The sequence below is a fragment of the Aethalodelphis obliquidens genome, unplaced genomic scaffold, assembly GCF_003676395.1.
Source record: "Aethalodelphis obliquidens isolate GAN/ISIS:26980383/991018 unplaced genomic scaffold, ASM367639v1 scaffold50, whole genome shotgun sequence".
NCBI lineage: Eukaryota > Metazoa > Chordata > Mammalia > Artiodactyla > Delphinidae > Aethalodelphis > Aethalodelphis obliquidens.
Window position 1 is genome coordinate 2590428 of NW_020837994.1, and position 69545 is coordinate 2659972.

At 53.7% G+C, this 69545-nt stretch overlaps 2 protein-coding genes and 2 long non-coding RNA genes across 11 annotated transcripts in view; 1 reads left to right on the forward strand and 3 right to left on the reverse strand.

Annotated features, from left to right (window-relative positions):
• The window catches only part of GDPD5 (glycerophosphodiester phosphodiesterase domain containing 5), an 89171-nt gene extending 66770 nt beyond the window's left edge, over nt 1-22401 (reverse strand). For 5 of the 7 annotated variants that reach the window (XM_027083413.1, XM_027083418.1, XM_027083414.1 and 2 more), the window contains exon 1: nt 21659-22400. The gene's annotated coding sequence lies outside the window, so the exon portion shown is untranslated. Of the gene's footprint in view, nt 1-21658 lie in introns of all 7 variants that reach the window. The other 2 variants (XM_027083416.1, XM_027083415.1) reach the window with 2 other exon arrangements.
• A 6979-nt stretch (nt 22402-29380) lies between these two features.
• On the reverse strand, nt 29381-53263 carry LOC113607777 (uncharacterized). The gene is made up of 5 exons (XR_003428068.1): nt 52851-53263; nt 48893-48968; nt 37685-37820; nt 32519-32575; nt 29381-31053 (listed from the first exon to the last, which is right to left on the reverse strand). It is a non-coding gene; the product is annotated as an uncharacterized LOC113607777 (long non-coding RNA).
• Nucleotides 50153-60483, forward strand: SERPINH1 (serpin family H member 1). 2 transcript variants are annotated; one of them, XM_027083421.1, is made up of 5 exons: nt 50153-50341; nt 54358-55013; nt 56200-56298; nt 56412-56644; nt 59437-60483. In XM_027083421.1, the coding sequence occupies exons 2-5, from the start codon at nt 54392-54394 to the stop codon at nt 59737-59739; spliced, it is 1257 nt and encodes a 418-aa protein (XP_026939222.1). In that variant the 5' UTR covers nt 50153-50341; nt 54358-54391; the 3' UTR covers nt 59740-60483. The 2 variants fall into 2 exon arrangements, with proteins under 2 accessions (XP_026939222.1, XP_026939223.1); XM_027083422.1 differs by lacking the exon at nt 50153-50341 and adding an exon at nt 51767-51816.
• A 1507-nt stretch (nt 60484-61990) lies between these two features.
• LOC113607778 (uncharacterized) overlaps nt 61991-69545 on the reverse strand; it is a 7758-nt gene continuing 203 nt past the window's right edge. The window contains exons 1-3 of the long non-coding RNA XR_003428069.1: nt 69496-69545; nt 67614-67707; nt 61991-65460 (exon numbers count right to left, since the gene is read on the reverse strand). The exon at nt 69496-69545 is cut by the window's right edge and continues 203 nt beyond it. This is a non-coding gene — a long non-coding RNA (uncharacterized LOC113607778). The remainder of the gene's footprint in view (nt 65461-67613; nt 67708-69495) is intronic.

The window sequence follows — 69545 nt, forward strand, 5'->3', positions numbered from 1 at the left end:
TAGTGGGAATCAGGTCCTAAAGTCAGCACACCACAAGTAAATTGCATACGGTCAAAATCACCCTTGACTATATATAGCTATCATTTATTTACAATGCCTAGGCATTGTTCTAGATATTTCCTGTGTTTTGATTCATCTAACTCTTACAACTCCAGCAGATTGTATTTCCAAAGACATCTGCAGCAATATCTCCCATCCCACATGCTCTCCTTATAACTCTGTCCCTCTTGCCATGGAGAGGTGGGGTCTATGTTATCACCCCCCCCCACCCCCGCACTTGAATCTGGGAGGGCTTGGGACTAATGGCTAAAGTGACACTATGAGACTTCCAAGGCCAGGTCATCAAATGTGATGTATACTGTGGGGAAGCGCAGATGAGCTCGCAGAGAGAAACAAAGCCCTGAGACCACTTGAGTAACCATGAGTCAGAACTGCTCAGCTGAGCCCATCTTAAATCCCGACCTATAGAAACCGTGGGGTTAAAGTGACTGTTCTTGCATAAAGTCACTAAGTTTCCAGGTGATTTGTTATGTAACAGCAGTAACCGGAACATCACTATCCCATCTTTAAAGAAGAAGAATCTGAGGCACAGAGAGGTTAAGCAACTTGCCCAAGGTCACAGAGCTGGTAACCAGCAGAACCAGGATTTGAGCCAAGGCAGTTTAGCCCCAGAGTCCACACTATTCACTGCCATGCCATACTAAATGCCTCCAAGGTCTGATTGGTCTCCAGGACCACAGCAGGCCTCAGGGAGCGGTTGCTGAATAAATGACCAGGGAAGGGATAAACAAAGGCACAGCTGAATGAGTGTGAAAAAAAAGCAGAGTGAGCTCCCAGGTGCAAGGCAAGGACCTTAGATGAGCCCGAACCATGTAAATGAGTCTGACACGAGCCCCTTGTCACCTGGAAAAGGCGGTGATCAGAGGAGCCTGGCAGATGCCACCCACCTCTGCCTTTCACAGATAAGCCTGAGATGCTCGTCTCCCTGTTCCCTGCCTCCCTCAGCCCTGCATGCTGCAGAATTATCCCCTGGAGAGCCAGTCCCTCCTAAGAACAAGGCCTGCGGATCCTGGAGCCTGCAGCGGGAAGGTTCCCAGGCTGGGAGGCTGGAGACCTTGGTCTCATCCCAGCATGGCCAAGGACTGGCTGTGTGAACTTGGGTGAGTCCCTGACCCTCTCTGGTCCCAGGTGATCTCCAGTGACACTGTTCTAAGACTCATCAGATGCTGAGCTGCCCTGGTGGATGAGGGTCAAGGTGAGCTTCAGTACGTGGGTCCTATAAACCCCAAAAGGGATCTGACCCTAGGAGGAAAGTGGTAACAAGAATGAATCCCCCTACCACTCACCGGGAGCTCACCGTGTGCGGGCACCTTTCCGTGCATCCTAGCAGCAACCTCATTAGGCACAATAGCAAGTGACGAAGGACCCAGACCTGCCACTCAAGTGATGCTGGAAGCCAGGATCTGACCCAGGCCCATTAAACTTCAAAACTTCCGCTCTTTCCACAATAGCAAGAGACAGAAGCAACCCAAGTATCTATTGATGAACAAATGGATAAACAAAATGTGGTATATACGTAGGATGGAATGTTATTCGGCCTTGAAAACGAAGGAAATCTTATCAGGTGCCACAACACGATGAACCATAAGGACATGATGCCAAGTGAAATAAGCCAATCACAAAGAGACAGACACCGCATGATTCCACTTATATGAAGTATTTAGAGGAGTCAAATTCATAGAAACGGAAAGCAGAGTGGCGGTTGCCAAGGTCTGGTGGGAGGATGGGGAGTTGTTGTTTAGCGGGCACAGAGCTTCAGGTGTTTGAGATGAAAATGTTCTTGAGACCTGTGGTGCAACAATGGGAATATAATCAAGACTACCAACTAGACTCTTAAAAATGATTAAGGTGATAAATTTCATGTTATGTGGCTTTAAAAAAAAAATACCACAGTTATAGAAAGATTCCCACTCTTGGAGTAGAGAGGGAGATTAGGAGACGTTTTATGGGGGACAGTCCGGGCTGGCTTCACAGAAGAGGGGACATTTAAGTTGGGCAGGGTCAGCGCAAGCATAGGTGAGTCTGGGGCACTACAGACAGAGGCTCGGGCCTTTGGCCCTTGCCTCCCTGCCTGCCAGGATCCAGCTGACTCCATCCCCCGGCCAACCCCAGGCCCCCCAGATCTCCACACAGAGGCAGCACCCCACAGGGGAGCAAGCATCGGCCTGGATTGAAGAAGGGATTTCTTGAACACCTACTATGTGCTCTCAGGCCCACTTACTTCATGACCCTGTCCTTCTGGGGCCTCAGTCCTCCCGCTTGTACAATCAGAAGGTGACCTGGAATTCCTTCCAATTCGCACACTGGGAATAATCTCTGAGGGGGAGGGGAGGTGGGAGGCACCAGTGACCTGCCGACAGGGGGACCAGGACACTCCTGGTCAAAAGCCCAGGAATCAGAAGCTGCAGCCTCATGATCCCACCCCAGGCAGCCTCTGCTCACTTCAGAGTAGGAATCTGAGACCCAAGGGATTTGGGTTCATTCCAACTCTACAAACAGGGGCCTGTACCTACTATGTTTGTGACAGGATCACAATCTAACCTCCCAATCCAGTACTGGAGCAACACAACTGCACTGAGGGACAGCGTCCTCCGTGCCCAGGGCTCTCTCCAAGAATCCCACTCTCACCTCTCCCCTGACTCAGGAACCCTTTGTCCCCAGAAAGAGCAAGGTAGGACAGTCCTTGGTTTCGATCCCAGCTGTGCCAAGCACAAGCTGGGCCTCAGTGTCTTCGTCTGCATTGTGGGGATAAGGACACCTCCCCTGTGAGGGTTAGAGGAGGCAAGGGCACAAAATTCTGAGCCCAAGGTCTGGCATGCAGTAGGTGCTTAATAAATGGCCCCCATCATTGGCTCTCTCTTTGAAGACGAAGCCATTTTCATTGATCTGTTTGTTCCTCTCAGAGGCTGGTTTGTTTGTTTGAATTCTTCCCAGAAGAGATTTTCCCTGGCACTCCTGGGGAACGCTGAGTGATGTTCCCAGCCAGCCCCAGGAAGGAGAAGGGAGGAGCAATGAGCTTTACTTGATGGAAAAAGTCAAATCATCATCATGTGGAAATGGGAGACAAGTCCTAGGGAAGCCCGGCGGCTGTCCCAGCACCCTTCACCCACCCTCTCCCTCCACCACCTAGGAGGACCCACGGTGACCCCAGATCCTGCTTCATAAGCTCCCTGAGGCCTGGCTGGGAGGCCTGATATGATCAGGTTGCTACTTAAATGGCACAAAGCCTTCTATTCTTAGCTGAGCAGAGCCCTAGCTCCCTCCCAGCTGCCTGTCAGAGCTACCAGCCGCGGGGGTGTGGGCCTGGGGCTCAATCATGACCACAAAGAGGCGGAGGGCGGCCTTGTGACCTGACTGAAGCCCGAGGCCAGCACGAGGGGGCTGCAGAGTAAGCCCCCGACCCTGGGGTGTCCAAGGGGTCTGCAGAGGGACTACATAAGGCTGGTTGGAGATCTGGATCAGAGGACTCCTAAGGTCACTTCTGACTCTCAAAGTCTTGGTTTCAAAGGGCCAAGATTCTGAGGTTCCATAATCCAATGCTTCCAAGATTTGGGAAAGATTCTGTGGTTCTAAAGGATCAAGTTTCCAAGACACCGAAGAAGACCGGAGGCTGGCTCTGGTGTGTGCACGTCCCCGTCCGTTTAAGAGGCAGAGGATCCTCAGCTCCATCCTTACCCTGGGGCGCCTGGCACAAGCGACACATACAGCCCTGGTGGACTCAGCACTGAGGTCAGCAATGCTCCCTGGCCACCCAGATCTGCTGCGGGCAAGAGTTCTTGGGGAATTTCTGGGTGCTGCTGGAGACACTGGGAAAGGAGGAGGGGACAGGCTGAAGCTGCCCTGAGGCCCACCTCACCAGACAGTGCTGGGCAGGGCGTCCACTATCAGTGTCTGCCCTGTGCTAGCAGGGCCAGCATACCCCTGTCACACAGGCTTGGAGAGGCTGGGGGACCTGTCCAAGGTCAAGGCTGGGACATGGAGGGTGAGAACTCCAGGCCTGGCTGGCTTCAGAGATCATTCCTCGCCTCACACTGCTTCGTGTTAGCCCACAGCTTCCTGGGATCACCTCTCCCAACATCCTCTTTTAGATGCAAAACTGAGGTCCAGAGAGAGAAAGGTCAGGTGCTCAAGGTCACAGGGAATTGGTAGCAAGCCAGGCAGAACTGTTCCCACTGACTGTCTCCCATCCCCTGACCAGGTGCCTGTCACTGATCCTTCTCTGGATCCTCCCTTTCTGCCCACCCAGATCCGGGCTCCTGGGGCAGAGCTGTCTCCTGCTCCTTCGGTCCCCAGCACAGCAACTGCTCCACAGGGTCATCTGAGGGATGAGCTGAGAATCAGGGCATGGGATGGTGGGCCACAGCCTCATGCCCAAGGCTGGCCAGCTGAGCACAAGGGTGACAAGGTCTGGAGAGGGCTGACCCTGACACATGTCGGGAAGTTCACAGGGGCACTTGTCAGGAAAACTCAGAGGTTAATTAACCAGCTGTCCCATTAAGCAAAGCAAATGAGGCGCCACTGAGCTGGCTGTCGCAGAGCCTGCTGGTCACCAGAACGGGGAACAAACAGTCTCGGCTTCCTGAGCCACTGGCCCGCACCCCAGGCCACCCTCCCCCAAGCACCCACTATGCATCAGTAGTGCTTTTTGTTTTCCCATAGAGTTTACAGGTAATTTCTCATCCGAATCTCACAACCCTGAGGGTTAGGTGTCCTTTTATAGGAACAAGGAGACCAGGGACTCGCCCTAGGCCACTGGCGAGCACGCAGAATCCGGACTCACACCCAGGGTTGCTGGGCTGCCCGGTCCCAGAGACGAGTTCCTGAATGCCCCGGCGAACTAGAGCCTCCTGTGCTGGGCTCATGAGCGTGAGAATGTATCTAAGCTGCGCTGACCATTTCATGGAGCCTTGAGTGAAATTTCCTCTTTCCTGCTTACAGAAATCACAGGCCAGGTATCTAAAAACCCAACTGCTTTGCTCTGGGCTGGAATTAAATCCTTTCTGCCAATAGGTGGCCTACTACATGCCCAGCACCCTAGTAGGTGTCCTACCCACTGGGTGGTTTGATTTGACCTTGCACCAACCTTGTGAATTTCAGCCTAGGCTGAATCTCAGACTGGTCATGTTACAAATCCAAGGTTGCACGGGCACGGGGTGGAGCTGGGACCGGAATCCAGGTGTGTCAGGGCTTTTTTTTTTTTGCGGTACATGGGCCTCTCACTGTTGTGGCCTCTCCCGCTGCGGAGCACAGGCTCCGGACGCACAGGCTCAGTGGCCATGGCTCACGGGTCCAGCCGCTCCATGGCATGTGGGATCTTCCCGGACCAGGGCACGAACCCGTGTCCCCTGCATCGGCAGGCGGACTCTCAACCACTGCGCCACCAGGGAAGCCCCGTGTCAGGGCTTTTTACGGTCGGAGAGGGGGACAGATGTTTATGTTCACTGGGCTCTTCAATAAACCGTTTAAGTTTATGCTGCTACTCTACTAGTATCCTGCTCCTTGCCTGCCCCCCCTGCCCCCAACTCCATGCCAGCGGAGGCCAAGGGAGCATCCGTGATACCTCCGGGGCCAGCCGATCCCAGTCTGCCTCCAACCCCCAGCCCTGGTGGGGCCAGACACCATCTGGGAGACCCTTAGGGACAAGGGCATTGAGAGGGACCCTCAGAACTCTTGGGGAAAGGAGGCTGGGTACAGCCCAGCCCTGCACCCGATCCTGGGCAGGGTGGCTTTGACTAAACACTCTGTGTGACAGGCTGTGGGCCTCCCAGAGGGGGTACCCTAGGCCCTGCTGAAATAAAGCAGCATCCACACCAGAGACCTGAGTCGCTCCCACTGATGCCTCCTGGGAAGTGGAGGGACGGAGGGTGACAGTCTTGTTCTGCCCCCAGGGACATAGGTCAGAGTCCCCTGTATAAGACAAGCCCTGTTGGACCCAGCCTGTGAGCAGAACAGACAAGTTGGGGAGGGAGAGTTCCTGACATATGCCCCTCACCCTTCCCCAGAAGCCAGACCCAACACTCTGCAGGCCTCCGGGGTACAGCTGGGGAGGGGTGGTGTCTGGTCCCAGGGCTCAGGAGACCGGAGGGGCAGCGCCATTTCTCCTCCAGTTGGAAGGCACACAGACACAGGAGTGCAAACACGCACATGGCCTGCATGTGCAACATGTACATAATTCATGGGCTCCTATCGCTTTGGCCTGGATAAAGTGTACCCAACAGAAGCCCGCGTGGAGATTAGTGAGTGGCCACCCGGGAGCACTTCCGGGAAAGGAGTGAGTGGGCCAGAGGGCTAGAGGATTGTGGGGGGGGGGGGGGGGGTTGGTTTACTATATGCCTTCACAAATTTTATCTCATTGAATTGGCACAAAAGCCCAGTGTGGGAGTTAATATTGTTCCCATTTTACAGATGAGGAAACTGAGGCTCAGAGTTCAAGTAACTTACCCATTTTCACACAGAAGGAAGCGGCAGAACTTCCTGCCCTACAGCAAGCTGCTTCATGCACACAACACTCAACCCCAGCCTGGCTCAACGCCCCTCCCCTACCCAGTCTGGGGCCTTCGAAGAGCCATCAGTGAGGACATCCTGAGCTCAGCAGGCTAACTGCTGAAAGAAAGAGAGAATGAGGAGCAGATTCCTCCAGCAGAGCTAGCCTGACCTCCGCCCCAGCAAACGTCTGACCCCCCAACCAGGGAGCCTCTGCCCCTGCCCAGCTAGGGCAGCCCAGGAGACCTCGAGGCTGGGGAAGAAACAGTCTGGTCCTCCCATGCGTACATGCCAAGAATTCCTGAGAGCCCTTCAGAGCTGGAGGGGACACGCTAGGTGACCTTGCCTGACTATGAGCATGAGGAACTCAAGGTCCAGAGCAGCGAAGGACTTGTCCAAGGTCCCAGAGCGGAAGAGTCCAGTCAGTCCATAAACCTACCAGGCAGCAGCCAGGTGCTGGGGACACTGGGATGAATGGCCTGGCCCTCAAGGTGCTCCCAGTCACGCAGGCACCCACTCAGCTGGTGTTCGGACCCTCGTGAGCTGCCCCAGCCAGCTTCTCCAGCCCCATCTCCAATGTCCCCCCTTTCCTCCCTCTTGCCCCCATCACCCCGGGTTCCTCACAGTGCCCTGAAGGTGTAACCCACCTGTTGACACCTTTGTACCTTTGTACCTTTTCCAAGAGTGTCCTCCCCAGCTGGCCAGAGCCTGCCCACCCCCTCCAACCCCCAGGTAAACCTCTGTTCTTCTGTGTAGAGCCTCACCCCAGCTCCCTCACCCCCCAGCTCAGGCAGATGGAGCCGCAAGTGCTCCGTCCCCCCGCTTCCCTCCCTCCCTCTTCTGAGCTTCCCCACACTCCTGACAATAGCTGCACTCCCTGCCCGGGGTAACTGCTCCTGGTACGATCTCCCTTACACCCCTCAGGACCCGGGACTAAAGAGCCACTGAAGCAAGTAACTGCGTCACCCACTCACCTGCCACGAAGACCCAGAACAATGAAAAAAAATCACTTCTTCCTTTTAAGACTAGTATTTGTCTTTCTTTAAAAACCCTTAGTGTGCCCGGGGAAATGAAATGGAAGGTTTTTAGTCAGACGCGTCTTGGCATTTCCAAACGCTGGCTCTGTGCCTGGCACACAGTAGATGTCTGAGATATGCGCGTTTGGTGGCTGAAAGAATCAAAATATCTCCGCTTTCCACTTCCCCTTGCTGCCTGAAACTCCACCATTATTACCAATTCTTTCCTGGGGCAAAATGGTGCTCCCTGGGATCCTCTCTCAAAAGGCGAGCTGCCCTGGGCAAGAAACAAGCTCTAGCTGGAGGCTTCTGTGCAAAATGGGAAAGTGAGGGTTCGCTGATCAGCTCTGCCCAGCGTCTTCTCTAGGCTATCTGCCCTAGACCCTGCTCTGTGACAAAGGAGCTGCATGTTCAGACAAGCTTGGGAAAGGCTGGTGGCACCCGTGCCACCTGCCGGGGATCCCTCATTCATATCAACACATTAAAGGGAGAAGTCCCATTCTGACTTATGTGACCTCGCATTTCCCAAATCTGTATGCGTCCTGGGACCCCTAACCATCCCAGGGAACTAGGGCTCCCCAGAGCCCTAGTCCGGGCAGTGTGGACTAGATGGTGTGCCCACGACCACTGCAGGACAAGTATGTGCACTAAAGGGTGTTTGAGGCAAGCCCATATTCCCCCGCGATGACCATTCCAGAGGCAGAAGATCCCACCCAAGCCACTAACAACACTCCTTTGTGACAGAAGCAGTAAATGAACGGGGCATCACGTGGCTTGCAAACGGAGCCCAGAGGAGGGAAGAGGTAACAGGCCAGCCTGGAGACCTGAGTTCCCATTGCAATTCTGTGTTCACTGCTGGCCACTAGGCAAGGGACCTTCTCCTGCTGAGCTCTGCTTTCATTGTCTGCAAAACAGGGATAATGCCGTTCTCAGGGCTGTTGTGAAAATGCAGTGTGGTACTGCAGGCAGAGGCAGATTATAAACTGTAAAGTCCTGTACTGGCATTTGCTATGTACATCATGATTTCCCTGCATGTGCTGCCAGGAGGGTGTGGTCATGTCTTGATTGATCACAAGCCACTGCAGAGGTCCTCAATCAGGATGGATGGATGGATGGATGGATGGATGGATGGATGGATGGATGGATGGAATCCCTAGCAAGACCCAGGGTCAACAATGGCTGGATGAATAGTTATGAATGAATGAATCAATGAACCAATTCTAATAAGCTCAATTGTCCCATTTCTCAGTCCCCAGCTGGTAGAAGCAGCAAATTAGGAAACACACACAAGAGCAAGAGGGGAGGAAAAAGAGATGCCGGGCTGCTGGAGGCAGGTCTGTGGGCAGCAGAATGAAGGTGCAGGGGGAGAAGAGTCAGGAACCTACAAAGGCAGAAGCTGCTGCTGAACAGGCGAGCAGTCCAGGGCCACGGGGTGCAGGGACCAGCTGGTCTCGGCTCTCCCAGCAGCTCAGTCAGTGTTCACAGGGCCCATCCCGGGACTTTAACCACGTGGGCCTCGTGCAGGGAAAGGAAGCAATCACTCCTTTTCACAAAGGTTTCCAACCCAAACTATTAAAGGGTTGTTTTTAAAGGGAACAGGGAGCAAGAGGAAGCCTCAGGGACACAAGCCGTAGCTGCCTGAAAAAATACTTCTTACATTTTTATACCATCTCATCAACATATTCAGGCACAGGATAAACATTTTTAAAGTGCCTACTGTGTGCCAGGCAAGTGCTGTTAGGCACTGGGCGGAGGGGACACAAGGCCTCTTCAGTGTCACACATTAAAGACCTGGATAGATCCATGAGGTGTTGGGTCACTTGAGGACAGAGAAGGAGGTGTTGGAGAAAAAAGGCCACAGGCAGGAAGTCTGGAGGATGAAGCTAAATCACCACGTGACCTCAGGCAAGTCACCTTCCTCCTCTGAGCTTCTACCTTCCCATCCAGAAAGTGGGGTGGATGATAAAAAAATCACAAAAACTACATTGCACCAGGCACTGGACCAGTGCTTACAGACCTTATCTAATGTGCACAACCAGCGAGACAGCTGTCGCTATTTGTTGCGGGGGGGGGGGGGGGCGGCGGGGTACGATTGTCCCTTTCACAGATAAACACACTGAGGCTCGGCTGGGTACTCACCTGCCTGAAGGCAGAGAGGCGGTGGGAGCTGGAATTTAAACCCAGGTTGGTCTGACTCCAAAGCTCACCCTCTCCGGCCCTCCCAAACAAGTCCCACACCGCCTCTCACAGATTGCCGGGAGGATTCGGTGACATCATGAATATCAAAGAGCTTTATAAAAGGTAAACTATCATGGGTCCAGAGCCAACAAGAAATCAGTCTTGATCCTCCACAAAAGCAAACACTAAAGTTCACAGGGGCATTCAGAACTGGCCACAGCCCAGAACGCCTGGGCTCCTGAGCCCTGCACCTCCTTGGCCAACTTCTTCCCAGGGAAAGGGCAGTCCCAGGAGCCCCAGCTAACCCCCCACAGCCCATGGGGCCTCCTCCTAGACCAGAAACGGCCTCACTCCTGACCACCTTGTGTTCCACCCTGCTGAGGACCCGGAGGGCATGGCTGGGCCCGGGGGCACTGGGGGCTGTGCAGAATCAAGAGCCCCAGGCTCCTTCGCCCTACTGACATGCTGGTCGCCTAATCTCTCCGAGCCTTGGGTTTCCCACCCACAGAGTGGGGGATTAAAGGAGACTTCACCTGGGAAAGACTACTCCAAGGAGGGACTCAACAAACATCACTGACCTTTGGTTGGATGAGTTTAACTGGGTGAGCCGCAGGAAATCCAGGCTCTCAAAATCCCTGGCTGAGGCGGCAGGCGCTACCTCACCCACCAGGAATCCCCCATCTATCTAACGTTAAACTCGCCACCTGCCCTTGGAAGCCCTGGCCCGAGGGGTGGACTCAGCTCCTACCACCTCCGGCACCAGCAGGACCCTAATCTGCTGGCTTCCCAGGGTGGCTGGGGCCCAGGTACGTGAGAGGGAGGAAAAGGGGCTTCAGATGAACTGCACTCATCTTTACTGGAGACACCTGGGCCCCAGGGGACAGACATCCTCACAGGCCTACTGTGGCCCAGAGAGGTTGCTAACTGGCTTCAGGCCACACAGCAAGTCAGGAGTCAAGTGGGTGCTGGGACCCAGGCCTTCTAGGCCTAGCCCAGGGCTCTCTCCACTGCCCCAGGGTCCCAGTTTTGGAGCATGGGTAAGACTCAGAGGGGAAGAACAGTGAAAACAGTCAAGATGAGGCACCCACCCCCAAGGCATGCTGGTCAGGAGGCCTTGGCCATTGACAGCGGGGGCCCCCAAGACACAAGGTGAAAACCAACACCCAGTTGCTCTGTTGTTGCCTGCCTCGCTCACTGCAGGTACTGATGGGGCACATTTGTATAGAGAAAGGGCTCAGTCTGCTTCTGCAGAGTCCTCAGCAAGAGGAAGGAGGTTCCAATTGCAGCATAGTGGATTTAAATTAGACACAAGAAAGAACTTCCTTAGGCAGCATTAGAAATGAACGGTGCACAGAGAAAGGGAGCAGGATGAAGGTGGTTATGGAGTCGCTTGTAGAATACAAGATGCTATCTCATCCATTATGTCCTTTTAGCTTCAAAACAGACCTGGAAGGTAAGTGTGGCTGTCCTTATTTTCTAGGTGGGCAACTGAGGCTCAGAAAGTTTAAGTGACTCGTGCAGTGTCTTCAAAGCTCTGCTCTAAAGAGGTAGAGCTGGGCTTTAAAGCCAGGACTGACTCGGAAGCCCACACTCCTCCCTTCTCAGGAAGGCCTCTGAGATCAAGGCACTACCACACCCACCACGGGCATCTCAGCGCTCCTCCTCAGACACCCAGGGCTGAGCTGTCAGAGATGCCACGAGCATTCCCGCCAGGGAGAAGAGGGAGTGCTCAGTGGTGGCCAGCTATAAGGAAAGGGCTCTGCGTCCCAGGCCTGCCCTGCTGCCCCCAAGACGCCACGCCCCAGGGGCCTCGCTGATGCTTTCCATGCGATGTGGCCTGACATCTTCTGTCTGATTGTGCACCTGAGCTCACCTGACACCAACCTCCCCGTACATAGCCTTTGCCCCACTCTGGAGGTAAGGCTGTCTCCAGCAAGGCCACCCTGGAAGCTACCTGCACCTGATTTGGGGGAGGAGGCATGGGCCAACGAGGGCCCCTGGGGTCCCTGCCTGCTCTGCAGCAACAGGGTGGAGGGGAGGCCTGGCTCCTCCAGCCACGCTCAGCACTTTGTGAGTCACTGTCCCAGCCCTGGAGGGCTTGGTCCTGTTCTACTGCTGGGGAAACGGAGGGTCAGAGCAGCCAAGCCACTTGCCCACAGTCAAAGAATAAGAAATAATTCAATTAGAAACCGAGCCATGATTCAAACCCACAACTGCCTGATTCCAGAATCCAAGTGTTTCGCCAGCACATCACTCTGCCTTTGAGTGCAGCTGCTGCTCGCTTGCCACGGCCCCTAGGGCCACACCTCCATGCTTTATACTCACCCTTCCCCCAACCTAGGATGCCTTTCCCATCCAATCTGAGCCAGCAGAGTTCCTAGCCTACCTTCAAGACTCATTTCAAATGCCCCCTTCTCCATGAAGCCCCCCCTGATTTCTCTCATTCTCATCTGACCTCCTCTCTTTTCATTTGTCTCCTGCTCGGAGCTGCCTGGCCTGCCCGGTGAGGAAGAGACCTGGCCTGTGCCCCAACCACTCCCTGCCCCTCTGGCCTCAGGGCTCCTCCGGAGCAGCGACACCAGTGTCCTCTTCCTCCCAGCTCCCGGCACAGACTGGGCAGCAGAACTTGGGGACATCTTGTCCAGCTGCTTTCTTTCACAGACGGGGACACTGAGGCTTGACAGAATGAGAAGCCACTTTTCACAGGACATGGTTTGCGGGAGAGGACTGGGGGGAGGGGTGGATAGCTGACAGGTGAGTGTCCATAATGGGGCCAGGCTGTGGGGAACTGTCACAGCCTCATCACTGGGGCAGAGTCTAGACTGAAGGCGGTGACGGTCCCCATCCTCGCATTAAAGGTCTGGCCACACCGTGGGTTCTGGGCTCCCACTGTATGATTTGTGATCATGGTAAAAGCTGTCATTTACCAGGCACTTCCTGCTCGCCAGGCACCATCCTAAGCACTTTCCGCTCATTCATTCATCAGTCCTCACAACAACCCTGTGAGGTACTCTCTGTTATTCCCATTCCAAAGATGAGGAAGCCCAGGCACAGAGAGATTAAGGGCCACATCGTTGAGTTCCCCAGCCATATTATGGCAGAATCAGGATTTCAGGAAAAATGTCTGGTTTCAGAACCTGCGTTCTAACTGCTACTCCATGCTTCCAGACAAAGAGGGACAGAGACACAAGCTGGAAAAAACTCACAGCCAGGTCCTCTGAGGACCAGTGGCGGCAGAGCTGGGCCAAGTGGTGGGCGTGGTGGCCAGGGGCCAGGGCACCAATCTCAAAGGGGTGCTAAGGCACCTCTGGAAAGATGGGTGCCCCCAGAACTCCTCTCCCCGGGAGGATGTGACAGTTGGGATGCTTTGGTTCATCTCTGGGGTGGGGGCTGAGACCCCCTTTGCAAGGGATAAGCTCAAGTACCAACAGATGAGCTTTAAACTGCATCCCAAGGAGGGTGAGTCCAGTGGACCTCATGGCTTTTGACTGACAGAGTGAGGAATGCCTTCCGTTTGCCTCTCTGGGCCCAGTCCCCTCTACGTGGGGCCCCAGAGGCTGATCTCAACGGACTGCCTTGGGTTAATGTGTCGTTGGCTTCCAGAAGGTTCACCCAGAGGGAAGCCCCAGTGGGAGACTGCAGGAAGGAGGAAAGAGAGTGGAGGTTTTATTCCCCTGCCAGGTCTCCTGGGTTAACAGGGTCCCTTGGCCACAGCCTCTGTCCATACAGCTGACACCTTCCTCCAGGGCAACTGCAGCTCTGGGAGGTAACTGCCCCCAGGTGCTGCACTCCCTTTGTTGGTTTGCTCCACCCCACTGTCGGAGCAGCTCACCCGGGGCTGATATACCCTCTCTGGCGGGGCCAGAGCAGAGGAGACCAGGTACTATCGCCAGTGGCCCCTTTCTGCAGTCTTCTTCTCGCCCTCAGAGCCTCCTCTGAATGTGCATGGAACAAATGATTACACAATCGCGGTTTGCAGGGGTGCCCCACACTAAGCCTGCAGGCCTCCACTGTCTCAGCCCGGCCTGGCCCAGCAGGCCATGAAGGGAGGGGCAGGAGGCAGAGTTCGGTGAGGATAGCCACGGCCAGCGTGAGCGCTCACTGTACGGTAGGCACTGTGCACTACACACCAAGTACTTCATTCTCTTCTTAAAACCCCCCCAAGGAGGCCAAGGAGGTATGCCCTATTTGTGCATTTTACAGAAGAGGAAACGGGCGCTCAGAAAGCTGAAATGACTCTCCCAGGGTCATACTTCCAGCAAGTGACAAAGCCAGGACTCAAATTCAACTTTCTCTGCCTCCAAAACCCATCCTGGTAGCTACCTTGAAATAATTTTATTGGATTGGCTTTCAACAGAGACAGCTGACTTAAATGGGGTCAATTATTGGTGAGGGCCACACAGAGGCCTCCAGTGTCTCCCCAGTACCCTCCCCCGAGATGAAACAAACTCTCTGGCGTTCTTCAGTTCTCCCAGGTGGGACGGGGGCCCCAAGTGGGTGGCGCAATTGGGTGTCCGAGTTGGACAAACAAGCAGATCCAGACAAGGCTTCATTGTTAAGGGGAGCCTGACTCTTTGGCCATTTAAACAAAACCAAGCAAGACAAAATGCTTACTGCCTTATCTCTTAGAGAGAAGGGGGATGGGAAGGGCCCCAAGACTGGGTGTTGATCCTTCCCCTGCCAGCCTCAGGTGGTTGGGGCACTAGAGAGAGCACTGCAGGGGGGTCCAGGGTCTGAGTCCAGCAGACTCTGCCACTGTCTGTGACCTCCTACTGCACACTGCCGACGTGTCCGGTACTGCACCACCGGTGCCTTCTGCGCACGGCCTCATTTGGTCTCTATGAGAGATTATGGTTATTCCTGTTTTCAGACAAGGACACTGAGGCTCAGAGAAGACACCCAAGCAGGGAGCAGAGGGGTGTTGGAACCCAGGTTTATCAGATTGCAAAGTCTTTCCACTTCCCTGTTTCTCCAGGGAGAGCAATACCGCAGAGGAGGGAGCAGCCTGGAAGCAGTGAGCTCCCTGTCCTGGGGATGTACAAGTACCGTCTGGGGATGCTGCAGGAGGTGGCCAGGTGGCTCTGAATCTTGGCTGTGCTTTGACATCACCTGCAAAGCTTTAAAAACTATTGATGCCTGGGTCTTGCCCCAATTTTTTCTTTTAATAAATTTATTTATTTACTTTTGGCTGCATTGGGTCTTCCTTGCTGCACGCGGGTTTCTCATTGTGGTGGCTTCTCTTGTTGTGGAGCACAGGCTCTAGGCACGTGGGCTTGCCCGAATTTTTAAAAGTTCCCTAGATGATTCTAACGTGTGCAGCAAATTTGAGAGCCATGAGCCCAGAGGCCCACTACAACCTCTCCCACCCCACACCTCTTGAAGGAAAGAAGGGCTTTGTTACTCTGACCCATTTACGAGAGGGGCAAAAAACAGGCAAAACGTAAGGGCCGAGGTCGTGTCCTCGGGGCCCCACCACCAACCACCGAGTGTAGGCAACATGAGGGGACCCTGACTTCAGAGGTGAACTCCTTTAAGATACTTGGGGGGTCCTGGCTCCCTTGTCAGTGGAAGAAAACTTTCCCTTTGAGCCTCCTGGGTGGGAGGGTGAGGCGAATTCTTCATGGCCTTTTCTTCCCTCTTTAGCAGAGTTCACTCATTCAAAAGCTAAACAGCTGTAGGATTAATGCTGGAAGACCACCTCCGCCGGTGGGCGTGTTTGGGAGCAAGAAGATAAAAGAACTCCGAGTGAGGCCTGTTTATTCTTTTCTGTAGGAGATTTGGTTCCAGGCCTGGGAAGAGCTGGGACTCTCAGACCTCGGCCCACACTTCCTCCCACCTGCCTTCCTTGTGCCCTCCAGCAGAATATCACAGATGGCAAGACAGCGTGGGGTGGTGGGAAGAGGGAGGCCTGTGGAGTCCAGCAGACGTGGGGTCTGCCCAGACGCTCCTCCTAGCCAGCCACCCTGGACAGGAACCACTCCTCTCTGACCTCATGCCTCATGCTGACCTCACAGTGGTGCCCGGGTGCGCACGCGCACATGCATGTTAAATGATACTTTCCAACTTAGCGCCAGGAGCACCACCTCCAGGAAGCCTTTCCTGACTCCCCGCCCAGCACTGGACAAACCCAGCCCCTGGCCTTCTCTGCCACATTCTGTCACATTCAGTGTCGTCACTGCTTCTGCATTCTCCCCTCCTGATGAGGTCGTTCATTAATTCATTACACAGAGCAGCTGCCCTGTGCCTGGGATTCATTCCATATGCACTTCCTGAGCACCTGTTCTTTCAGACTCTGCTAGGAGATACAGGCAACAACAGCTAATATGCATTGAGTGCTTATTATGCGCTGGGTATTTTTCTGAGTGTTTTACATGTATAATGCATTTAATCCTCACCACAACTAAAACTGTCCCCATTTTACAGATGGGGAAACTGAGGCCCAGAGAGGTTAAATCACTTGCCCAAGTCACACGGCTAGTAAGTGTGCACTCGGGCTGTGATCTGAGCATTGCCCTCTACCACCATCTACAGATGTCGATGGGACCAGCCCCCGCCTTGGGAGCTCACTCTTCACAATTTGGAAGTTTTGTATCTGTGTTTACTTGTTGAATGTCTATTTCCCCCACAGACCAAAACCTCCCATCATGTTACGTTTTGTAATACGTAATCATGTGTGTATGCAGGGGGAGAGGGAGACCAAATGAACACTGCTTCCCTTGAAGGAATCTTCAAGCACATCGCAGCATCTGCTACCTGGACCCCAGATGGCTCCTCCCAACTGCGTCATTCCTGCCGCTAAGGCCTGAGAAGAACCAGGTCCCTGGACATCCCAGTCCTGCTCCCTGCCTTGAACTTAGCTTGGGGCCTGCTCACTGGGAAGGCGGTGGGAATGGCAGCTCTCCCAATCCCGTCTGACAGAGTCCTCCCCAGGCGGCCAGGTGTCCTCCTCTGGGAAGCCCTCCTTGCTGCCTGGCACATCCTCCCTCCCGGCCTCACTGGATGGGCTCTTCCATCAGCTTCTTACTGAGTCACTTGATCACGAAGCTACTGAAGGGATGGGCAAGGGGACTCACGCTGACAGGGTACCCACCTGTGTGTCAGGCCTGGCACCTGCCGCCCGTTGTCTCATTTAACCCCCACAACACTGTGGTTGCCAGTGCCACTTTACAGAGAAGACGGCAGAGGTACAAAGGCTGAGCGACTTGCCCAAGGGGCAGCTCGCATTGCCTCTCCTGGGTAGGGGTGGGGGCAGCCACTTTGCGCCAGGCACCCTGCTAGGCACTCTGGGGGGCGGAGGGGAGAACTGGGGTGGCAGAGAATCTATTTCTGACTGGCTGGCAAAGGAAGCAGATCTACACAAGTCCAACCCACAGACCACAGTAGGCGAGTGACGGCTGTGGATCTGTAGCGGAGGAGTCCTGGAAGCTTCTGGAAGGAGGCATCTTCAGGCCTGGCTAGATTCCTCACTGCTGCACTCCCATGACCGCCACAGGAAGAAGGGCAAGCCTTGGCCTACAAAGCTCTGGTGCCCCGCGGGTACTGCCCTGGAGGCTGCAAAGGGAGGAGGAGCAGCTGTCCAGCCAGCTGCCCTGCCAATGACCCCACCGTGGCCAGGGCCGGCCTGCCTCCAGCCCTGCCAACCTGGCCTGGCCCAGGCGGCTCCCAATCACAGGGTCTTCTCTGCCCAGCTAATGACCATGCTGCCAGCAGCCCTGGCCGCCACCCTCCTTCGGGGGAGGCAGCAGCTAACTACAGAGCCTGCTGGCCCAGACAGTGGCCGGGCCAAAAATCACAGCCACCCATCACACCACATCCTCTGGCCCTGAGGCTGTGGTCTCCTCCCCTACCTTCCAGGGTCACGAAGGACACTGCAGAAGGCTGGAGCTCTGGAAGCTCAGACACCATCCCCCTCACCACAGACCCGGGGAAACAGGACCACAGCATGGGTCTGATTCACCCCAAGTCACACAGTCAGCCAGTGCAGAGCCCAAGGCCCTCTGCTCAACCCAGCACTGTCCTTCCCTAGCCCTGAGAAGAAGGCTCATTTCCAGGCTTTTTACCTGCGTAGTTCACTCTTTTTACCTGCGTAGTATGCTCTAGACACTCCCCACTGTCTAGCTGTGTGACCTTGGGCAAGACAATGTACCTTTCTGAGCCCTGTCTTCCAGGGTGTAACAGTAGCTACCACCCAGAGTTGTGAATGAGAGGATCTGTAAAACACTTAACACAGTGTCTGGCTCAGAATAAGTTCTCAAGAGCATTAACAATTGCTCATATCATCATCACAATATTATTAAATGAGTATGTAGATGCATTTTACAAACTGTAACATGTGATGCAATGGTAGGTATTGTTTATTACTAGTACTGTGAAGTTAAAGGTTCAGAGAGGGTGTGACCAGAGGGTTGGGTAATCCAGGAATGTTTCTGGGGGGATTTATGACCTGAATTAGGCCCTGACTGATGTGGAAGTGAGCAGAGCGGAGGAGCATCATAAACAAAGGGACCACACATGATGTGTTTAGGAGACAGTGGTGAGCAATGACCAGGGGTCCACGCAGTGGCTGCAGTGGGCAAGGCCTTGAATGCACAACAAAGAGGCCTGGTCTCCATCTTACTGGTAAGAAGGAGTCACAGAGGGTTCTCAGTGGGGGCCCCATGGTGCTTTCTGCAATATGAATTCTGTCTGGCATTCAAGGCCCTCCACCGTCTGGTCACTCACCCACCCCTCTTCTCCACACCCCTCTCTGACCCCACAGATCCACCATCATCGTCCCAGAGTTCTCCCCACCTCCCTGCTTATTACACCATCCCACCTTCTCCACCATTAGCCCACCTCACGGTTCTCGTTCACAGTGAAACACCCTTTCATTAAGTACCTTTCGTGCCATCTGCTTTACATATATGACCTCACAGTCACCCGTAACTACCCTCATTTTACAGAGGAGCGAGCAGAGGCCTGGCTGGGTCAGGTGTCTTGCTCACAGTCTCACAGTGAGTGAGTGGCACAGCCAGAATTCAACCTTGAACTGATGTCGGGACCCCTACTCTCTAAGGCAAGTTGCCTCTAGCCTTAGCCCAGACCCCTTTCTCCTTGATAAAGCCTTCTGGGTTACTCCAGTCCCCAAGAGCCTCTCCGGGCCACCCCTCCTGACCCATTTGGAATCGGAGGCCCACAGCTTGAGCCTGGTTCATCTATAGCTTGGTTTCCACTGTTTCCTGCGGGTCCACCTTGCCCCCCAGTAAGAGAGCTGGGGTTGATATTAGGTCACTTTCTTCCTGTCGCCCCTTTCCCCCGGATCTGAGACTTTGTCTAGCACTGACGGGAACCACCTGCCTCCTCTGGTGGGGCTCAGAAGCTCAGCTGAGCACACAGCAAACAATTTCCCTAAGCCCGCCTCGCAGCGAGGCGAGCCATAAATTATTCACCGCACCTTTGTGCCTAGGGAGGCCAGAGGGAATGAACACCCGCTCCCCACAATCCCAAAGAAAGCCAGCAGCCCTGGGATGAGGGATCGGAACCTAGAGCCCCTTGCCAGGGTCCCCAAGCAGATTTCTGAGGGCTGTGGGCCCAGGGAGGTAGCGTAGGGTAGCCTGACCCATACAGCTGAGCAAACCCATGTCTGTGAATCTGCAACAGTAGCCTCCATTCCAATCCAAGGCAAGTCTGAGAATTTCTCTGGATTTCCTGGTCAAAATCCAAGCTTCCTTTTCTTACAGGGAAGGAAATAAATTATCTGGCCACGTGCTGTATATTTATATCTCATTTAAAGCTCACAACAACCTTGTAAAGGAGGAATTCTAATTTACAGAGAAGCAGCTGGGGCTCAAAGGAGTGAAGTGACTTGCCCAACACCACATGGCCAGTGGGAGGAATCAGAGCAGATTCACGCCGCCTGGTCTGTCTGACTCACTGCCGTCTGCCCGTGCCGCTTAGCCCTCCCCGTTGGGAGCTAGTCACCACAACGCCTTTTCCATCTGGGTAGCTTCCAGGGCACCTGGGACGCAGTCAGCACTCAGTTCCTGAAGCAAACTCCAAGGCCCTGCGCAGGAGGTCTCACCTCTCTGCCCCCCAGCTTCCCACACAAGGCAGCCATTAGGAACAAGCCCAGTCTTGGCAAACAGCAAAAATTCTTCAGCAATTGACAGTGTGCCGGATGTGATGGCTCCATTATCTGAGCAGGTAACAAACAGCCTGCCTTGACCCCATTTTACAGGTGAGGCTTGGAGCCCTGGATGCATGCAAAAGGTCCCAGGTGGCTCCCCAGCCCCGTTCTGCCTCACTCCAAGTTCCAGCTCCTTTCCACCCCACCGTGAAATGAGATCACAGGTGTGAAATTATCTCATCAAAGAGCAGCTTTGTTTAGATGCAGGGATTATTATGAGAATCTGAATCCCCACGGATGGTGGGGGTGAGGCTGGAGAATCCCAAGCCCCTCAGTCACTTTCCCTTCCAGTTCCCCCAAACACTCCACCCCCAGGGACCGAGCTTCCAGCCTCCAGCAGATCTCTCCACCCTCCCCCACCTCCCAGGGGCTTTCCAAGGTGGATTCCCCCTGACTCCAGGAAGCTGGGCACAGCAGGGGTTAACCAGTCACGGCCAAGGCCACCGGGGTTCCTACCTAGGCCACATCCCCTCCCCCTCCCCACCCAGAACAAGAGCCCACAGGGTCCATACCAAGCACTCTTTCACAACGTGCCTCTCCCTGCACAGCCCCAGGGGGGCAGCAGAAGAAGCCCCTGCCTGGGAATCCAGACCCTCAGACTGTGCCCCCAGCCCTAGCAGCCCCAGCTCTGAGACCCTGTGCAACCCGCTCCCCGCCTGGACCAGAGGTGTCTTGCAGGTTCCCTTGTCCAGGAGAGGCTGAGGTCAGACCTGAGGTTGGGGCCAAAGGCTATGGGGCTGCTGGTCTGTCTCAGGCCCCAGCACCCTGCACACAGATTCTCACAACAGCCTGATACAGGGTCACCCAGACCTCACATCAGGGGTGGGAAAACCCCAGCCAGCCACCCAGAAGATGCTAACTTGGGAGGGGGAGGGGACACCTTGAAGGATGTTTGGGAAGGTTTTCTCAAGTGTACTTCTGGCTCAACTACTCACTTGCTTTAGGACCTCAGCAATTGGCACCCCCTGTCCTCAGGCCTCAGTGTCCCCCTTACTAATGTGAAGGATGTGAGCTGGGTGAGTGCTGAGGGGCCGTATCTCCTGCAGTTCTGATGGGCTGTGACTTAGGGACCTCTACAGTGTGTTCTCCCATCAGATAAGCAGCGTGTCAGGACCTCCGGAGCGTCTTAGAGACACTGGAGTCTGGCACACAGGGTACAGGGGCAGCTGCTCTGTCAGAGAGGGAAGCTGTGGAACTGGGAAGCTTCCCACTTCTGCCCTCAACTCTGGGTCACCTTTCCTGGGAGGTGACATGACAATGGAGTGGGAGGGAAAGAGGCCAGGAGAAGCCACGTCCCAGCCTCAGGATCAGCTCTCCGATGCCCCAGTGGCCCCCACCTCGACCCCCACCCCCACCCCACCTCCTACCATGCGGCTCTGCACTTCCTTTCTTTTTCTCTCCCTTCTCTGCTCCTTTCCCTCTCCAGCATAACACTCCTCCCCAGTCTCAGCACCAGAGTAAAAAGAGCAGGGTCAATCAACCCCGTTGAACCTCAGTTTCCCCATCTGTAAGCGCTCTTAACAGCACACAACACCTTCTATCACACGGAGTAGTGAGCCATTTGCGCAAGGGTGGGGCGCGGAACGGCACACAATGGGCGCTCAATAAGTGCCCGTTTTCTCCCTTTTCCTCCTCCCTTTCCCGCGCCCCCTCCTAGCCAGTTCCAGCCGCAGCTAGTACCCAGTGCACACCCGCAGGTGGCCCCAGCGCTGCCGGGATGGGGTCGGAGGCCGCCTGGCATCCGGGGCTCTCTCACCTGCACTTCTCGGCTCTCTCTTGTGCTCTCTTGGGGGCAAGCGCTCAGCTCCTCGCCTGGGGCGGCAGGAAGGTGGCAGCTTCGACTCGAAGCACCAGCCCAGTCTGGTTCAGTCCGACTATCCAGCCCGCCTTGGACCCCTCACGGGGCGCTGAACCCGGGCCGGGGTTTCCTGGATGTTCGCACGGTCCCAGGTCCGAAGCACCGGATTGGAGGCAGCTGAAGGTTCGGGTTTCGGGCAACCAGAGTCTGGAGGCGTCCGGGCTGCTTTGCACTCAGTCACGGGGCTGGGGGCACCCCGCCTTAACCGCGGTCGGAGGGCTGGGGGCTCCAACACACACTATAGAAAGGCTGGGAACGAGCCCTTAACCCTAGAGCCGTATGGTGGGCCAGGAGCGTCCCTCGCCGGTGCACTGGATCAGGGTCTGGGGCTCGGGGCGCCCCGGCCACACGCCCCGGACCGCAGGGCAGGGAGCGTCCCGGCGGAACCCGGGTCTGGGACAGGCGGGGCAGGGCAGGGCGCCGGCGAGGAGGCGCGGAGCCCGGCGGGGAAGTCTTCTTAGGTTCGGATTCGGCTCGCTCTGCAAAATGGGGCGGTCCTCGGCGCGGCAGCTGACTCCAGAGCTCCGGGCCGCGGCTATACTTCCTCCTCTTTCCCCGGCTCGCTAGCCGCTCGCTCAGTCCCGCGCCGCAGCCGCTGCCACCCCCGCCGCTGTCATCCCCGCCGCCCACCCCCACAGGAGCTGCAGTCGAGCCGGAGCCGAGCAGAGCCTAGGTACCGCCGCTCAGCGCCGGAGCGCCTGCCAGCGCGGCCCCGCCCGAGTGGGGGCGGGGTCATCCTGAGGCCCCGCCCCACCCCGGCCACCGGCAAGGGGCGGGGCGAGCTCCAGATCCCCTCCCCGCGGTCCCGCGCCGTCGGGCAGCGGGAGCCAATCGGAGAGTGGGAAAAGAGCGGAGGTCTGCGGAACGTGGGCTCTACCTCGGAGAGGGCGGGGCAGAAGTGGAGAGGTGCCGCCCGAGAGAGGACAATGGAGGGGGAGGATGGTTTAAAGAGCTGAGCGAGAGGAGAGGGTAACCTGGGGACCCGGATGGAGGGAGAGCTGGGGAGGGCTGGTTTGTCTGGGACCAGGGGTGGGGGAGTCATGGGGTAGGAACAGGGGTCGGGGTGGGAAAAGGATTAGGATGTAGGCTAGGTGAGTTGTCCGGGGTAGTGGAGTCCCCAGGGATAGTGGAGCCCTCGGGACTGGTAGGACACACCCTCACAGTACCCTTCTCCTTCCCAGCTAATAGGGCTCAGCGCGAGGAGGCGAGCTTGGATGCAGTGAAATATTCAGGTTTCAGGAAGCGGTGAAAAACAAGTTTCTGAAGATAAAGAGCGGATCTTCCTTCAACATTTCGCCTTTTCCAGCGCCCATCCGCTGGGAGGTGCGTCGTTGTCAGTTTTAAAAAATAAGTTAAGAGCAGAGATGTGTGAGGACCACACACACACACACACACACACACATCCTCAAGAGTACTGAGTTCTGCCCCGAACTTCTGTCCCTCGGCCCCCCGCCAGCCTTGGGGCTGGAGCTGTGTCTGATTTATCTCTGAGTCCCAAGCACCTAGCACAGGGCGGGGCACAGAGCTGGTCTTGGAGGGTTTTAATGTATGAATGAATGAGTGTTGAATGTCCTGCAGGGGCCAAGTGAAAGCCACTAATTGGTCTGGGGAGCGAAAGAATGGAGGCCGCAGAGGACAGGTTATCTGTAAGCCTCTCCACCAACCTTATGCAGTAGGTACTCCATTTCACTGATGAGGCCACCAAAGCAGAGAGAGGCCAAATGATGTTCCCAAGACCATATAGCTGGCAGAGAATGCCGTCTACTCATCACTATCACTATCTATAGGTCAGGGGACTTCCCTGGCGGTCCAATGTTTAAGACTCCATGCTTCCAGGGGCTTCCCTGGTGGCGCCGTGGTTAAGAATCTGCCTGCCAGTGCAGGGGACACAGGTTCGAGCCCTAGCCGGGAAGGCCTCACATGCTGCAGAGCAACTAGGCCCGTGCGCCACAACTGAGCCTGCACTCTAGAGCCCGTGAGCCACAACTACTGAGCCCGTGTGCCACAACTACTGAAGCCCATGCACCTAGAGCCCGTGCTCCACAACAAGAGAAGCCACCGCCATGAGAAACCAGCACACCGCAACGAGGAGTAGCCCCCGCTCCCCGCAACTAGAGAAAGCCCGCACGCAGCAACGAAGACCCAACACAGCCAAAAACAAAATAATTAATTAATTAATTAATTTAAAAAGACTCCGTGCTTCCACTGCAGGGGGTGCAGATTCCACCCCTGGTCGGGGAACTAAGATCCTACATGCCGCGCAGCGTGGCCAACAAAACAACCACTAACATTCTAGGGCAAAGCTATGTGGCTTTGAACAGGTTCCTCAACCCCTCTGAGCCTCTGGTTCCTCGTCTGTAAAAGGGAAATAAAGATGTTGCTACTTGGCAAGAACTGGGCAGGCACCAGGCTTCAGAGGATGGAGGGAAGGGTCTTCCTGGCAGAGGAAATAGCATGTGCGAAAGCATGGAGTCTGAAAGAACACCTCTGGGGACCCCTGGCCTATTCTGGGGGGATTAGGAGAGTCTTCCCTCAGGGCAGACTCGGGCCAGAAGTAGGGGTTGGTTAGCTTAGGAGGGAACCTCAGGGAATGGACAGTACTCTGTCTGGGCATCTCTCGGCTTGAGGTCTCTGTAATCAGGTATTTCGTGTTTAGTTGGACCCACTGGGCCAGGAGCACCTCCGTGGCTATGCGCCCCCCACCCATCACCAGCAGAGAGCCTGGCGCCCTTGTGAGACCTCAGCACTGGGAGATGAATGAGGCTCTCACAGAGCCCCCAAAGCGGGTCAGATGAGCAGAATGCCTGCATGAAAAGGAGGCTTTCAGAACAGACCCTCCATGACCCTTGAGGCCCTGGAGAGAGGTGCCCAAGGTCACCAGGAGGTGACCAGCACACAGTTCTCAGACGCCCACATTTGCCCTCTGACTACCCTTCCGGGGGAGAAAGTCTCTTGACGCGGGAGAATCAGGCCTTTTTGTGGCCAGAGAGGCTCACGAAGTGTGACAGAGGCACGGTCACGGTGGCTTGTCTGAGGGTGATTGAGGGCTCAGAGGCCGGCTCTGAACCTAGGCCTCGGGGCTGACAGGAAATGCTAGCCTTGTCAGCCTGGTGCTGGGCTCCAAGAACCTTCACCCTCCTGACATTCTTCTGACCTTACTTTCTTCTGCAGCTTCAGCTCTGTTGCAGATTCCTTCCCAATCTCAGTACAAATGAACATTCACTTTCATGCCTACATTTACATTAAAAATTTCACATTTCTTTTTCTTGAATAGGACCACCGAATTGCGTAAGGCTTCACACCCTGTGAGATCTGCTTCCAACAAATCATTACAGTGCACCCACCACGTGCAGGCTCTGTGCTTGGTGCAGGCAGATGCGGCCCTCCTGCAGCTCACTGACTGGTGGGGGGCTGATAGGCTCAACTCAACTTGTTGGCCCTCACAATACATCCTGCTTTCCTGCCTCTGCCTCTGCCGGCCCGGATTCCTTTCCCCAGCTCTCATGCCTGCATGCGCCCCACTCGGCCACTGGACTTCTCTCCATCCTCAAGGCCCAGTACACAAATTGACCTCTCTGAGAAGCCTGCCTGACTCCCCCAGTGGGGAGCACGGCATCGTCCCACGGAGCTGCTGACGCGGCTCTTTGTGCCGCTCTTAGGGTTCTGATCTGCTTAGATGTTGGGCTCTTTCTGGGTTGGTTCTCCCACTGGAGTGTGAGCAAGGAATGCAGTCTTGTTTCTCTCTGTCCCCATCCCACGACCCTGCCCCGCTCATCCCACATTTACCAAGAATTCTGAGGCTGGATGAAGTCCCAGACCAAATATTGGGCACCCAGGGATGGGACAATCAGGGAGGAGCTGCCCTTGACATCAAGGAGCTCCGGTCCCAGGGCTCTCTGCAGTGGCGGTGTACACAGAAGGCGCCACGAACACAGAGGAGGCTGCCTGATTCGGCAGGGGGAGCGTGGGGCAGGGTCCAGCCGGCTTCACTGGGAAGGTGGCACCTGAGGCAGAGGGAATGCTGAGCACAAAGGCATGAAAGTGGGAACTGGCAGGTGATGGGTGAGAAGTTCGGTGTGTTTGGGGGAATGGGAATGACACAGGAAGGAAGAAATGGAGGTCGCACTGGGAGCAGTTAGAGAGCAGACTCTGGACCCACATGGCCTGGGCTTGAATCCCGGCTCTGCCATCACTAACTCTGTCCTTGCTCTGTGCCTCGGTCTCCCCATCTGTAAAGTGAGAATAATACTAGTACCTACTTTGTAGTCTATTTATAAGGATAAAATGAGTTCATTTCTATAAAAGCTTAGGGCAGTGCTGGTACATGATAAGCCTCGCTGCGAGTGTCTGATAAACAGGATGGAGCTGGAGGGGACTGCACAGGCCACGTTAGGTGGGGCTTTGAGTTTGGCCTTTATATCCAGAGGGTACCAGAGCGTTAACAAAGGGGGAGGGGTGAAGGGGTGGAGGCGGCTTGGCTTAGATCCAGCCTTGCGCCTCTCAGCCCGTGGACACCCAGAGGGCCTCCTGCCTCCCCAGCCCTGCCCACCTCTCCCCTTCCCTGGCCTTCCGGTGCCCCCGGTAGCCCTGTGGCATCAATTGATGTACAGTGGGACTGTAGGGGCTGGGGCCACCCCTACCCCGGAACACCCAGGGAAACTTTATGGCCCGATTAATTGCCAAAGGAGGTCAAAGAGGGGCCCCGAGGAGGACCAAGGTACATGGGCGGGGCCTAGCATCCAGGCCCTGGCTGGGCTGAAAGGATGGTGGGATTGGATCCAAGTGTGTGTTCCGTGGGGAATGGATGGGGCTGGGGGGAGAAAGTCAACTGCCAGGACTGAAGGTGAAGTTGGATATCGGACACTTGGGGCCTGATGCAGAGGGCTCGGGAGCCAGACGGGCATCCTGGCCCAGGCACCTCCCCGCTCTGCCTCGGCTTCTCCGTGAGTAAGATGGAGATGAGAAGCGTGGCCCCTTGAAGGTGGTGGGGACGGAAGGAGAGGCAGTGCTCCGTCACCAGGCCTGAGGTGGCATGGTGCGTGTGCCGACACCAAGCTCAATTCCAGGGCACCGAGGCAGAAAGGCCAGGAGCAGCCGCGGCTGGAGAGGCGGCAGGGGGCGTGTCACGTGTCTTTGTCATCGAGTTTGGCTTCTTTGCTGAGGGCAGAAGGGACCCCTGGGAGGGTCGAAGCGGCGGTAACAAGGTCAGATTTGCCCTTCAGAGCTCAGCCTGATCACTGCCTGGAGAAGAGACTGAGGCAGGGAGGCTGGCTGCCACCTGTTTTAAGAGTCCAGGCGACAAGGAGAGATGAGGGTCTGAGCTGGGCCCTGGCCGTGGGGCAGGGGTGGGAGGTCAGGAACATTTCGGAGTCGGGGGAGAGGCAGGCTGATGATGGTGTCTCTGTGGGGTGAGGGGGAGAGAGAGTGAGTTGGGTCTGGAGCTCAGGAGAGGGACCAGGCCCGAGGCCACGGCCTGAGACAGGCTTTGGGATGAGAGGGTCAGCGGCCCCAGGGAGGGAGTGGGAAATCCACAGGGAGAGGGGTGGGCAGGGGAAGGGGCCCAGAAAGAGCCAGAGAAGGACTGGTCAGAGAAGGCGGAGAGAGGCGGGAATCAGACACTGAGTGAAGAGTGAGCGGCAAGGAGAGGTGAGCAGGGCCAGGACGCAAGCGTCCTGGGGTCAGTGGCTGGGACTGAGGGTGGCCCGGGGGAGGTGGAGGCAGGAGGAGGGGTGCACTTGGATCTGGTGTGGGTGCCCTCCCCAGGGTAGCTGCAAAGAGTGCATGCTTGGGTGGCAGCTGGAGGAGGAGGCAGAGGCAGAGGCTTTTAGAGAGGACTTAAAACCGTGAGCAAGGATGAGATAATGGGTAAGGCTAGAGAGGCAGCGCCTCCACTTCAGGGGCTGGGGGGGACCCTAGTGGGGGTGGGGCAGGTGAGGAAGATCAGACCTGGGGTCTCAGCGAAGCAGGAGGCCAGGGCAGGGCCAGGTGGAGCCGCCGAGGCAGAGGCCTGAAGCTGGGAGGCTTGCTGTGGAAAGTGAGAGGGGAGGGGAAAAGTCCGACTGAGATGGGAATCTGTGGCAGCTCCTTTCCCCTGGTGGAGGGGTTGGGGGCGGCTGGCTTCGGGGAATGCCTGTCAATGATACCGGGCGCCCCTTCCCATTCTCCTGGATCCCTGCTCAGGCTCCAGTCTTGAAAGGGCGGGGAGCTTCAGGGCTTCTCGGACCCCAAAGTCTGTGGGCTTCCTCCCTCCCACCAGGCCTTGCCACCAGCAGATGGGAATTTTCGTGATCCCAGTAACGCCAAGTTTACCTTTACCAGCACCTCCTGATGCTCACGAGAGGGTACTGTGTCTCCAGTACAGGGTATGAGGGATACCCAACAGGCAGGCGCCCAGTACCTTTCCCTAAAGAAAGGCAAAGGGGATGCCTCTGCTGCCTCTGGCCGCCTCTGCTGCCCCCTGCTGTATGATCCTGATTGGTGCAGAATAATAATCCTAATCGCTAACACTGGAGCACTGGTTCTCAAACTTTTTGGTCTCAGGATTGTTTCTCACACCCTAAAAATTATTAAGGACCCCAGAGAACTTCTATTTATATGGCTTGTATCGGTATTTACAGTATTATAAATTTAAACTGAGACATTTAAAATATTTAAGTAATTAATTTAAAATAGTTATAACAATCTTAGTAAATGTTAACATATCTTAATGAAAAACACCTACATTTTCCAAAACAAAAAATTAGAGGTGGGCTTCCCTGGTGGCGCAGTGGTTAAGAATCCGCCTGCCAATGCAGGGGACATGGGTTTGAGCCCTGGTCCGGGAAGATCCCACATGGTGCGGAGCAACTAAGCCCATGTGCTACAACTACTGAGCCCACGTGCTTAGAGCCCGTGCGCCACAACTACTGAGCCTGCGCTCTGGAACCCGCGAGCCACAACTACTGAGCCTGTGTGCCATAACTACTGAAGCCTCTGAGCCTAGAGCCCATGCTCTGCAACAAGAGAAGCCACTGCAATGAGAAGCCCGCACACCACAACGAAGAGTAGCCCCCGCTCACTGCAAGTAGAGAAAGCCCGCATGCAGCAACAAAGACCCAAGCAGCCAAAATTAATTAATTAAGAAAAAAATAAAGCATTTAAAAAAAATTAGAGGCATTTTTATATGTTTACAAAAAATGTTAATGGCTGGCCTAATAAAAGTCAGTTGGATTCTCATACCTGCTTCTGAATTCAGTCAGATGCAATATATTGTTTTGGTTAAAGTTTACAAAGAAAATACAGGCTTATACTGATATGAGTTAGAAAAGGGAGGAGTATTTTATTGGCCTTTTCAAATAATTGTGGCTATTATTTGATACTAACTTAATCTTGAAATATTTCTTGAAGTTTAGTTACTATTAAAATCTGAAACCATGGGACTTCCCCGGTGGTGCAGTGGATAAGACTCTGTGCTCCCAATGCAGGGGGCACGGGTTCCATCCCTGGTCAGGAAACTAGATCCCACGTCAGGAAACTAGATCCCACAGGCATGCTGCAACTAAGAGTTAGCATGCCACAACTAAGAAGCCCCAGAGCTACAACTAAGGAGCCCACCTGCCACAACTAAGGAGCCCACGTGCTGCAACTAAGGAATCCACCTGCCACAAATAAGACCCAGTGCAACCAAATAAAAAAAAAAATCAAACCATATCAATGAGATTTTCTTACTCAGTTACATTAAAATCCATTGGTCTCTTTTGCACTTTGTATCTTTTACCATGGATGATTTTGTAAAAGCATACATTGGCCATTTGGGAGAAAAAGGGGTTCACTGAGTCATGCAGATCTTTCAAATATTGATAAATTTCAGTATATAATATTAAAAATCAAATTTTTTGATTGGCAAGGTGTGGCTTCAGACAGGGCTCAGATGTCACCACCTCATGGAAGCGCCTCTGGGCTCCCACAGGCCCCTGGGCTTCCCTCCGTCCTCTCATTTACCAGCCGCTTCTGTGAATGTCAGCTTAGGTGTCTGCTTCCACCAGGCCACACCTGGCAGCTGGCACAGGGCCGGGTACATCGCGACACAATGGTGGTCATCATCACCCCTGTTTTACTGCCCTCTCCGGGCAGCCCAACCCTCCTGGGCAGGGAGAGCAATTCCTTCACTTATTCATTGCTCCATCCCTTTCCTCACTCTTTAAATACATTTATATTGAGTGTTTACTTTGTGCTCAGCATGGTTGTAACATTCTAACACAGCAGCAAAAATCTCTGCCTTTGTGAAACTTACTTTCCGGTAGAGGAAGGCAGACAATAAGATAAAAAAGAGAGAGAGAATGGTATATATTAGATGGGACACGCACTTTGGACAAAGAAAGAACAGCATAGACAGAGGAAAGTAGGGAATATCGGTGACGGGGTTACCATTTTAAACAGAGTAGTCAGGGAAGGTGACATTTAAGTAAAAACCTGAAGCAGACGGCAGGTGCAAAGGCCCTGAGGTGGGATGTGCCTGGTCTGTTCATGCCAGGAGGCCAACATGGCTGGAGTGGAGGGAGTGACTGGGTGGAAGGACGTAAAGGATGGTGTACAAGGTCACTGAGATCAGATCACGAAGGGCCTAGAGCCCATGGTGAGGAATATGACTTTTACTCCAATTGAAATAGAAAGGCACTGCAGACTTCTAAGTCATTTGCCTTATGAGTCAGACCAAGGGGGAGAGGGTAGAAGCAGGGAGAGCAGAATGAGGCATCAGGTGAGAGGTGATGGTGGCTCAGATCAGGGCAACAGCAGGCATGGTGAAGTAATCAGATGCTGGGGTGTCCTTGGAAGGTAGAACCACAGGATTTTCTGATGAACTGAACGTATGTTGTGAGAGAAATAAAGGAGTCAAGTATGGCCCCGAGTTTTTGGCCTGAATACTTAGAAGGATGGTGCTGCCATGATCTGCCATTGAGGAAGGTGATAGCAGGAGCAGATTTGGGAAACAGAGCAGAATTTGAGTTTGGACATGTTAATTCTCAGGTGTCTCTTAGACATCCAAGTGGAGACGTTAGGCATACAGTTGGGTTTAGAAGTCTGGAGGCTGGGAGAAGTCCAGAAACTCAGGAGCTGTTGCTTGTTCCTTCTCTTCTGCTGTTGTGGGAGCCCTGGAGCTCAGTCTTAGGGCTTCTCTTCTCCAGCAGAACCATTTGCTTGTCAGGCTCATCAATTGCAAAGCTTTAAGTACCTTCTCTGGACCTACAGCTCCCATAGGTATAACGGTTGGCGCTCTAGCCGCCATCTTGGTCTTTGAAGACATAGGTCACGCCCTAGGGTTGGAGGAGCCATGAGCTGGAAGGAGCCTGAACACCCGAGGACTTAAAAAGCAGAGCCTCCATACCACCCTTGAACCATCTATTTCCAGACTTTTATGTGAGACAGAAACAAACTCTCTTGTTGAAGCCAGAATGATTCTGTTATTTGCAGTTGAGCTTAATCCTGCAATGATACCTCCTGTTCACTGCATTATCTCATGCTCATCCTGACAATGGCCCTGTCGAATGGACGTTACCCGCCTCATTTTAGAGAAGAGGAAAGGGGGCTCAGGGATTTTCGGCAAGAGGCCAGTGCAAGGCTGAAGTGGGCTCAAGCCCTGGGCACTCCAACTTCTGGCCCTGCTCTCTCCGCCAGCCCCTGGGCCCACACCCAGGCTGACCTCCCTGTGTGCACTAATGCCTTCTGGGTTTCCCAGGGTTCTTTATCCAGGGCCCAGAATCATCTAATGAGAAGGAGGAACTGTCTTGGGGTCAGAGATGTTGCAGGGTGACAACTGCCCCGGTTTGCCCTGGACTGTCCCTCCTTTAGCACGAGGAGTCCTACATCCCTCAGTCATGGGCAAACCCGGACAGGTGGTCACCCTAGAGCTCTGGTCCAGCCAGGACCCATTGCTGGCCCTGTGGACACCCAGACCCTGAGCCATTACAACCTACCCACTTCCAGGCATTTATTCCCTCCCCATCCCTGAGCCCTGGGAGCTTGCTGAGCTGGGGCCTTAGGTGGGAGGCCCTGAGGTCTGGTGAGGGGCTGGGGCCGGGGTTAAGGCACCAGTCCCCAACATTTTTGGTACCAGGGACCGGTTTCACGGAAGACAATTTTTTCCAAGGAAGAGGGGAAGGTTTCAGGATGATCAGGCATTAGATTCTCATAAGGAACGTGCAACCTGGGTCCCTCGCATGCGCAGCTCACAGTCGGGTTCCTGCTCCTATGAGAATCTAATGCCGCTGCTGACGGGAAGCGGGGCTCAGGCGGTAATGCGAGCGATGGGGAGCGGCTGCAAATACAGATGAAGCTTCGCTCCCTTGCCTGCCGCTCACCTTCTGCTCATGGACCGGTACCTACCGGTCCATGGCCTGGGGGTTGCGGACCCCTTGGTTAAGGGATTAAGGAGATGGGGCTCATCCGTACTGGCAGGAAGTAACAGTCCAAATTCCATCTTGATTTCACCTTGCACTGGACTCAGAAGTCAGCAGCCCCCATACCTGTCTCGACCTTTTTTTTAATCCCCTGACTCTCTGCATATCCTGTAAACCACCGTCCCTCCCGCCCACCTCCCACCAAGAAAGCACAGAATCCCAGCCTGCTGTGGTCTGAGGCAATCAGGCTGACCCGAGGGTGCCCACCCACTCCTGTCTCCCCCCCCCCCAGGCACCCATCAAGCATGGCTGGGCCCTGACTCAGAATAGCACAAGGGGCTCGGCACTCAGAAAGACTCCTGTCAAATTCTGGCTCTCCTACCTTCTCCCCAAGTGAACTTGGCCAGGGATTTCACCTGTTGAGCCTCGGTTTTCTCATCTGTAAAATAGGGATAATAGTACTTACCACATTAGGCTGGGGCAGGGGTTCATGAGATAATGCCCCACGAAGCTTAACACAGGGCTTGGCACACGGGCAACACCCATACAGCTCGTCATCATCACTGTCATTGCGTTACCACTCCTCTGTGCCAGGGAGCCTTTGTGCTGGTTGCCAGGGCCCCAGTGATAAGCCCGAAGACATCCAGGGACTCCCCAGGGAAATCACAATCTGATAAGGACACAGGACACAAGACAGTTATCGAAAATAAAATAACTGTTCTAATGGAGGAGTGAACAAGGTGTGGTGGGAGCATCAGGGAGGAGGAGAGTCTCAACGGGGCCCATGGGGCACTGAGGAAGCCCCTCCTGGAGGGGGTGGAGCATGAGTGGAGCCTTGCAGAGAAGCAGATTTTTGCCAGGCAGATCCAGGCAATGAAGGAGCCTCTTGCGACTCACTGTGTCTAGGGCTCTCTTGTCCTGTACTAAGGGTGGGGTGGGAACCAGGCTCGTGCTGCTGGCTGGCGTCTCTGCAGAGGCTCCAGAAGCTTCAGACAAGAGGGCCCCAGCACCCCTCCCCCACCCCACCCTAAATGGAGGGTCAGACCCTCCTGTAGGACCAGACCATCCTGTAGGACCAGCAGGAGGTGTGTTCCCAGACCTGTCCTGCCGCCTCCGCCCATCACCCATCCTTGTTAAATCAGTTTTTTTAAGAGAGAATTGTCACTCTGCTCTGCTTCCCCTCCCTCCTGTAAGTGAAGAGGACTTCCAAAGAACTGTTGGGAGAGCGTGATATGTGCACCTAGAATCTGGGGGACACGGGGACCGGAACTCCTCTCACACACTGCAGAGTCTAACAGCACGGTTTGTGTGGGGAGGCGGAATGGGGTGGGGGAGGCCAGGGCTACCCTGGGAAGGGCTCGCTGCCGGCTAGACCACACAAAGGATGCCGGACTTGCCTGTTGGCCAGATGAGGGCCTGCCTGCCTGCCTAAGGCCGTGTCCAGCTGCCTGAGGACCCCTTTGGGGGAGGTGAGGAGATCTCCTGAGTTAAAGATCAACTTTGGACATCAACCATGTCCAAAGGGTCCCCGGCCAGATTACAACTGTGTCAGGCAAGGAGGGCTCTTTCTGCCCTTTCTCCCACTCTGCACTCCACCCTGAAGCGGCCGCAAGTAGTAGCCAGAGATGGTCATAGAGGGAGAGAAGGAACTTGTCGGCACGCTCCCCAGGTTTCTGGTTTCTGAGGTAAGCCCAGCCTGAAAGAAGGGTCTCATTCTGGACTGGAGAGATTTTGGAAATTTGGTATTACTTTGAACTCTATTTTTAAAAGAGAAATGTGTGGATGATTTCAAACATATATGAAATTAGAGAGATTAGTACAATGAATCTCCTAGGTACCCATCCTTCAGCTTCAACAATAGTCAGGTCAGGTCAAACTTGTTCAACCTGTGTCCTCAGCCCACTCCCTCTGATGGAATTTTGAATCAAATCTGTGAGAAAGAATAAAACAACTTCCTGCTTGCCTTTGAAAAATTAAAAATAAAAAAAGTCAGCATCCTCCCCTGTTTGATTAGGGCACTAGTCTAGGGCATAAACCTGAGATCAATGTGGGCAGGACCCACTAAGTCATTCCACTGAAGGCAGGGTTTATACCTGCTTCTTGCATCATGTGTTCCCACCACTCAGAACAGTGCCGGGCACATAGTAGGTGCTTAATAAATCATTCTGGAGCCTCTCCTCCTCCTTCTCCTCTGTTGCATCCCAGACAGCAGCTCTTCTTTGGGCATCAGCTGGAGCTGATACTTAGCCCTCCATCCAAGGCTGCGGGCAGGTCCTGCTCATAGCACCCCACCCTGGGGCATATGCCAGAGGCAGGATTACTGCGCAGAACACAAGAGCTGATGAAATCAAGAGCCTAACTCAGTGCTCCAGATGGCAGATGGCTGTTATCACAAAAGCAGTGGTAAGGAGACACTCAGAAGAAAGTTTTGAGTGGAGGGTGACAAGGGAAGACATTTTGGGGACTTCATTTCACTCTGCGGAAGGTGGGACAGAAGGGGTGAGAATGAAGCAGTGAGACAGTGAGGAGACAGGTAATGGAATCTGGGGAGAAGGGATGAAGGTTTGACTCCTTCTGGGAAGGAAGCAATGGGGGATGTGAAAGATGGGGGAGCTGGAAAACTTAGAGGCACAGTTCAGCTGCTGTGCCCTGACCCCTCCCACCTTTAAGCTCTGAGTCCTTCCTAGGACTAACTACCTGTGCAAAGTGAAAACTACTGTGCTCCCTGTCCAAAAATTATTAAGAATTTCAAGATAAAAATTGCAAATATTGCACCAGATTTATTTATACTAAAAAATTATTCGTTGTTCATCCGAAATTCAGCTTTAACTGGGAATCCTGTACGTTAGCTGGCAACTCTACTAGGGGCATCCTGGTGTCTCCTCCATTACCTGGGGCTTCTAGGAGGAGAACCCTCGAACTTCAGCCTGCATCAGAATCACCTGGAGGGCTTGTTAAAACAGATTGCTGGGCTCCATCCCCAGAGTTTCTGACTCATAGGTCTGGGTGGGGTCCAAGAATTTCATTTCTAACAAGTTCCAAAGTGATGCTGATGCTTTTGGTCCTGGGGCCACATTCTGAGAACCAAGGTTCGAGGGTCCATTACCACAGTGAAGCCCATGAATAGGATCCAGAAATGTGCAGTGACCCAAAATAACCACCAGAGGGCAGAGGCGCCCACGAGTCAGGCCTCACGGGGAGCCCACTGTCTTGGGGCTGGGCTTACACCTAGGCTGAGCAATTGCTCTGTGCCTGACCAAGTCCAGGGCCCTGGCTGTGATGAAAACATGGGTCAGACTCAGTGCCTGCTCTTGAGAAGCTCAGGGTCTGGTTAGGGAGACACAGGTGTTAACTGGCAATTATAATTGGCGCTGAGGTGCTGGGAAGCACAGAGTAGAGTTGGGTGGGGATTCTGTGGGAACCCAGAGAAGGCTGGGGGTAGTCAGGCAGGCTTCCTGCAGGAGCTTGTGGCCTGAACCATGAGTAGGAGTCACCCAGGTGGGGAGAAGAGGTGGAAGGGCATTCTGCACAAGTACAAGGGCATGCAGGCTGGGAAATGTCAGGTGTTACCAAGGGCTAGCACAGAGGCAGGGGGGAGAATTGGTGGGTGAATACCTGGCGAGGCTGGTGGGGGCTTGATTGGATCCTAAAGGTCTCAGGGAGCCCCAGGAGGGTTTTAACTGATGGTATGTTAGAATGATCCCCAGGCAATGGTGTGGAGGAGGAAAGACCAGAGGCAGGGAAGCTAGAGAGGTGGCCGGCACAGTGGTCCAGGGAAAGGGTGACCAGACAAAGCAAGAATGGCAACAGTCTCATTCATTCATTCATTCATTCGTCCACTCATTACACACATTTATGGAGCAACTTCTCTGATCTAAGCCCTGGGCTGGATGCTGGGATTTGGTGGCCTTCTCAGAGAGCTTACAATCTAACAGGAAAGGCCACCAACCAACAGCTCATGGCACAGTTAGCCAGCCAGTGATATCTGTGGTCCCTGAGGGATCAATACAAGGGATGCCAAGGAAGCCAAATGGCAGGGTCTGGGCAGAGGTGGGGGGTGGGAGGCATCTCCCAGGAGAGCCCCTGACCTGGGCATCCTGACCTAGCAAGCACAGATGCCTCATTCAGCCAGACCTTGGCGCCCTCCCCACTGCAGCCCAGAGCTAACAATATGGCCATTGAAGTTTGCTGCCACTGCTCGAGGTCCAGCCTTTCCTGCTCCCATTCTCCCTCAGCCACACAGTCCTGGCCTTCAGCAGGGAAGAAAGAGCAGGATTATATGCAGGTACGAGGGGCTGGGCCCACTCCTCGACCACAGTCAGTCTGGCCCCCAGCTCCAGGTGGGCACCCGGGCTGGCACCTTCCTCAAACATACAGGGCTCTCATTCTAAGCATGTGAAGGGTTGGCCAGCTAGAAGCAGGGGGAGAGAGGAGATGACCTTACGTGCCAAGAGAATGCTCTCTAAGGGCTGTCCTGGCTGCTCAGGGTTCCTGGAACACACCACATTCATCTGCAGCGGTGAGATTGGCCCCATGGATGAAGTGAATTACAATCAAATTAACTGGAGCACTGCTCTCTAGAAGGGTGGCCTTTTGCTATTCTGAGAACATGCCTAGTTTTTTCTAGCCTTGGGGCCCTTGCACATATAGTCCCCTCTGTTTGGGTTGCTCTCCTCCAGTCTAAAGTTTTCAGGGGGTTGGCTTCGTTGGCAGGCAGAACAGTGGCTCCCAAAGGCATCCAGGTGCTAATCCCTGCATATGTTAACTTACATGGTAAAGGGGACTTTGCAGATGCGATTTGATATTTATTTATTTGGCTGTGCCGGGTCTTAGTCACAGCACACGGGATCTTCACTGCCGTGTGCAGGATCTTTACCTGTGGTGTGTGGGATCTTTTTTTTTTTTTTTTCAGTTGCGGCATGAGGGATCTTTAGTTGCGGCATGTGAACTCTTAGTCATGGCATGTGGGATCTAGTGCCCTGACGAGGGATCGAACCTGGGCCCCCTGCATTGGGAGTGCGGAGTCTTAGCCACTGGACCACCAGGGAAGTCTCCTACAGATGTGATTAAATTATGGATCTTGAGATAGAGATATTACCTGGTGGCCCTATGTAACCACAAGGTTCCTTATATGAGGGAGGAGGGGAGGGGGGTCAGAGAAAGATAGGTGATGACAGAAGCAGAGGTCAGAGAGAGGGGCAGCTATGAAGATGCTACACTGCTGGCACTGAGGATGGAGGAAGGGGTCATGCGTCAAGGAGTGCAGGCAGCCCCCTAGAACCTGGAAAGGATGAGGAAACAGACTTGCCCCAGAGCTTCCAGAAGGAACGCAGCCCTGCTGACCCATTCTAGTCTTCTGACATCCAGAACTATAAGAGGAATAAATTTTATTGTTTTAAGCCACTAAGTTTATGGTAAGTTGTTGTAGCAGCAATAGGAAAACAATACAGCCTCTCATCATTCAGTTCTCAGGTTACACCCCCTGTAAAGTACTCATCCCCGCACCTCCAACCACCAGCTTTTGTTTCTTCGTAGCACTTACCATTACCTGGAATTATCAGATCTGTTTCTTAGCGTATAGCCTGTCTCCTCCAGACGCATGTGAGGCTCCTTGAGAGCGAAGGACCTGTTTGTTCCCTCCTGTGCTCTTTGCACCCAGAATAGCGCCTGGTGCGTAGTGAGTCCTTGATGAATGTTGGTTACATGAAAGAAGGAATAAATAAAATAAATAAAGGGCTTAGGGCTTCCCTGGTGGTGCAGCGGTTGAGAGTCCGCCTGCCGACGCAGGGGACACAGGTTCGTGCCCCGGTCCGGGAAGATCCCACATGCCGCAGAGCGGCTGGGCCCGTGAGCCATGGCCGCTGAGCCTGCGCGTCCGGAGCCTGTGCTCCGCAACGGGAGAGGCCACAACAGTGGGAGGCCTGTGTACAGCAAAAAAAACAAAAAACAAAAAAAAGGGCGTAGTATGATCTCTCTCCCCTGTGTGCACTGAAGGCAAGGGAAGGGAGAAGCTGTGGCTGGCTGGGGGAGTCTCCCAGGCTATGAGAAGGCAGAAGGGGTCTTCGGAGCTTGGAGGTCGGAAGGAGAGAGGCATGGAGGGTGGAGGAGCCGATCTCTGCGTGCCTGTGGGAGTTACAGTGGCACCTAACACAGAACTGGTGCACAGACTTCCTAGCGTACAGCCCTCTCTGGTTTCAAACTCAGCACCTTTTATTTTTCTTTTGTCTCTCAACCTGGAAGACAGGCTGTTGAAAGGAACCATTGTTCTCACTTTGCAGATGGGGCACTGAGGCACTCAGTGACTTGAGAGTGGGAAGATATCCAGGTGCATCTCTGGCAAGGGCTCATGGGATCTGGGAAGTGCCTGAGGCTGCCCTGTCCCCGGAGCCTTCCCCAGGCCCTGCAGGCTTCCAGCTGCTGGACAGCCCTTCTGTCCATCTGCCTGGGATGCCCTTCCACACCTCGCCTTCTCTCCGGGCTGGGACTAGGGTGAGGAGAGTGAGACATTCACCCTGGGTGCAAATTACAAGGGGCACCCCGAACCTCAGGAATCAGAAGAAATAAGCTTTCCATGCAATATTTTTTAAAAATCAAAGTTAATGCCAAAAAAAACCACGATGAACAAAATATCAAAATTTTAAATAAACCCTTTTTTTTCCCATTTGGCTCAGCTCCAACATGGCTTGACACAGTACTATTTTATTGTCCTTGTCCAGGACTGGCTATGTGATATGTGAGGCCCCTCCTTCAAAAATTATTCCAAATTTCAAGATGGCAACAGCAGAATATGCAACCAAGTGTGGCACCGTGTCAGACTACACAGGTCGCATGCCCAGGAAGTTGGCCCTGATCCTGTCTTTATTTAAAACGTTGATATTTTGTTCATCATCTATTTTTTTTAGCATGGATTTTCATTGTTTTAAATATTGCATGAAAATATTACTTATCTTCATTACTGTGGGTTTTGGTGTTCCCATTGATTGTGCACCCGAGGAGGCCACCTCCCTTTTCTCACGCTCCCCGAGCCTTCTCTGCTTGAGGTGAGCTCCTTCTCCACCCCAGGCAGCCTCCTCCAGGAAGTCTTCCCTGCTCCCATCCCTGCATGGGCTCTGGCAGCCCTCTGCCTTCTCCCCTCTGTCACAGCCTTGAGCAGCCTGTGTGAGCTCCGTTGCTTAAGGACAGGGGGCGGATCTGGTTTGTTTCTGTGTTCCCAGGACAGGGCCTGGCTCAAAACATTTGCTCAGGAAAAGTTGGTTTCGAGTGAAAATGAGTGGCCTGCCAGCGTCTGGAATTCTGTGTCAACATGATGCCTTTGTCAAGTCCTTCTGTCTCGAGAAGGACCTTGGTAAAACCCCCTGGAAATGCCCAGTGGTGGCAGAGCCAGCTCTGTGGGCACTGGGCCTGCTTGTCCCCCACACCCCTCCCCCAGGACACTGTGGGAGACCCAGTCCCACTCCAGGGGGCAGGACAGACCTCCAGCAGGACGCGGGGACGGGCCAGCGCTGTGGGTGTGGATGAAGGCGGAGAGGGCCCCCCGTCAGGACTTTGGTATCAAGGCAGCCTCATCTCTGTGCTGTGCTATCCCCGCCTGTGGCCTGGCACTGGCCCATCGCTCACCGTACAAGCCGCACTGAGCTGCTGCGTGGCTCCTAGCCTCAGGGACTCACAGTCTTGCTCCCATGACTGGGCTTCCTGTCTTGGCCCTGGGACCAGGCTTGTCTAGATCTGCAGCTGAGACCCTTTCTGACACTCAGCCCCACTCCTGCCAGTCTTCCAGGGCTGGGTCCCTTGAGATCGCCCCCTTTAGATCCTGGGACTCTGTCAGACCTGGCCACCACTTGTCCAGATCCCCCTTCTTTGTGGCCCTGACACTGGGGCCTGGGCAGGGTTAATGAAGAAGAGGCTTGTAGGCGGTGCCCAAGATTTGGACAACTCTGAGTCCTGGGCATCAGCGATGCTAGTGTGACACTCCCCAGTTGGCTGCAGCGGACAGAACCCCGGACCCCAAGCAGGGAAACCTGGCTTCAAATCTAGGCTCTATCATTCCTGGGCTTTCTGAGGGCTCAGTTTCTTGATCTGCAAATTGGGAATGAAAATGCCTGCCTCACAGCAGGGATATGGGAGTTAACAGAGAATGAAAGCGCTCCCTGTACAAAGCGGGCATCAATAAATGCTCGTTCCCTTTCTCCTGTGTCTACTTTGGGCGCCCAGACTGGTCAGCTGTGCCCCTGGTAACCCCCTTCCCCCTCCAGCTCCCACGCCTTGACTTCTTTTTCACAACTCTCTGTCCTAGCGAAAGAGATGGGGAAACTGAGGCTCAGAGAGATCAGGGACTTGCCCGAAGTCACACACAGAGTCAGAGGCTGAGCACAGGCTGGCACCCAGGACCTGACTCTCACCCTGGGCTCTGCAGGTACCAGGTTCCTCCGCTCCCATCTCCCCATCTGGCCTTGAGAATGCGGAGCCTGAGCTGTGCAGCGGCATCGGCTGGGGCCCCTCCCCCGCCTCACGCACATGCACACAGCCGAGGGCTCTGGGTGCTTCCATGAAAGGCGTGTTTCCCTCCTGAGTCAGAGCACACCCAGAGCAGACAGCTCCAGCCTGCCCTAAGAGCTGGTCCCTCCTCCCCACTGGAACCTCTGGGCAGCGGCCAGCACAGCTGCATCCCCTCAGCAGGGCCTGCAACGATAGGCCCATGTTGCATCAGCTTGGCCTGTCCCTGTGCCGGCTCCTGCCCGCCAGCCAATGGGGCCCGGCCGAGTGTACAGATCCTGGCTCTGACCCACCCCACCAGCCACGGAATCACCACGCGGCAGCCTGGTCCTCCCTCGGCATTCTCAGAGAGGGAGGAGGGGACAGAGGGCATCGTGGCTCCGTCTCCTCCAGCATGGCCTTCCTCCCTCTGCCCGCCCACCCACCCCACTAGCGGCCCGGCCGGCTCCTCCTTGATTCTCCCTCCTGGAGGTGGCAGAGGATACTCCCCCCTCTGCCTGGCATGGGCCTGTTTCTCCCCAGCCTCTGTTCTCAGCCTCTGTGCCTGCTCTCACCCACACCGACCATCCCATGGCATCCATTAGTCTCCTGTGCCACAATCCCAAATCCCAGCCTGGCCTCTCCTGAGTGCCAGACTCACGGATGCTACAGCTTCTTGGATGCCTCCTATCTACAGACAACAGAGCTCACTACCTTCCCCCTAGAGCCTCCATCTCAGAGAGGGGACAGTTTGCCACCTATTTACCCAGGCCACACCCCCGAGAGTCCGCTTCCCTCCTTCTCCCTGGCCCTCCAAGCCCCAGTCCACTGCTGGACCCTCTTAGCCCCATGGCCCCTGCCCGGGTCCAGGCACCAGAATCCTGCTCTGGGTTATTGTGACATTCTCCTCTCTGGCCTCCCTCTGTCACTCTCCACTCAGCAGACGCAGAACTCCTTTAAAAACTCCAACGAGACCTTGTCATTTCCCTGCTAAACTGCCTTCAGGAGGGGCGCCCAAGTTCTTGCTAGACCAGGACTGGCCTGGCCACCTTCTGCAGCTCTGCCCACACATACTCCTGTCCCTTCACATGGTGACCTTTGGCATGACTCTTCTGTCCCCACTGGCTGCTGCCCATGAAATCCTGCCACAATCAAGCTCATTTTAGCCTGGCCTGAGGCCATGGGGGTGGAAAATGCTGGCCCTGGCCAGACAGGCTCCAGCTCCTGCCTCCCAGGCTCCCCAGAGCTGCAGTGAGGGGCCCCGAGCCCCAGGCCCCATCACGGCCCGTGCTTCCCCAGCACCTACTCAGACATGGCCTTCAAGCCTGGCTTGATCTCCCACTGGATGTTGCTTTTCTATCTACTTTATTGATTGTCAAAAAGTGATTATAAAAGTAATGTGTGCTATTGAAAAAATTCAGAGAAGCAGAGAGTTGAAAATAGACATAATGTGTATGTCCATCTCCAAAGATAGGATTAAACCATTTAAGAGTATGTCCTTCTGGCCTTTTTCTACGAATGTTATGCAGATCTCTCTATATTTTTGAATACACATTCATTGAGGAAAAAAAGCTCGAAATAGTAGAAATGGTTTAAAAATTAGGTGGAGGGACTTCCCTGGAGGTGCAGTGGTTGAGAATCTGCCTGCCAGTGCAGGGGACACGGGTTTGATCCCTGGTCGAGGAGTGGGATAAGGAGGGTGGGAGGGAGACGCAAGAGGGAGGAGATATGGGGATATACGTATGCATATAGCTGATTCACTTCGTTATACAGCAGAAACTAACACAACATTCTAAAGCAATTTTACTCCAATAAGGATGTTAAAAAAATTAAAAAATAAAAATATGAACATAGATACACGTACAAGGATGTTCATTATAGCCTCATTTGTAAGAGCCAAAAATTAGAGACAATGTCAGTAAGGCAAGGACTATTGGCAGCCACCATAAATGTGGAAAAGCCATTTTAATCCTCGGAGAGCTTAATGGATTGGTGGATAAAAAATGCAGCAGCTTATAAAACAGCATGTTTACGAAAATTCCATGTGCAGAGGCACAGATGTGTGGAAGGATGTTTACATTTCACCAAAAAGTCAATTCTTGTTACTAGGTGATTTCCACCTAATTTTTTTTTAAATAAATTTATTTATTTATGGCTGTGTTGGGTCTTCATTGCTGCACGCAGGCTTTCTCTAGTTGCAGTGAGTGGGATTTACTCTTCATTGCAGTGCGCGGACTTCTCATTGCGGTGGCTTCTCTTGTTGCGGAGCACAGGCTCTAGGCGTGCGGGCTTCTGTAGCTGTGGTGCACGGGCTTAGCTGCTCTACGGCATGTGGGATCTTCCCAGACCAGGGCTTGAACCTGTGTCCCCTGCATTGGCAGGTGGATTCTTAACCACTGCGCCACCAAGGAAGCCCAATGCTCATACTTTTAAATAATGATTTCCTTACGTTAAATTTCTAAAAACTGATTTTTTCCCCAAAAAGAACAAATTAAAGAAAAAGATACAAATGAACTTATTAACAAGACAGAAATAGACCCACACACATGGAAAACAAATTTATGGTTACCAAAGGGGAAAGGGCATGGGATAAATTAGGAGGTTGGGATTAACACATACACACTGCTATATATAAAAAAGATAACCACCAAGGGCCTACTGTATAGCATAGGGAACTGTACCCAATATTTTGTAATAACCTGTAAGGAAAAAGAACCCGAAAAAGAATTTATAAATATATATATATATATATGTATATATATATATATATATGTATATGTATCTATCCATCTATAAATCACTGAACCACTGTGCTGTACACCTGAAACTAACATGACACGGTAAATCAACTATACTTCAATAAAATTTTTAAAAAATATTTGGGGGGCTTCCCTGGTGGCGCAGTGGTTAAGAATCCACCCGCCAATGCAGGGGACACGGGTTCGAGCCCTGGTCTGGGAAGATCCCACATGCCGTAGAGCAGCTAAGCCCGTGCACTACAGCTACAGAAGCCCGCACGCCTAGAGCCCGTGCTCCTCAACAAGAGAAGCCATTGCAATGAGAAGCCTGTGCACCGCAATGGAGAGTAGTCTCTGCTCACTGCAACTAGAGAAAGCCCGTGTGCACAGCAACGAAGACCCAACACAGCCAAAAATAAATTTAAAAAATTGTTTTTAATTTTATTATTATTTTTTTCAACATCTTTATTGGAGTATAATTGCTTTACAATGGTGTGTTTGTTTCTGCTGTATAACAAAGTGAATCAGCTATACATATACATATGTCCCCATATCCCCTCCCTCTTGCGTCTCCCTCCCACCCTCCGTCTCCCACCCCTCTAGGTGGTCACAAAGCACCGAGCTGATCTCCCTGTGCTATGGGGCTGCTTCCCACCAGCTATCTATTTTACATTTGGTAATATATATAAGTCCATGTCACTCTCTCACTTCATGCCAGCTTACCCTTCCCCCTCCCCGTGTCCTCAAGTCCATTCTCTATGTCTGCGTCTTTATTCCTGTCCTGCCCCTAGTTTCTTCAGAACCATTAAAAAAATTTTTTTAAAAGAACAAATAACTTAAAAATTTAAAAATGTGTGAATAGGCAATGCATTCATATAGCCTCCAAATTCATAGGGGATGAAAGATAAGTCTCACTCCTCCCCCTCTCCCTCTCACATCCAGTCCTTCCCCTGCCAGCAAGGAATGTTACCAGTTTCTACCCACCTGCTGGGACAGTCTGTGCAGATCTAAGTAACACCCTCCTTCACTTCAGCTCTAAGATCGAATCAATATCAAGACATAAAGAACTTCCTTGCTTTTTGCTTTTCCCAACTTCCTGGTATTCCCACCTCCCCTACTGATGGACAGTTAGGTTGTTTACAAGTTTTGCAATTACAAACAATGTTGCAGAGAAATATTCAGTACAATCTTTAAAGCTCCCAGTGCGAACTGCCTTCTAGAAAGGCTGTGTCCATTTCTTCTCTTGCCAACAGTGGGGACGAAACTAAACTTTCCCATTTAAAATGAAATCCCTCAGATCCTTCCAGATCCTCCTCATTTCTCCACGTTACAGATGAGGAAACGGAGGCCCAGAGAGGTGCAGTGACTTTCCAAGGTCACTCGCTGAATGGTGGCACCCAGCCTTCTTGACTCCTGGGCTGGATTCTCTTCGCTTTGCCAGGATGCCACCCTTGGCCTGTGCCTCTTCTGAAGGGCCCCACTCCAGCCCTTTGCTACCCTCATGTGTATGTGCAAGGCCAGGTGTGAGTGGAACTGACAGGATGGTGATCAGAGGACAGAGCAGGAATGGTCAGAAGTGGCGTCTTAAAGTTAGGAAGGATTTGACCAGGTGATGAAGAGGTGAGCAGTGTGCATGCAGAGTTCTCAAAGTGCTCTCCAATCCATTGTTTCATCTGTGCTTCTCATCATCCTCTAGATCATCATTCCTATTTGACAGAGGTGGGGAGCTAGACCAGCTAAAACACAGCAGAGCTGGGCCAGGATCCCAGGTCTCCTGATCCCCATGCCAGGGCTTACTGTATCCCATAACACTGGGGTGGCTGCACTGGGCTGAAGCGGATTAGGGCTGGGAGTGGGGCGGTCAGAGCTCAGGGGCCCTTTTCTGAGTGTCAGAGACCCTAAGATAAGGAGGGCAGCCCTGCGGCTAACCTGGCCATCACTATTATTACAGCTGTCAGCGTCCCCTGGGGGAGAAAAGAAGAGCTGGGTGCTGGGTAAGGGGGTGGGTAGAGAGGCAACAGGGGAAGGGAAAAGGCAAGTGGTACTTAAAAGCCATCTGACCACCCCAGGGGCTCTCCAGGCAGCTGGAGCTATTTCCATAAGTTGCCAAAGGAGGCCTGGGAGAGGGAAACTGGCAGAAGGAAGGGAGCTCCCAGTCCCAAAGCTGAGCTTTCTTGAGAGCATCCTCCCTTGCTCTGGCCCTAAGAAGGCAGAGAGTCTCTGCCCAGGAGCACTGAGGACCTGCACTTGCAAACTGGCTTGCTGCAAAGGGCCACCAAGGGGCTTGGACTTTCCTGAGGGGCTGTTGGGAGCCACAGAAGGGTTTGGAGCTGGTGCAATGGACTGAGCCCTGGGCTGGGGTCAGGAGCCCTGTCCCTGTGTTCTGCACCTGGCTCATTCCCCACACATGGTAGATGCTCAAGAAATGTCTGCAGGTTTTGTGGGTGAAGGCAGGGGAGAATGTCAACTGGCAGGGAGGCGGGTGGCAAGGAGGAGTCACACCCTCTCATTTTACAACTGGAAACTGAAGGCCAGAGAGGGGAGGTGACTTCCCCAAGGCTTCACAGCTAATAAGGGGTGAAGAGAGTGGAATCCCGACTGCGGGCTGTCCTCCCCGCCTCCCCTTGAGCCTGAGCCTGTGTACAGGTACCTAGTAGGCATGTGTGCCACATGTGGTGCATTTGTATTGCTAGAGAGTTATGCAGACATGTGTATATGTGGATTGCATGAAGCGGCCGCAGTGGGTGGGTGGACACGTGTGTCTGCAGTGTCATGTGTCAGTGGACGTGTGTCTCTGGGGTGTCCTGTCAGGGTGTCAGGCGTGTGGGTGAAGGCCCTGGAGTTGCCTCAGCACCAGGAGGATGGTAGGAAGGTGGGGCTTGCTCTGGGAGGGGAAGGGAGGAGTCATGCGTCTGCCCACCCCTCACCAGCCTCCCACCCTCCAACGTGGCAGCTCACAGGACAGCCCTTTGGGTCAGAAGGCCCCAAACTCCACGAGAGAGAATCAGCGATTGCAGAAGTTGCATTTCCCTGACTCATGCTTGGGGCTGCAAGCACATTCTTGGCTCCTGGACAGCATCTCAGAGAAAAACTGCCAGTGGCAGCCCTGGTTTCCCAGGGAGAAGGCCCACCATGGGCTGGCTATCCAAGCCTTTCTTGGCCACAGTTTTATCCTCTGTTAAAAGAAGAAAGGGGGGCTTCCCTGGTGGTGCAGTGGTTGGGAGTCCGCCTGCCGGTGCAGGGGATGCGGGTTCGTGCCCCAGTCTGGGAGGATCCCACGTGCCGTGGGGGCGGCTGGGCCCGTGGGCCGTGGCCGCTGAGCCTCTGCTCCGCAATGGGAGAGGCCACAACAGTGAGAGGTCCGCGTACCGCAAAAAAAAAAAAAAAAAAAAAAAAGAAGAAAGGGATGACGCTTCCTTCCAATTAACGTCCAATAATTAAAAGTGAGATATTGTTTAGGGTACCTGGCCACAGCAAAGGGCCCCATGAATGTCACTTCCTTGTCATCTCCCTGTCCCAACTCTCCATCTTCCACAGACAAACAGTTCAAATCCCAGTTCTGACTGCAATTTGCTGTAAAGTCTTGAACTTAGCCTCCCTGAACCTCAGTTTCCTTGTGTTTAAAATGGAGACATTCTTACTTAACCTGAGAGTATTAAATATGGTAATATGAACGTGCTGGGCACTTAACATGTTAGTTTTTGTCCTAGGATTCTGTAGGGTGAGGACTGCCTCAATCTAGCCACTGGGGCTAGAGAGCCGTTTCTGCAATATCTGGCAGAACTGGGCCTGTGTACCTGGAAGGCCCAGTTAGAAGATGGTGTGGGAGAAAGAGGGCTGGGGCCCAGGGCATGGGCTCTGGCCCAGCTCCACCTCTGACTTGCTGTGTGACCTTGGGCAAGTTTCTGCCCCTCTCTGGGCCTCAGTTTTCCTCTCTGTACGATGTGATGCAGTTGGATTCCACGGTTTTCTATTTCCTGCTGCCCACACCTCTTGGGACATGGGATTTCCAGCTGAGCCTCTGTCGGGGGTGGGGGTGGGCAGGAACCGCTCCTGCTGGGAGCAGAGGCATTGGAGGAACCCAGACCTGAAATGCTGGAGAGTTTCTCTGCATTTCAGACTCTTTCCTCCCTCCAAAAACAGTGCTTTTTCCAAAAAATGCAGCCTGGGAGTGTGGGGGAAGGGCTGCAGTCAGCAGGGCCTGGGCTGGGCTCAGAGCTAAGAATAATGTGGCAAAGGCTCTCCAAACTTTTTTTTGCTGATCTTGGAAATTTAAAGGAGCCGTTGCCTTTCTTTCTTCAGGGAGGTTGCAGGGAGGCTGTGCTTGGAGTCCAGTAGACTCAGGAAGACACTTCCCATCACTCACTCACTGGCCACGCTCACCGTATGCCTTTTCTGGGCACGCCATGTGCTGGGTACTGGGGACTCAGAGTGAGAAGAAATCTCTGCCCATCCAAAATCTCCAATGACATTCAGTGACCATACAGGGTGATGACACGGAGATAACGCAGCACAATGCCATAGAGGAGGCTTCTGACCCAGTCTGAGCTACAGTATCGGTCTAGTGAGTCTGGTAGAGCGTCTCCAGACCCAGCCCCCTCCCTAGGCCTCAGCTACCCTATCGGTATATGGTGGGCATTGGTCCTTTCTACTCTGACCTTCTAGGATTCTGGGTTTATCTAACAGAGCGAGCCTCAGTTTACCCTTCCCCCTCAGGGCCGTCACTGAGGGTCTTAGCACTCAGCTTTCCCCTAAACTTCTGGTGAAGCTTCAGAGAGCTAAGAGATGAAAGGGTGTGGAGGAAAGGAAATCTCTGCGGGATTCTGACATCTGGACCTGCTGAAAATCAAGGCAAACCTCTCTTTCATTACACCAGCTTTGATGGACCCTTAGCTGACTGGCCAATTACCACCTGAGGGCCAAGCTGGGGGTGGGGTGGAGGGTGGAGTTGGGCCTGGAACCCAGGCGATTTTCTCAGTTTCCTTGAATAGCAAGGACTTATTCTTAAAAACAATACACAGATGAGGCAGAGGGAAGTACATGAAAACCAGGACAGCTGCACCAAAGAGATGGACACTGCCCTGAGGCTAAGAGATTTTGTCAACAATCAGACCTGTCCTAAGAAAAGGATACTGGTCTGCCTCCGAGGGAGGTGAGCTCCCTGTTCTTGGAGGAACCTGGGTGCTTGCCTTTTTGGGGTACTGCAGAGAGGACTTCCGCTAGGGGCTACAGACAGGAATCCATGACCTCTGAGATGCCTTGCAGCCCAGAGTCCTCAATACTTTTATTCTAAGATTCTTGGACTCTGAGAGTAAACATTCTAAGATTCCTTGTATGAATTCAAAGATTTCATGGGGATATCATATTCTGTGATGACTACCTTAAGCTTCAAGTGATCTCTGATTCTTTGACCCTGATTCGAAGAATCTGAAGCTCTTGGGATCTAAGGTTTCCCACAATCCTTGTAATCAGACTTTGAACCTAAGCCAGCCTGAGAAGTTAGTCACTCCCACCACTGGGGTAGCCAGAAAGTGCCCTCCCCTCACCTCTGCTGCCAGGGACCTGGATGATTCATCTTTTGGGTGCTGGGCTTCCTTTGCTCCCCAAGATCCAGAGATGCACCTGGAAGCAAGAAGATATTCAGCACAGTTTGTTGATTGAATGAATGAGTGCGTGAGTGAAGCGTCTGTCCCTTCCTCTCCATACTGGGGTCCATGGGTTATCTATGATTTCCCTATTAAAGATTTGGGGGAGGGAGGGGGATGTCCTAAATCATCCTCTACCTTCTCAAGTTCCCTACTAAGATGTGCATACCCCCCTCAGAGTGTTCATCCTAAGGGCAGGGACTTTGTCCTGTTCTTGGTTGTGTCTTCTGCGCCTGGAACGGAAATGAATACCCCAGCTTAGCTCAGAGCTCAAGAGGCTATCAACTGGGGAAGGGTGGGGCAAGAGGAGTTGATAGTGAGACCTGCGGGAGAGGACCCAGACAGGGAGGGGGCAGGGACGACCAAGGACAGAGACACAGAGACAGACAGAGACAGACAAGGAAAGGAGCAAGGAATGACATTTCACAAAGGAACTGAGGCCCAGAAAGGAAAGTAACTTCTTTAGGGGCACACAGCATATTACTTAGTGGACAGCCAGGGTTTTCTTCCTGTGCACCCCTCCAGGCCCAGGCAGACCATGTGGTGTTTCCCAGGTGTCTCCAATACTTTCCTAGGTGAGGGTCAGGTACTGGGACTGGCCCGACCACTCTTCCTGTTGGGTTGGCCACTGAGGTTGAGCTCCAAGGTGTTCAGGATAAACTGCACATGGAGAAGGGTGCTGCCTCCCAACCTCTGACCACCTCCCCTGAGAGGAAGGAGAGGGGCCCTGACTGAGGAGGGAGTGTGTAGGGGAACCCAATTAAGTTTCAGCTCAAAAATGAAGGAATGGATCCACTTGGAGGCAGAGCTGCTGCAGGGAAAGGGGTGCTGGAAGGAATGTGCAATCAGGGGTAGCTGGCTTGTGCAAAGAGCCTTGGGGTGTTAGGGGGCTCCTCTCCGGGGAGTTGGACCCTGGAGACCCATGTCCCCTCCAGCTAAGTGTTCCGAGCTCCCACTAGGGTGCAGAGTCTCAGCTGAATCAAAGGATGCCTGCTCGCTCTGCAGTCGTGCGGGGCCCCGGGCGCCCAGCCTCAAGGCAGGGGCTCCCCGGGTGCCGCGACCCCGTCCGATGAGGGGGGCAGTAGGACCCAGGGGCCGGGTGACTGCCCGCAGAGGGAGAGGCGGGAGCCGGGGCGGTTTGGGGGAGGTCTTTGGCTTTTTTTGGCGGAGCCGGGGCGCCCTCCGGAAGCTTTTCTAACTTTCCAGAAGTTTCTCGGGACGGGAGGGAGGTGGGGTGGGGGAACGCCATATATAGATCTGGAGAGCGGGGGCGCGGCGGAGAGTGGAATCCGTTCGCGGCTCGAGTGCGGCACTGTGACTGCGGTCCCGGCGCCAGCACAGCCCGGCCAGGTGAGGGGCGGGGGCGGCCGGGGAGAGCGGCGGGAGCTTCGGGGGTGCTCAAGAAAACGAGAGGGGAGAGCGGCCCGCGGGAGGGTTAGGGGCCACTCCAGAGCCCGCAAACTGGAGGCCCTGGCACTTTGGGGACAGCTGGAGGGTTCGGCATGGAGAACCCGGGGCTGCGGGGTGATGGCGGAGCGAGCCCGAGGGCCAGAGCGGAGATCAGAGCCGGGGTGGGGAGTCGGGGCCCTCAGAGGGCCCGGAAAAAGTGCAGGGTTCCGCAGAAGTGTGGGGCAGGGGTGCTGGTGGCAGAGAGGAAACAGTGGGGCTGGGAGCCGGGATGCTGAGGCTCGTCCCTCTGCAGGATCAAGGAGGGAGAAGATGGGGTCTGGAATGCCTTCCAGCAGGGACAGGGAGGCCAGGCTGGCTTTGCATGTCGGGGTGCCTCCAGTTGTGGGGTTGAGGCCCAAAGGCCAGTGGGCCACCCTCCTCACAGGCTTGCTGGGGGGGCATCTGAGCCTCCTGAGGTAGGGTGGTAGGAAAAGGAGGTGAAATAGCCTTGACTTTTACTGGGCTCTTGGGGTCCCCATGGTTTGGGAGGAGTCCCCCACCGCGGCTCCATTTCTGATCGGCAGCCAGCACCAGTCTCCCCCACTTCCCTCCAAAAAGGGGTGCGTCCTCCCACAGAAGGGACCAGGGGGCGCTCCCTAGAAGGCTTTGAGTCACCCACTCTAATTCTGTCCATCGCCACCTGGTTCCTGGAGTAACTGCAGGGTTACGGCTACTTAAGAGGCCGGGGTTCCCTGCCCCCAGCTTAGGGACATTCCTGAGACGGCTGGAGTGGTGGAAGAAGAATGAAACCGCTTCCAGCGTGACCAGAAAGGCCTGGCCCCTCCTATTCCCGGGCTTCCGGCTGGTCCCGCTGGTCTGCAGGGCCCGGATGGAGGCCGAAGGAAAATCAGGGGGCTTTGGTTCCCTGGAAGTCTCTGGCTGGGACCACACCCTACTGTCCTCTGGCAGTTCATCTGCCCATCCCCCCTTCCTGAGGCCTCCGCGTCCCCTCCTTTTGTCTCTGGTCACCGGGATTCCCAGCAGAAATGTTTTTTCACGGGCTGTGTAACAGGACACCACATCCAGCCCTCCAGAGGGGCTCTGTGGGTGCTTCTGGGAGGAAGGAGCCCTGTGCTAGGAAGCCTGACCCCCACTGATCCTTGGTGGACTGGAGGTGGCTCCCTGCCCGCTCTCTGGCCTCAGTTTCTCCCACTGTTTGGTGAAGTGAATGACCTCCAAGGTCATTGTAGATCTGGGACTGGTTACGTCTTCCTTCTGCCAGGGGCAGTGCAGACAGGGTTCCATATGGGGGCTGGGCCTACCAGGTCCCCTCCTTACCACCACGCCAGCTCTGCCCTATCCCATCCTCCTCACTCTTCTGTTTTCTTTCAGAATGAAAAAGGCAGGCATTGACCTCCCCCTGAGGCAGTTTCAAGGTACTTTAGCCCTCCTCAAGTGTTCGAGAGCCCTTCTGGTGGTCCCCCCCCAGCATCTGCTTCCCTCCCCTCTACTTACAAAAATCTGGAACCCAGTCTCAACTTGGCCTGGCTAGCTGTGGGCACAGCCCTTGGTTCTGGGCTCGTGTATTTTTCTTTATGGGAGTATAAATCTTCTAACCTTAGCCTAAGGGCTAGGATTTCTCTGTAGCAACTGGGGCTGGGCTGTGGGAGGCTGGCTTGCTTGCAGTGACTTGCCTTCCTCCATTCCTACTGCTGGGTTAACAGGGCAGCCCTTCTCCATAGCTGCACATCTCCCTGCAGAGAGTGACGTTGCGGGCTGGAAGCTAGGGCCAGGGAGGCTCTGTGGCACCCCCTGGGACCTGAACCCAGGCCTCCCGCTTCCCGAATAGGAAGCCCCCCTCTGCAGGCGGGTGCAGATAATTCAGTTTCCAGCCTGCCACGTCACCCAGCGCAGGAGCGCAGCTGTGTGGCTGCCTGAGGAATCCCAAACTAGTCATTTGGAGCTTTCTTAAAAAGCCCCTCCCAGCCCTTTAAGGTTCTGGTTGGCTGGGGGTGGGGCTGTCAAGACAGTGCCTGCCACGTGGCAAGGCTGTGAACTAGACTCCGAGACTGTCTCTCAAGGGGATGCTGGTGGCCTCTGCAGAGGTCCCAGCTCTGGCATCAGCTGTCTGGACTAAAGGCGGCCTTTGAATAGGATGACCATATATATGCCTGTTGTCCTGGCCTAATAATTAGTAGTGTCCCATTTTACACTCCTAAGTGTCTTTTTTTGTACAATAATTATATGGCCGCTCTGCCTTTGAGGCTCCAGGCCTGGTGGGGAAGTAGCTAGGGCTGGGAGGAAGGCAGGCTGGGCCCTGAGATATTCCCTTCCCAATCCGTTCTTTAGGGTGAAATTCTGTCTTACCTCTGCAATCCATACTCTAGGCTACAGATCTCTTTGATACCTCCCCCCAGGCAGCTGTGGGGCTCAGTGGCCTTCCCTCCTCCCACCACCTCTCCCCATGTACCTTTTGCTTCTCCTCTGCACCGCACCTCCAAGGAGGTGGCAGCCCAGGGAGGGGGGCCTTGGCTTGGTTCACAGGATGGCTGCAGCAGTAGAGTCTTCGCAGAAAGCCAGTGCTCCCCAGGCAGGTTCAAGGCCTGAGGGTCGTCCACCAGGATTCTGAGTTTTCCGTCTTCTTGAGGACCATGAGATGGAATCTGCCAGAGCCATGGGATCACCGCGGCTCCTTCCAAACCTTCCCTTTGCCATGTCACCTCCTCTTCCCTTGTGCTGCCTGGAGAAGCGGAAATGACCTCAGATTGGAGGAGTGTGGAAATAAGTCCATGTGGAGAGACTGTCCTGATGGGAGGCCCCAGAGAGGGGAGAGGGGCTTGTCCTAGGGGCCACTGCTACTGCTGTGGTTTGAGGAGGGGACCTGAGGGCAATCTTGAAGCCACAGAGTAGATAGGCACGTGTGGTGATGACTGTCAGATGGGAGGGAAGAATGGAATCTGAGGTGGCCCAGCTTCCTGGGAGAATGAACACACATCTGGCCACCAGCCTCTGGTGAAGGGGTGTTGGTGTCATTGTTCCTTTGAGCTGTGACTTACCCTCTCCCTTAGTATCCTTCCTCTCAGGAAACCTTCCCCCCCACACACCCGCCGGCTCCCCCCGCTTTTGTCCTGGGGATTTCACATCCGCTCCAGGGGCTGTGGGCAGACGGGCAGGCAAGTCCCTGCCGAGACAGAAGCCTGGGCCTGGAGACCTAGACCCATACAACTTGGAAAATGGCGCCTGAGGCTCAGAGAGGGGAGCACACACACATGCACACAGGCGAACTCAAGGTCACCCTTGGGGCAGCAGAGCAGAGCATCTGGACTCTCTCATTTAATAAGTGAACCAACTGGCGACTCATTAACATCCCAGGGCAGGAGGAAAGGCATTCGGGGAGGAGCAGGCCTGTACCTCCACCCCACATGACATCCTTTGTCCAGGCCCCTGAGTTTCATGCAGACCCTGAGCCCATCTACCACTTTTTTTTTTTCCCACTGGAAAAGGGCCCCAGGGTCGTATGAGATCAGAGCTAATAACTAAAGGCCCCAGGTTTGGGCAAGTGGCCCTGGTTTTTGTTCATTAAGGAACAGCTGAGGCCTCTTGTGTGCCAGGCACTGGGGATATAGACAGAAGCCAGACTAGCTAGGTTTCCTACCCTCCTGGAGGTCATAGACTAATTAGGGATGGAAACAGTACATAACAAACATAAGTCTAAATGTTAAGTTCAGTGCAATAAAGCAATAGAGCTGAGGTGGGGATTTGCCTGCTTTGGCTAGGGAGTCAAAGAAGGCCTCTGAGAGAGTGGGCAGACGGAGACCCCCAATCTGGGCAACCCGGAGTTAGGTCCGGGCTCCCTAGAGCTCTGGGCCGTCTTGCTCCCATCTCCAGGGGACTTGGTGACAGCCAGAGGCTAGGGATGGTTGTTGGCGAGGAACGACTAGGGCTTCAGGGCCACCCTCTCTCTGCCACCCTCACAGGTCCTCCGTGGTGCTCACACCCCGCCTCCCAGCCATGCGTGCCCTTCTGCTCGTCAGCACCTTCTGCCTACTGGCCAGGGCCCTGGCCGCCGAGGTGAAGAAACCCGCGGCTACAGCAGCTCCCGGACCGGCTGAGAAGCTGAGCCCCAAGGCGACCACGTTTGCTGAGCGCAGCGCCGGCCTGGCCTTCAGCCTGTACCAGGCCATGGCCAAGGACCAGGCGGTGGAGAACATCCTGCTGTCGCCTGTGGTGGTGGCCTCGTCCCTGGGGCTAGTGTCGCTGGGCGGCAAGGCGGCCACGGCGTCACAGGCCAAGGCGGTGCTGAGCGCCGAGCAGCTGCGCGACGAGGAGGTGCACGCGGGCCTGGGCGAGCTGCTGCGCTCGCTCAGCAACAGCACGGCGCGCAACGTGACGTGGAAGCTGGGCAGCCGCCTGTATGGGCCCAGCTCGGTGAGCTTCGCAGAGGACTTCGTGCGCAGCAGCAAGCAGCACTACAATTGCGAGCACTCCAAGATCAACTTCCGCGACAAGCGCAGCGCCCTGCAGTCCATCAACGAGTGGGCGGCGCAGACCACCGACGGCAAGCTGCCCGAGGTCACCAAGGACGTGGAGCGCACCGACGGCGCGCTGCTGGTCAATGCTATGTTCTTCAAGCGTGAGTCCGGAGGGGCGGGGCAGGGCGCGGTGGGGCGGGGCCTCCTCTCCCCGGAGCCCCGCCCCTGGCAAATCAGGTCAGTGTTCCCGTGCCGAGCACCACAGCTGGGGCTCCTTCAGTCCTCATTAACAACCTGTGGACCCAGAGGGAGGCACTGTTACTGAACTCTTGTTACATACGAGACACTAGATTCAGAGAGGTGTAGTGTTGTGTCTAAAGGAACGGGACAGAGATGCAAGCCCCACTGAAGGACTCCATAAGATGTGCTCCTGCCGTGTTTCATCACATCAGAGTGTTGTTGCTTGTCTTGGAATCAAATTTAGTAATCAGTTCTATCTCAGTAATGAGCTGGAGAAAGGCTCCACATCTGTGACCATTACTAACCCTCAAAGCAACTTTGGGGGCAGGTGGTGTTACCTACATTTCACAGGTAAGGAAACTGAGGCTCAGCTAGGAGGAGAGAGCCCGGACTCAGGTCCAGGTGCATCTTGAATTGAAGATTCGATTTGGGCTTAATGTGTATTTTTGAGTACCTATATGGATAGCACTGTCCCTCTCACGGCATGCTGTGAGGATGAGGTGACCCCTCTTTTACAAATGAAGGGACCAAGATAGGGGTGAAAGGTCTTGCAGCCAGTTGGTGACTGAGACTGAATTTGAATACACGTCTGTATGTGACATAGGGCAGGGCTCATGCCACTGTCACGTATTCATGGTTTTTTGGGTCATTTTGGGGGGCACAGAGACAGGACTTGCAGACAAGAATGAAGGGTGGTCTTGGGGCATCCCCTGCCCGGGGCACAGACCTCAGTTAGCAGGTGGGGTGGGAAGTCTAGCTGAGCGCATGTTGCGCAAATGCCTGACAGCTGTCAGGGCGGAGGTGGACATGGTGGTAGCTAAGCTGAGGGTCCTCCTTCTGAAGGCACCCCCTGTCATGTGGAAACGGGTAGGCCCTAAATGTAGAGAACCGTATCTTCAGGCAGCATGTCCTGGGGCCAAGACCCACACCCCCAGGGAACATGTACTCTGTGGGCTGGGTGTTCGGGGGGAGGTGGGCCGCAGTTGAGCCCAGAAGACTTTAACAAAGGCCTTGAGCAGGGAGAAATCCAGGGTATGCAGTTGAGGGGAGTGTCTTGACAAGATGGGGGCATCTATTTCTGATCTTGTGTTCTACTTCCCACTACAGCACACTGGGATGAGAGATTCCACCACAAGATGGTGGACAACCGAGGCTTCATGGTGACCCGTTCCTATACCGTGGGCGTCACCATGATGCACCGAACAGGTAGGTGCCTTGCAGGGCGGGGTGGGGGGGCCAAGTGGGGGCTTGAGGGTGCTTGGGGCCTGGCCCGCCCCCGCCCCACAGTGTTCCCAGCGCCGTTTCTGCTCTTCTCCCAGGTCTCTACAACTACTATGATGACGAGAAGGAGAAGCTGCAAATTGTGGAGATGCCCCTGGCGCACAAGCTCTCCAGCCTCATCATCATCATGCCCCACCACGTGGAGCCCCTTGAGCGCCTTGAGAAGCTGCTGACCGAAGAGCAGCTGAAGACCTGGATGGGGAAGATTCAGAAGAAGGCTGTTGCCATCTCCCTGCCCAAGGGTGTGGTAGAGGTGACCCACGACCTGCAGGTGAGGGATGGCCCAACTCAAGGGCCTGCAGGGCTTGGAGGGGGGCATGGCGCACGGGGCAACCATTCACCAGCTCAGCAGGTCTGTCCTGAGCCCCTCTGGCTGTCCAGGCAGTACTGGGCTGTGTTGGGGGAGGAGGCATGGTCCCTACCCTTGGGAAGATGGTGATAACATCAACAGCTAAATATTGGGTTGGCCAAAAAGTTCGTTCAGGATTTTCTGTAACACCGTACGGAAAACCCAAACGAACTTTTTGGCCAACCCAATATAATTGAGCACGTGCTGTATGCTAGGCACTCTTCCTAAGCACTTTGCATGTATTAAACTCTTAATTCTCAAAACAACTTTATTAGGTAGGACTATCAACCTTATCTTACAGATGAGGAAAGTGAGGCTCAGGAAAGTGAAATAACGTATCCAAATTCACACAGTCAATAACTCAGACGTTTTTGCAGGCATGCCTCATTTTATTGTGCTTCGCTTTACTGCGTTTTTTTACAAACTGAAAACCTATGGCAATCCTGCGTCAGACAAGTCTATTGGCTCCACTTTTCCAACAGCATTTGCTCGCTTCGTGTCTCTGTGTCACATTTCAGTAATTCTCGCAATATTTCAAACCCTCCACCAGCAAAAAGATCGACTCCCTGAAGGCTCAGATGATGGTTAGCATTTTTTAGCAATAAAGTATTTTTAATTAAGGTATGTACATTGATTTTTTAAGACATAATACTATTGCAGAGTTAATAGACTATAGTATAGTGTAAACATAACTTTTATATGCACCGGGAAACCAAAAAATTCGTGTGACTCACTTTATTGCAATATTCACTTTATTGTGGTGGTCTGGAACTGAACCCGCAATATCTCTGGGGTATGCGTGTATAGACTGTTCAAGCTGGAGGACTGTCCCCCATGCAGTAATAAGACTAATAATGGCTTTCAGCTCTGAGTCACTTGGCTGGAAACTTAACCAAACCCGCTCAACATCATTTCTCCCTCATGACCACCCTGGGTGGTGGGCAGCGGCTCAGAGAGAAGCAGTGACTCGCTAAGGTCACCCTGGCTAGTAAGCAGTGGAGCTGTAGTTAGTTCTCAAGGTGAAAACTCAGGGTGGCCTTTTTGTCAATCAAGAGAGAAAGATTTTTTCCTCTACTCGAAAGGGAAAACGTTCATCTCATTCCTTCCTTGGATTCCAGAAATGATTCCTTGGCAGGTCTCTCACCTACAGAATTGTTTCAGACTTGTTGCTGAGAGAGCGTGGAGAGAGAAAGCTTGAGATGAGATGGGGCTTAGGCTCCAAACTGGAGACTAGTGGAACTTGTGTGGTCTGTACTGTAGACGGCACTGAGGGTTTCCAGAGGAACCACCTGTCTCCCTCTTGCGCTTGTCCCGACTCTACCCCAGCCCTTTCTCCTGCAGTTGCTGTCATCTGACTCCCCTTCTTTCTCCCGTGTTTTCCTGGCACCCTGGTTGGACACACTACCCGCTATCCTGCAATAGATTGAGTTGGGAAATTCCAAGAGGGTGATTTGTGCAAAGTCAAGGGGACTGGAATAGCTGGGCCTAGAATGCCTGTCTCAGGACACCCTGACTCTCAGATCCCTAGGTCTCATGCCCGTTTGGCCATGCTGGGGAAGTGCACTGTCCCGCAGAAGCCTGGGCCCTGAAGGCTGCTGTTCACTCAGCCGACAGTCCTTTACTGCCACCTCTTCTGCACTGAGAGCCAGGGAGAGCCCTGAATATGGGCCCTGCATTGAGGGAGCTCTGAGCCAGGTGGGAGAGACAGACAGGACCACACACTGATAGCCAGAGGGAGGCCAGGGGTGCTGAGGCTCAGAGAGGCGCAGCTCCAGTCTTGTGGGATAGGGAAGCCTTCCCGGAAGACGTGGAGTCTAAAGGGACCTACAGAGACAGGGTAGCCACTGAGATGCCATCGAGGATGCAGTTTCAGGGAGGCTGTTGAGTGGAGAGCGGAGTGGGACATACTGAGGGTTAAGGCTGCAGTGCAAGCACAGGTCACAGGAAAGAGCTTGTCCTTGGCTTCCAGGGTGCGGAGCCTTAGAAGAGTGTGTGTGTGTGTGTGTGTGCGTTTTGACTTTTTACTATGGAAATGTATAAAGATATATTAAAGAGAGATTAGTATCAGGAACCCTCATGTATCCGTCACCCAACATCAACCATCATCAGCTCATGACCAATAAGGATTCATTTATACACACCCATTCCTCACCCATCAGATTATTTTGAAGCAAATCCCAGATATCATATCACTCTGGAAAGGTTTTAAGCCCCAGAGTGATGTGGTCATAGCTGTCCTTAGGATAAGTCTTTCTCAAATGAGTGTGTCAAGAATTACCTGGAGAGTTGGTTCAAAAGGTTCCCAGCCCACCCCCAGAGATTGTGATTCCGTGGCTCTGGGCTGGAGCCAGGGAATGTGCGCTTCGTGTAAGCCCCTGGGTCACGCTGATGCTGGCGACCCACCACCCACAGTCTGAGAAGCACAGGTCAAGGTGGCTCGGCGGGGCCAGGCATAGATTCTGCCTTTTCCCCCTGGGCCTTAGTTTCCTCATCTGTGACGTGGTGATTGGAAGCTGTTGCAGGGTTTTCATGAGAATTAGGAAAGCAGTGCTTGGCAGTGCCCACGCCATGTCTGGCACACAGAAGGTGGCAGGGAGTGGTCATCTCTGCTCTGAGGGAAGAGACGGGAGGAGACGGCAGGCGGTGTGGGTGGAGGGTGAGGGTCTAGGAGCCTTACCCACCGTGGCCTCACCGGCACTCACCTGGTCCTGCAGAAACACCTGGCTGGGCTGGGTCTGACTGAGGCCATCGACAAGAACAAGGCAGACCTGTCTCGCATGTCCGGCAAGAAGGACCTGTACCTGGCCAGTGTGTTCCACGCCACCGCCTTCGAGTGGGACACAGACGGCAACCCCTTCGACCAGGACATCTATGGGCGTGAGGAGCTGCGCAGCCCCAAGCTCTTCTACGCCGACCACCCCTTCATCTTCCTGGTTCGAGACACCCAGAGCGGCTCCCTGCTGTTCATCGGGCGCCTGGTCCGGCCCAAGGGTGACAAGATGCGAGACGAGTTGTAGGGCCCCAGGGTGGGTGTGGGATGGCACGGGGCAGCGGGAGGCTCCTGAGACACATGGGTGCTATGGGGGTGGGGAGCTGAGGTACTAACCTTGGATGGTCCATGGGGTGGGGGTGGGAAAACAGGGGGGCTGGCTGTGTCTGAGCAGACCTTCCCAGCCAGGATTCACTCTGCCTGGACACAGGCCCCCAGATGTCAGGATGCTGAGCCCAGAGACCCCACATCCTGTGGGAGCTGGGCAGTAGTCGTGGAGCCCTGCTCTCAGCCCTGGGATCCAGGCTGCCTCGGTCAGTGTTCATATTTATAGCTGTGTGCTTTCTCATCTGTGAGACAGAATCGAGCTGGGGATTTAGCCAAGCCCTCATGGAATGGGGGCCCTCTTCCTGATACCACCACCACCTCAGCCCCTCCCCGGCTCCCTCCCAATCTTCTAACTTCCCTCAACTATAAAACTAGGTGCTGCAGCCCCTGGGACATGTACCTGCCCCCTGCCCCTGCCCCCTCCATGGGTCTGACCCCAGTGAGGGGGTCGGGTATAGCTTATGGGGGGGCAGGGGGAGCTCTTGGGCAGACTCCAGTCAGGCATCATGGGGATGAACATTTTTTTTTCCCTTTTATAGATTTTCAAAGATGGGGAGGAAAGGGGGGAAATGAGCCTTTGTTGCTGTCAAACAAAGATCTTATTTGTACAATTGTTTTTTTTCAATAAAATTTTCCAGTGAAATTTTGTCAGAGCATGGAAGGAGATTGGATCAGAGATTCCCATCTCATTCTTCCCCGGGGAAAAGGGCTCCTTCTGTTAAGCCACGTTTGCTACTAATAGCCCTTGTCAGGCCCTAAAATCCTGGCAGATGATACCATGTGGCAGGCCCACTATGTGCTGAATTGGAAATTGTTTTGGCTCGGGCTACCCTGGAGAGATGGTGGCTGCAGGGCCGGAGTGACAGTGCTGGACCTGGAGCCCAGACTCTGCTGTCCTGCTGTGCAGGGCCCCAGGGTCCCAGTCTTCAGCCCCCTAGGCTTTCACTTAAAGCTGACCTCATCCACATCCAGGGCCAGAGGGCACAAGCTCAGGCTGCCCAGCTGGGCAGGACTTTGTGAAGAAGGAGCTTGTGGGAACCTTGCTCTGTGTCTGGGTTTGCAGCAGGAGATGAGGGACCTGATAACAGTCCTCACACTGGTTACTTTTCATGGTCCTTGGGGCTCCTGACATCACAGCTCAGGGAGGGAGAGGGCAAGTGGGATGCACAGGACAGAAGACCAGTGGCCAGGGAGGCAGAGGAACAGAGGAAACTGGATTCATGTCCCATCTCTGCCGTTTGCTGGCTGTGTGACTTTGGGAAGGTCACTACCTCTCTCTGGGCACCTCTCCAGCTTCTGTTTGCCAACAACTCTGCCCTGGGGGTTGTTGGTCCGAGGAGGGAATCCCTGCCTGGCTGGGCAACCTAGTTGGAGTCCTCCAAGATGTGAATGGGGCTGCAGAAGGGCCAGCTGATTCACTCCCATTATTACCATAATGCAACACAACTGTTTAGAACTCCAGGTCTGTTCTATGCTGTGAACCCAATAAATTAGATCTCTGCCCTCAGGAGGCTTCATCTAGAAGTGGAGACGTAGGGACAGTGACAAGTATGCTCAGTACACACCGTGTTCCAGTCCCCTGGATCATTCTGTTCCCAGACATGCCACACTTACTCTCCTGCCTCAGGGCCTTTGCACTAGCTGTTCTTTCTGGCAAGTGGTTCTTCTAGATCTTTGCAAGCCTGCTTTTTTGTCGTCCAGCACTCGGCCTAAATGTCATCTACTCCACAAGGGCCTTCCCTAACCACCTAGTATAAGCAGCTCCTCCACAACATCAGTTTCTTTACTATGTTTTCTTGTTTTACTGACTCAGGGCTCCTAAATTATCCACCTATTGACACATTTGGTCTGTCCCCACTACTAGAATGGAAGCTCCACGAGAATAGGGACGATGACTTTTTAAAAAAATTTTATTTATTTATTTTTGGCTGCATGCGGGCTTTCTCTAGTTGCGACGAGCGGGGGCTACTCTTCTTTGCAGTGCACGGGCTTCTCATTGCGGTGGCTTCTCTTGTTGCGGAGCACGGGCTCTAGGTGCGCGGGCTTCAGTAGTTGTGGGATGTGGGCTCAGTAGTTGTAGGTCACAGGCTCTAGAGCGCAGGCTCAGTAATTGTGGCACGTGGGCTTAGTTGCCCCGCGGCATGTGGGATCTTCCCGGACCAGGGATCGAACCCACGTCCCCTGAGTTGGCAGGCAGATTCTTAACCACTGCGCCCATGTCTTGTTCATCACTGTATGTCCTGCGCTCAAATTCAGTGTCATACACACATAAGGCACTCAAAACATTTTAGTAAGTGAAAGAGCTGTGTTAGAAGGGCACCAGGGCTTCGGGAATCCAGAAGGGTGCTATGGGTGGGTGCCATGACTGCCATGGGGAGATCAAGGAAGACTCCCAGGAGGAAGTGACATGTAGGCTGCCTTGAAGGGTAAGTAGGCATTTCTTGATCAGAAAAATGATTTTAATAATACCAGCTGGTCCTTCCTTTGTATTTTGCTTCTACTATGTGCCGAACACCATGTTGGTCACTTGATATATATAAATTTTATCCCAGCCTCCTAACGGCTTGGCTAGGTAGGGATTATTCCCATTTTACAGGTGAGATAACCGAGGCTGCGAGAGGTTAAGTGACCTGCCTGAGGCTCCACAGCCAGTGGGGCTGAGCTGGGAAATGCTCCTAGCCAGCTGGAGAGTTGTTCTTCCTCCGTGACACACAGAAAGGGCAGGAGAGGAACTGGCCAGATTTTAACAGGAAAGGTGCATAACCTCAGTCTGTATACGTTGTCCAACTTAGTCCCCACAAGAGCCCAGTTAGGTGGGAAGTCTTCCTACTCACACAGGTATAGTTCAGAGATGGGGAGACTGGACTAGAAGCTGGGACTCCTGGACTCAACGCTCAGCCTGCAACAGCTTCCCCACCAGGTGGGCATGGGCAGTGAAGGAAGGCAGGGCTGAGTGTGGGGCTGCCCAGATGACACAAAGGGTGCCCTGAGGCTACCTGCCTCCATCCGGGCACAGGCGGGAGGGTGGTGGGAGGTCTGTGCTCCCACCTCACAGTGAGGGGTGGGGTTGCTGGTGTGAAGGGTGGCAGGGCAGGTGGTGGAGGTCAAGGTTGGGCTGGGGCTGGACCAGCCACGTCGGCACCCTTGATGGCCCATCACAGCTCTGTGTGGAGCTTTCTTGCCACCTGGAGGCCACTGAAGGGACCTCCTTGTTAAAAGTCTCAGAAAGATGATGACCCTGCTGCACTGTGTGGGTCTTGGATGTGAGTGCAAGTGTGGGGAGATGGGGATTAACTTTTACTGAGCACCGACTATGTGCCCTACACTGCCGGGTACACATGAGGAAAGCTCTTAATTCTTAGAGCTTCCCTCAGGGGTAGCTATTACCATCCCAAGTTATAGAAGAGAAAACTGGGGTTTAGAGAATAACGTGACCAACCCAAGGCCACCTGGCAGGTCAGTGACGGAGCCTGGCACGTATGGGAGCGCAGGTCAGCTGGCTGTGGAGGAGAGGTGGTCGATATGCGTGAGCTCCATGCTCCACGGTTTACAGGAGGCGGTCAGTAACCAATGGGATTCCATATAATCTTTACTCCAGTCCCCGCAGCTAAAGCCACCTTGAGAGTAGCCCTTGTCTACCCACGCCCTGGCCACATCCCCAAACCCAGCACAACGCCTGGCACATAGGAGGTGTCTAATGAATGCTCATTCAAAGGAAGTGGTCCAGTGGGTGCTCTGGTGCTTAGCAACAGAGGCATTGGAGCCTGGCAGACCAGACTGGAAGCCCAGTTCTGCCACTCCTAGCTGTGTGGCCTTGGGCCAGATACTTAACCTCCCTGAGCTTCAGTTTCCTCACTAGTAAGATGGGAATGATAATAGTAAGTACCTCATAGAGCTGTGGTGAGAACGAAATGAGGTAACCCATGGTACCTGGCAAATAATATGTGGCCGAGAAATATTAACTATTAATAAGAGAAGGTAAATCAAGATCATACTGCAGAGCTGGGATTTGAACCCAGATCTCCACAACTTTAAAGGCTGATTCTTTCCATCATGCCATACAACCTGGGGGTCAGGCAGAGCTGAAGTGGTCAGGGAAGACTTCCTGGAAGAAGAGGTGCTAGAGGTTGGTAGGAAAGAGGGGAAGAGGCATTCTGGAAGAGAGGCCCAGCGTGAACAGAGGTGCGGCCGCTGGAAGGGCCATGGGAGCTTGGGACACAGCGAGGGGCCCAGGGGAGGTGGGGGTGAGATAGAGGGAGGCCTGGCTGCCAGGTGCTGGGCTGAACTGCTCTGAGAGGGGCTGGGAGGAGGCGGCTGACGGGGAGGCCCCGAGGTCAGTGAACGCTTCTGCAGGAGCAGAGCAGTTGGTTTTGCCACTCTCACCCCTCCAATTTCCCTCCTTTTCCCACAGCCCCCGCTTGACTTATCCCCTCCCCTGGACTTTCCTCCCTTTCCTTTTGCTCATGTGGCCTCTTCTGCTGGTATCATGCCTCCCCCTACCTCTGCCAGTGGAGCCCTCCTCATCCTTCAAAGCCTATCTCAAAGGTTACCGACTCTCCAGAGACCCTTCCTGGGCCCCTGTCAGAAGCGCAGCTGCCTCTGTGCTCCCAGAGCTCTGGGGAAGCATCTCTGGGCGCACGCACCACATTTTCCCTGCAGGTGCTCTCTGGGGGACTTGGTCCTTCAATACCTCTTGCTGTCACCTTTCTTCCTCTCTCTCTGTGACATGGACATGTCTGCTCAGCTCCCCTACGTGCCTACCGCCAGGGTTTCATTTGTGGGGGGAGCACGGAGTCCACATGTCCAGGCATGAGCTGATCCACCTGGCTGTCCCAGCAAGAAGTAGAAAGTGTTCTGACACTTCAAACACACCTACTGAGAAGCGGCCAGCTCTCAGACTTCCTTTTGTTTTTCATGTCATTCCTCTGTCTTGGTGTAAACCAGAGATGACAAACTCAACAGGGGAGCCGAGAGGAGGCCCAACAGGAGGGGAGAGCTAAGCTGTGTTATATAACTTACCAAGACAGGAGTTTGATGCTGCCGTCAACAAATTACATTGTCAGTTTGTCAGCTGAATTCCCAGTGCTGCTAGATCTCAGGTGAAATTTAGGGCACTGATCTCAGGGAGGGAATTAGAGGCCATATGGCAGGATTTGGACGATTTAGAGCTCCCCTAGCTCCAGTAAATCCCCGTGCAGCACCAGCTGCCTTGCCTGAAGACCTTGAAGTGACCTTGTCTTGGAAGTTACCCTGCAAAGTGTTCTAGTTGTTTATTGCAGAGAAACAAGCCACTCCACACTTAGTGGCTTAAAATGACAATTCACTCTTTTTCCCAGTTCTGCGGGGTGGCTGAGCAGTCCTTCTACTGGTCTTGTCTGGGTTCGCTCGGGTGACTGTATCCACTGGACGCTGGGCTCAGCTGGGATGGCTGGGCGCTGAGCCTCTCTCTTATGTGTGCCTGCATCCCCGTCTTCTTCCTGGCACCGTGGTGGCCTCAGGATTCTGAGAGGATAAAGGCGGGAGCTAAGCCTCTGAGGCCTGGGCTCTGCAGCTTATAACATGTCGCTTCCATCACATCCTGTTGGTCAAAGCAAGTCACGAGGCCAGCCTGGATTCGAGGGGTGAAAAAGAGACTTCACGTCTGGATGGAAAGAGCAGCGAAATATCATGGGCGTGATTTCAATCTACCCCACAGGGGGAGGCCAAGTCTCTTCACGCACCAATCCCATTGTCTCCAGTCCCATAACTGGGATTAGACACTTTCCTGTCTCAGAAGACTAGTTCCAGAGTCAGATGGGGGAGGAGGAAGCAGCCACATCAGAAGAATTGCAAGATTTTGCTAATTTATATCACCAAGAAGTCTGGATGATATATGCGGGAATGTTTTCTGTGGGTGCTAGTGCATGGAGGCAGGAACACAGTTTTCACTGGGCTGGATTTATTAATATGCGTACATTTACCTAAGATTCCAGAGTCAGTGTGCCAGTTTGAGCACCTAGGAGTGGTTTTCACTGTTTGCTTAGCTGGTTGACTGAAACCTGGATTCAACTGAGGCCTATGCTTAGTTGATATTGAAATGCCAGAATTCCTTGCTTTATCATAGAGGAAGGAATCCAGTGCTAAGGCAGGGAGCAATGTTGATGTGGATTTACCCTGTGTGACCCACTCACATACTCCCAAGCCAAGTTCCACACTCCCGACTTCCTCTTATAGAGCCTGGAGGAAATTCCCTTCGCCAAGGCATGAAGAAACATGTTAGTGAGGGGAGCATCTCTGAAACGTGATGCAGTACTTGTTCTCTGCAGGCTAGGGATACTAGTGAAAGACACTGCCACAGAAATGGGCTCCATGATTTTAGTGGAAATGATGGGATCCCAGGGGAGCAGAGCACAGACAGCAGCACTTGGCCATCTGGGACGTCAGATGCCAAGTGGTACTCAGAATGGTCTAACCCACAGATGTCTTTAGCAAAGACTAATTGTTTAAGGGCCAAATAGGACCAAAGGGACCAAATGGATAGGCAGCCTCTAAGTCCTCCTTAATGTATAACAGAAACAACAAAGCAAAACAACAAACAAAACCCTCCAGGCCTGGTAGCAGAAGCCTGATTTGACCCACTCTGAAAGAGAACGTTGGTCCCTCACCCAAAGCCCCTTGAATGGAAGAGAGGTCAGTACCCTTCAGAGCGGCCCCTTCAATAGCACCCCAGATACATACTGGGGTGTACCTACCTTCCACAAAGGGCCCTAGGCCATTTGCCAGAGAACTGTGCTCTGTGAAAAGAAAATACACAGGCTTTTCAGGGATTAGCAGACCTTGGGCTTATCTAATGCTAATTCCTGAGGACATAGAAAGCCACTGTGTAGAGGCTCAGGTGCATCAGGTGACAACTGGACCTTGACTCAAGTCCAGGCATGGTGCCTGGACTCATCCTGCAATTGTATTTTTAGTTTTAGGGTGTATAATTGAAATTTACAGCACACATGAGCCTCTAGACCTGTGGAATAAGGGCCATTATGGTAGAAAGGGCCACGTGGAAGCTTCTGGAACTTTTTCTTCTTACCAATCAATAAACTGGTACAGATCTGGGAGAATCACAGAAATTTGTGCCCTCATCAAAACTTGAGAGATGCAGGCTGGTTTCTATTACATCCCACTTAATTTACTTCTTGGGTCTGTGCAGAAGGCACAGGTCTTGGAGAATGGCAGCGAATTATCATAAGCTTACTCAGATGATTCCAGCAGCTACTATTCTAGGTATGGTCTTTTTATGGGAGCAAATACACATATATTTTGTTACTTAATGTGAAACTATTTATCTGAAAAAGAATTTTTTTTTAAACTTCCTCTGTGGAAAATACCAGAAGCAGCTTTCTTTTTCTTGGCAGGGACAGCAATACAGCTTTCTCATCTTGTCTTGAAACTCCCCAAGTCTCTGATTCTCTGTTACAATGTAACCTGTGGGGATTTTGACCATCCTCCCATAACACACAACATCATACTTGTCTGCTACACTGATTACATCATGTTCCTAGGATTCAGAGAGTGGAAAGTAGCAGGTACTTTAGATGCATTGATAAGATACAAATGTGCTGAGAATGGGAGATGAATCCCATAAGAACATAGGGCCCTGCCCCCTGAGTGAAGTTTCTGGGTGTTCAGTGGTCTGGATCGTGCCAGGAAACATATATTAGTCAGGGTTCTCCAGAGAAACAGAATCAATAGAAGATACAGCTATAGATATGTGTATATAGAGATAGATACAAAGAGATGTATTATAAGGAATTGACTCACAGGATTACGGAGGCTGAGAAGTCTTGTGATCTTCTGTTTGTAAGCTGGAGACCTAGGAGAGCCAGTGGTATAGTTCCAGTCCAAGTTTGAAGTTCTGAAAAGCAGGAGAGCTGATGGTGTTTAGTTCTAGCCTGAAGGCAGGGGAAGACCAATGTCCTAGCTTGAAGACAGCCAGGCAGAGAGCAAATTCTCCCTTACTCAGCCTTTTATTCTATTTCAACAAATTAGATGAGGCCCACCCACACTGGGGAGGCCAATCTGCTTCACTCAGTCTACAGATCCAATGTTAATCTCATTCCTTACAAACACACCCAGAATAATGTTTGACCAAATATCTTGGCACCCAATGGCCCAGTCAAGTTGACACATAAAATTGTCACATCCTGAAAAGTGAAAGGGATTTGCTGTTTTCTGTCCCTAGCAGTAAGAAAGAAGCACACTCGTTGGGCTTCTGTGTATTTTGGTGGCAATGTATGTCACATTTTGGTGTTCCGCTCTGATTTATGGAGTAACTAGTAAGAACCAAACTGAGTTCATCCTCCTGCCCAAACCTTCCGTTTCCTGTTTTCCTATTCATCCACTCAACACATAGTTATTACATATCTGTTGGGTGTGTAGGCAAGAATGGAAGATTCTGTAATAGACAAAGAAATCACTGCTATAATAAAAATGATGGACAAGACCAAGTGTTGACAAGAATGTGGAGAAACTAGAACGTTTCATATGTTGCTGGTGAGAATATAAGATGGTGCAGCCCTTGCCCCCCCAAGAATCAGGTCTAAGCTCACAGAGGATGTTAAACTGGATGGGCTGAGATGGAGAGGGGGGAAAAGTGTAGGTGCTTTGATGGATGAGGGGGTAGACTGGCCTGACTTGGGAATGGGGGTGTGTAGAAAGGGCAGGGAGCTGGGGGGTCTGGATTATGGGGCCTCTGAGGGATGGGCTCAGATGTGGATGGCTACAGGAGTATCTGGGGAATGGCATTAACACCACACAACCTGGGCAGGCTTTGGGAGCTCCGCAGCCAAACATGGTGCAGTGGGTGTGGGGCTGCCAGTGCCCCTCTGGCTGGGCTGGGGCAGCCATAGTGACAACCTATGTGTCTTCTCAGGATGGCCTAAGCCTCCTGGACCTAGGGACAGGGTGAGGCTCTAGGAAAATGACTAATATTAGAGTTCCTGCCCTCCAGTGAGAGGAGGGGCTCCAACTTGATTTAATTTGATTTATCAGAATAAAGAAATGCCTCATTTCTTACACCCTGAGTGCCATCATGTAATTCACATACAGAATTACAAACTGTGATATATGTGACGTAAGAGGGGGCCATAGAGATAGAGAAAAGAAGGCAGATTCACCATTTATTTAGCTGGTAGAGGGCGCAGGTCTTAGTGACGGATTGGAAGTGGAGGGCTGGTAATTGGTGCAAAAAAATATTTCCAGGTTTCGGACTGAGAATGGCGTGCATTCCCCATCCCCTTCCTCTAGGTGATCCATCCTCGCCGCGACAAAGACAAAGACTACGGAAGGTGCCGCTGCAGTACGATTTGGCCCCATGGTCTACCCTGAATCCGCACGCACCGCCTCCTCACTACACAAAAATGCCAAAAGGTGCCCAGGCAGTGCGGGGGGGTGTCCCCGGCAGGTGTTCAGGGCGGGGATCACAGTGCGAGAGGAGTAAAATCGCAGTCTTTCCTTGGATCCGCCACAAGGGGCTCCAGCGAGGCCTCAGCCCAGCTCCAAGAGGGCCCCCCAGACCCGCCTTCGGGGGGCGCTCGCCCGCGGGTCCCCAGGCTTCTCTAGACAGCCCGCTCCCAGGCCCTGGCCCGACCCCGCGCCGAGAAGCTCCGGCAACTGGGCCCGGAGCCCAGACGGGGAAACTGACCTGGCCGCACGGGCAAGACGGCGTGCGCGTGCGAGGACGGCCGCGGCTGG

Coding starts and splice junctions, on each gene's coding strand:
- SERPINH1 (XM_027083421.1), top strand. CDS start 54,392: ATGCGTGCCCTTCTGCTCGTCAGCACCTTCTGCCTACTGGCCAGGGCC. Junction 56,299..56,411: donor CACCATGATGCACCGAACAG/GTAGGTGCCTTG, acceptor CTCTTCTCCCAG/GTCTCTACAACTACTATGAT. Junction 56,645..59,436: donor AGGTGACCCACGACCTGCAG/GTGAGGGATGGC, acceptor CTGGTCCTGCAG/AAACACCTGGCTGGGCTGGG.